The sequence below is a fragment of the Salvia miltiorrhiza genome, chromosome 5, assembly GCF_028751815.1.
Source record: "Salvia miltiorrhiza cultivar Shanhuang (shh) chromosome 5, IMPLAD_Smil_shh, whole genome shotgun sequence".
In the NCBI taxonomy this organism is placed as follows: domain Eukaryota; kingdom Viridiplantae; phylum Streptophyta; class Magnoliopsida; order Lamiales; family Lamiaceae; genus Salvia; species Salvia miltiorrhiza.
In genome coordinates, this window is record NC_080391.1 from 52,720,921 (window position 1) to 52,783,227 (window position 62,307).

At 34.5% G+C, this 62,307-nt stretch overlaps 6 protein-coding genes and 1 long non-coding RNA gene across 16 annotated transcripts; 3 read left to right on the plus strand and 4 right to left on the minus strand.

Annotated features, from left to right (window-relative positions):
• The first annotated feature begins 12,160 nt into the window (after window positions 1-12,160).
• On the plus strand, window positions 12,161-16,390 carry LOC131024936 (E3 ubiquitin-protein ligase At1g63170-like). 2 transcript variants are annotated; one of them, XM_057954499.1, is made up of 5 exons: window positions 12,161-12,312; window positions 13,125-13,934; window positions 14,807-14,932; window positions 15,123-15,399; window positions 15,870-16,390. In XM_057954499.1, the coding sequence occupies exons 2-5, from the start codon at window positions 13,282-13,284 to the stop codon at window positions 16,071-16,073; spliced, it is 1,260 nt and encodes a 419-aa protein (XP_057810482.1). In that variant the 5' UTR covers window positions 12,161-12,312; window positions 13,125-13,281; the 3' UTR covers window positions 16,074-16,390. The 2 variants fall into 2 exon arrangements, with proteins under 2 accessions (XP_057810482.1, XP_057810483.1); XM_057954500.1 differs by having other exon boundaries at window positions 12,264-12,391.
• A 4,884-nt stretch (window positions 16,391-21,274) lies between these two features.
• On the plus strand, window positions 21,275-27,020 carry LOC131024896 (uncharacterized). Of its 2 annotated transcripts, none has more exons than XM_057954444.1 (5): window positions 21,275-21,475; window positions 22,637-24,779; window positions 25,243-25,363; window positions 25,949-26,008; window positions 26,091-27,020. In XM_057954444.1, the coding sequence occupies exons 2-5, from the start codon at window positions 22,654-22,656 to the stop codon at window positions 26,922-26,924; spliced, it is 3,141 nt and encodes a 1,046-aa protein (XP_057810427.1). In that variant the 5' UTR covers window positions 21,275-21,475; window positions 22,637-22,653; the 3' UTR covers window positions 26,925-27,020. The 2 variants fall into 2 exon arrangements, with proteins under 2 accessions (XP_057810427.1, XP_057810426.1); XM_057954443.1 differs by having other exon boundaries at window positions 21,308-21,475; window positions 22,566-24,779.
• Window positions 27,021-27,147: 127 nt separating this feature from the next.
• Window positions 27,148-28,769, minus strand: LOC131024957 (uncharacterized). The gene is made up of 3 exons (XM_057954546.1): window positions 28,444-28,769; window positions 28,022-28,311; window positions 27,148-27,737 (listed from the first exon to the last, which is right to left on the minus strand). The coding sequence occupies exons 1-3, from the start codon at window positions 28,606-28,608 to the stop codon at window positions 27,299-27,301; spliced, it is 894 nt and encodes a 297-aa protein (XP_057810529.1). The 5' UTR covers window positions 28,609-28,769; the 3' UTR covers window positions 27,148-27,298.
• A 549-nt stretch (window positions 28,770-29,318) lies between these two features.
• Window positions 29,319-31,705, minus strand: LOC131024972 (polyadenylate-binding protein-interacting protein 6-like). Its single transcript, XM_057954564.1, has 3 exons — window positions 31,453-31,705; window positions 30,151-30,590; window positions 29,319-29,703 (listed from the first exon to the last, which is right to left on the minus strand). Exons 2-3 carry the CDS (start codon window positions 30,586-30,588, stop codon window positions 29,542-29,544), a joined length of 600 nt encoding a protein of 199 aa, XP_057810547.1. The 5' UTR covers window positions 30,589-30,590; window positions 31,453-31,705; the 3' UTR covers window positions 29,319-29,541.
• A 1,498-nt stretch (window positions 31,706-33,203) lies between these two features.
• On the minus strand, window positions 33,204-36,564 carry LOC131024942 (uncharacterized). Of its 7 annotated transcripts, none has more exons than XM_057954514.1 (4): window positions 36,470-36,564; window positions 35,640-36,005; window positions 34,047-34,302; window positions 33,204-33,848 (listed from the first exon to the last, which is right to left on the minus strand). In XM_057954514.1, exons 2-4 carry the CDS (start codon window positions 35,976-35,978, stop codon window positions 33,472-33,474), a joined length of 972 nt encoding a protein of 323 aa, XP_057810497.1. In that variant the 5' UTR covers window positions 35,979-36,005; window positions 36,470-36,564; the 3' UTR covers window positions 33,204-33,471. The 7 variants fall into 7 exon arrangements, with proteins under 7 accessions (XP_057810497.1, XP_057810494.1, XP_057810496.1 ...); XM_057954511.1 differs by having other exon boundaries at window positions 35,640-36,112; window positions 36,240-36,564; XM_057954513.1 differs by having other exon boundaries at window positions 36,240-36,549.
• A 6,358-nt stretch (window positions 36,565-42,922) lies between these two features.
• On the minus strand, window positions 42,923-48,053 carry LOC131024948 (syntaxin-32-like). Of its 2 annotated transcripts, XM_057954524.1 has the most exons (6): window positions 47,918-48,053; window positions 46,039-46,348; window positions 44,430-44,680; window positions 44,156-44,331; window positions 43,748-43,948; window positions 42,923-43,253 (listed from the first exon to the last, which is right to left on the minus strand). In XM_057954524.1, the coding sequence occupies exons 2-6, from the start codon at window positions 46,271-46,273 to the stop codon at window positions 43,094-43,096; spliced, it is 1,023 nt and encodes a 340-aa protein (XP_057810507.1). In that variant the 5' UTR covers window positions 46,274-46,348; window positions 47,918-48,053; the 3' UTR covers window positions 42,923-43,093. The 2 variants fall into 2 exon arrangements, with proteins under 2 accessions (XP_057810507.1, XP_057810508.1); XM_057954525.1 differs by lacking the exon at window positions 47,918-48,053 and having other exon boundaries at window positions 44,430-44,711; window positions 46,035-46,055.
• Window positions 48,054-57,061: 9,008 nt separating this feature from the next.
• Window positions 57,062-57,944, plus strand: LOC131025016 (uncharacterized). The gene is made up of 2 exons (XR_009102057.1): window positions 57,062-57,365; window positions 57,692-57,944. It is a non-coding gene; the product is annotated as an uncharacterized LOC131025016 (long non-coding RNA).
• Window positions 57,945-62,307: the final 4,363 nt, after the last annotated feature.

Genomic DNA, 62,307 nt, shown 5'->3' on the forward strand with positions numbered 1-62,307 from the left:
ACTTGTGGGCTTGCTAGTGGGCTTGATCTAAGTACTAGCCTCGCGCGCACACACACACGCGCGCCGCCGCCGACGATCGATCGGACAGACGGACGACGACGTCGCCGCCGCCGCCGCCGGACGGGCGGGTCGGGTACGGGCCGCGGCCAAGGACTTGGATCTTGGCAATTGCCACTGGGCTTTTTATTTATTGGCCCAACAGAATTTATTCTTGGCCCAATGATTGTTTTTTTATTCCCAAGCCCACAGCAACAGTTGACAGCAGCAGCAGCAGTAGCAGGACGCCAACTTCGACTTCTGCATGGCAGCTTCAATTTTTTGACTGCGACCACCGGCCATCTCTTCATCTTCAACCTTTACGGCTTCCAGCCGTCGGAGTAGAATTCAAGGTGTTGAATTCATACTTACTACATGCCTATAAATAGGCTTGTGGAGAGCATGCAGAAGTAACACACAAAAAACCAACATATATTCTGCATTCTGCCATATACACTCACACTCTCTGCATAACACTTGTGCTCAGTTCTTGATCCTATTCAGTTCGCCGGAGCTCGCCGGATTGTGGTGCTACATCCGACGAGACGAAGTCGTTTTACCTTTGGGGAAGATACGCCAAACCGAAGAGCACTACCGGGGCGATAATCTTCTTGCGGGAAGAGATTCATCTCGACTCGACTTAGTTTATACGTATAATTTATTTATACAGTGTATTTCAGTTGTATCAAATTATTTGAGTTGTAATTTCTCAAATTATTTACTTTGTAATTTTTTCAATTATTTTGAGTCGTAATTTCTCAAAATAAATATTTTGTAATATCTCGATCGTGTACCCGGTTCTAACAATCGCAAGAAGATTAATTCTCTGCCGTTGATACACGTTCGAGAAATGGCTCACACCGACGTCAATATGGATGGCTCCACCACCTCTGCAACCATCGGTTCAACCACGTCGTCAATATTTTCCTCGTTTGCATCAACGGGGGCTTCATCGTCAACATCTAGAACTATTGGTCTTGCCGAGAAACCATCAACGTTCTCAGGCAAGAACTTCAAATATTGGCAAGAGAAGATGCTATTCTACCTCACAACCGTGGGGTTTGCCGGATTCTTAATGGAGGATAAACCTCCAACCCCGAGTGAAGGGGAAGGGGAGACAAGCCAAGAAATTTGTGCCGGATATTTGAACTGGTGTCGCGGCGACTACTTGTGCCGTAACACCGTTCCCATGTCTCTGGACGAACGGCTATACCGTGTTTTCAAGGTTCATGAAACCGCGAAACAATTGTGGGAGGCCCTTGATCTAAAGTATCAAGTGGACAAGGCGAATACTACCAAGTATGTCGTTGCCAAATGGTTGGAATATAAAATGGTTGACTCCCGACCACCTACCCACCGTAGGCATGCATAACGTGCCCACCATGATGTGGCAATTGTAATTATAGTAAGATAATTTTAATTAGAGTAAGATTTATTAATTCTCTTTCCTAATTAAAATTGCCACGTCAGTGGTGGGCACGTTATGCTTGCCCACGGTGGGTAGGTGATCGGTTCAACTTAAGTGGGACTTGAACCCAATACCTCCTAGGGCTCGTTTGCTATGTGATACGAGATAATATGCGATATTTTTAATTGAAATGTCTATTAATTTATTACTATATTAATATAATGTGTGATAAGATATACTTCATCCATCTCATAAAAACATAAACTTTTTGTCATTTTAGACCGCCTCACAAAAACATGAATGTTTTTATTTTTGTACACCACCCCACTACAATCACTTTACTTTTTATAAAGTGGGAGTCATTTTCAATTTACAATACACTTTTATCTAATATTTCTTAAAATTCGTACTATTTACAAATATTTATGTTTCTGTGAGACGAAGGGAGTATAAAAAAGTATATGTTATCATACGTCTTAGATGTGATATAAATTAAAAAAAGCATTGAATAATAAATAACAAAAAATTAACTTATAAAACAAATAAATATATTACGATATTATATATATATCTATCTTACTCTTATCATGCATAATAATAAGTATATCGACTTTTGTCACATAGAAGCTAGACATCTTTGATGTCAAAGTTTATGATATTAAGTGCAACTCAAAACGATATTGTGTTAAGTGGACAAATGATTGATGCACATATACGTATACGACAACAGCCATATCAATTTTAATTCTGGTTAATTTAAATTTATCTTGTAATTGTAGAAGTTACTAAGATTATATTCTTTTTTTTTTGAAACTATTAAGATTATATTCTTGATCCAACAATTCAAAATGATTTTACAAACTAAAAGTTACTTTAAGCTGACGAGGCTTAGATAATATCCCGTCTGTAATTTTCTAATTTGATTATATATTAGATGTGGTTAAAAAAAAAAGTTAATTTAACATCACGCTAATCAATGTCAAACTACAGCTGAGTTCTCATTACAGAAAATAAAATAAGATATATATATTAGTGTATAATCCGTCGAAACTCGACGGGTCATTATTTTATAGTATAATTTATAATAAATTTTATTGTTAATTAGTTTCGACGGGTCATTATTTTATAGTATAATTTATAATAAATTTTATTGTTAATTATTATTTTAATTTGATATTATCTGTAGAAGTTTTAGTGTGACATATTTTTTTATATATGTATAGGGGCGCGCTCCAGTGAGACCCCCTAGGCCCTAGTTTTCGTGAGACACCGAGTACAATGGATAAGACGTATATATTGATGAACAAGGGCCACAAGGCAGTATATACTGATGAATAACTAAATTTAAAAAATTGGCAATGAATAAGACATATAAACTGATGAATAAGACATTATATACCGATGAACAATGCAGTATATACTGATGAATAAAGAAATTTAAAATATTTCGCTCCCTCCAGGATTCGAACTCTGAGAAAAAAATTCTCCCTCTAAATACAATATCAACCATAGGATTGATGAAATAAACGCACGAGATCGTGTCTCAGGTCTCACTAAAAATAGAGGATCTCATTGGAGCGCTCCCCTATATATATATAGGGGTGGGCTAGAATAAAAACACTCTTAAGTGTATAAAATATAAATGTTTCTTAATGTAGGAATTTTATGTAGAACACGTATGAATTTATCCAACAGAGTTACGAATTGCGAAAAATAAATTTTTGAAATATGAACAAAAATTCATCCGTCCATCTATCAAAAATCATGAAAACCTATATAGGGGTGGGCTACCATGAAAACACTCTTAAGTGTATAAAATATGAACAAAATTCATCCGTCCATCTATCAAAAATCAGCGCTCCGGATTTAAAATAAATCAAATTTACGGTTCGTAATATGTGCACTGATGATTCGTAACTAACATTTTCGAAAGGGTAGAAAGGTAATAGAGTGCAGTTGACTTTTCCACAAATTCTCTCTCTGTTCCGATTCTGATGCTATGAGATATGAAAAGATTTTTTATTCCATTTCAAAAATGTTTATTTGTTACGAATTATAACTTCTTACGAATTATGTGATTAATTATTGCAGCCACTGCTCGTAAAAGGAAATCCAAAGAACGTATTTGTAACATATTTGTTTTGTTACGAGTTCCATATTATTGTGTTACGAATTTTAAATTTCTATAGAACAAATGCGTAACATTATTTAAAAAAATCGTCTGGAATTTATCAAATCTTAATTCGTAACAAAACTTGTAGAATCACCAAACCAGAAAATTGGTCTGATAAATTTTAAGAATTGAAAATATAGTTGTTACGAATCTGAAATTTTATTAAATTTAAGAATTAATTTTTTTTTGTGGTTTACTACATAATAAAGTCATTGTTACGAATCTGAAATTTTATTAGTGAGATTTGGTATGATAAATTTTAAGAATTAAAATTATAGTTGTTAATTGTGAGAACTTATGGCAATTATTCATTCACCAAAAATACAATAAGTATATTATAAAGATTTGTATGGATTAGGCGTGAATATGTATTAAATTAAGGAATTACATGTTTATCCTTTTATGAATTAGGCGTAAATATGCTTGGATTAGATTAGGCAAATCTTAAGCCATTAGATCAAACAAGATTTAATGGACAAGATTTATTTATATTTTATACACTTAAAAGCGTTTTTATTATAGCCCTCCCATATATATATTGTATATTTAATTAGTCTTGAAAATGAAGTTAGAAATTAATCTATCTATTATTAAATAGAATACATATTGAAGACCTCTCCTTCATTTTCTATCCTATGTGGCACTCCCACAAGTGAATATTTTGATAATTCTTAATCTATATATAATATAACAGGACAGTTTAACGGTAAAATTTTACCGCCATATTTTCTCTCTCCCATAGAAAAACTATATTCTCTCTGCCACAATCTATCCCACAATTTACTCATTAGATATCTATTAATTAATCTATATATATATATATATATATATATATATATATATATATATATATATATAAATCATGCCTGACCTTTTTTCTACAAAAATTATCTCTTCACTTTTCATTTTCTGTTTTGATTCTATTTTAAAAATCATCAACTTTTTTTTATAAAAAAATATTCGATATGGATATTAAATTAAAGATGATGATAAGTAGGGGTGTGCAAACCCAACCCGGACCCGCCGAACCCGCCCGGACCGACGGGTTTGGTCCGGACCAGACCGGACCATTGTATGTGTTCGGGCCGGGTTGGGTCCATTTTCTAGGACCGAATATTTTCTGGGTCGGTCCGGGTCGAAACCCGGTCGAACCCGCCGAACCCGGTCTCTTATAAATTTTATATTTAATTTATATATTTAATATTTATAATAAATATTATTGGATTTGTGTTGTGGTTTATTGATTGAACTGCTGGCTTCAAGCTGTCCATTTACTTATACAAAGTTACAATTGCATGAATTTTAATGACTTCTAAATTCTGTAGATTGCAAAAGAAAGCATTGTTTTAGCTTAAGAAAAAACCATCTTGGATTTAGTTTGGAACATGAAAACTGTGAAAATTGTAAATCACATTTTTTCACGCAATTAAATCTATTAATGGACATTTTTTCTTGTTTTGAAGAGAATGGAAAAAAAATTAATGTCAAAGCTTTCAATATTTTTCACAGTTATGTTTTGATTTTCAAAGAATTATTACATGCTACTTCTTTTAAAAATTAAGCGAATTGAATTGATTGTGGGTAAATCTGGAATTTGTAGATGATAAATAGGTACAAAAATAGGGAAAAAAAAAAAAGGTTATCACCGGGTCTGACCCGGACCGAACCGGACCCGTTGCTCGGGTTCGGTCCGGTCCCGGGTCGGCCCGCACGAATGTTTCGGTCCGGGTCGGTCCATTTTTCTGAAATTTTCGGGTCTGCAAACCCGGCGGGTCGGTCCGGGTCCGACCCGCTGCACACCCCTAATGATAAGATCTTTAATTTGATATAAAAATTATAAAAATAATTTAAAATAAATAAGTTATTATCCTTTAAAGTCACAAAATTATTTTTTTTCTCTCTCATCTATACTCTCCTCTCTCCTACCTACCTCCTTTCTTTGAATATCACGTTCTTTTTTTATTTTATTTTTTTGGTTTTTTTTTTCTATTTCATTCCTTTTTTAATATTTATTTTATTTTGTTTTTTATATTTTTGTTAGACATCATTTTTTATATTCTATTTCTATTTTTTGTTATAACAATTTACTGTAACTAAAAAGATTAGACTTATATTTGTTCATTTTAGAACTCTTTAGCTTAAAAATAAATTTTAAAAGTTAAAATTTATATTAATATAAATTTGTAGATAATTAATTAATTAATTAATTAAATCTTAAAAAAAGAATTTCAAATATGATTTAGATTTATTAAATTTTTGTACGAATTTTTATATTTCTTTATGTTAGGTCCCGGGGGATCTCGAATAGGTGTATGGGGGGGGGAATACACCTACGGGCTATTTTTACAAAATCCTCAATCAGAGGGATCTCAAGATAGAGATCTAAACGAAACTTTACACGCAAACAAAGACACCTATTGACTGAAAACAATTTTGACCAAACAGGTTGACGACTGATATTGAACGCTCTTCAGTAAAGAGTTATCAGTTAAGTTACTGGAACTTAATTGATGCACTTATGGGCTTCAGTCGAGTTTGCTAAAACAGAGATGATAACACTCTTCCTGACTATCAAAAGATAGATCAGTCAAACTGATATCACACGCAGCGGAAATTAAACTTAGTTTCGCAATAGCCTCGGTTGAGCACATTGTTGGTCTTAGGTTTCTCTTTGCCGTTAATCAGTATTCAGTTTATTAATTGAAACAACACAAGTAGGAATGTAAAACTGAAAGCTGTAAACAACACAGAGACTTTTACGTGGTTCGGAAAAACCCTTTCCTACATCCACGGTCGGTTGATCAGACCAACAATCCACTCCGCAAGTGCTTAACAGGTGCACTGCAAACCAAATCGTGTGCTTGCCGGGTGCACACAACTGTACCACTGAAGAAAACCCTTCTTGAGTACCACGCTTCACTTGCTTAGCACAACCCGCGCTAAGACTCTCAGAGTCAGATAACCCTTCTGAACTCCGAATCACTCAAAACACTCAAATCTTTCTTTTGGAAATGAGGTTTGAACGAGTGCCAACTATACTGCAAAAAACAAGTTCTTTGTAGCAAGTTTGACCTTGGCTTCTGGGTAAACAAATGTTTGCCTAAGGTCTAAGAGAATGTATGTAATCAGCAGTGACTGATTTTGGCTTTGGAATTCTCTTCTTCGATTCAAGCTTTGGGGAGGTTAAGCTTTAGGCTGAGTAGCATTTTCGGCAGAGCTTCAGCTTATGTCGTTGAATTGGTGAAGGTTGAAGTGATCCTCGAGCGCTATTTGTAGGAGAACTCTTGAATAGATCCGTTGTCTTAGAACGTCCTCAAGATTTCTTCCGTTGGAGAGCAATTCGAATTTGGGCTTAGGCTTCAATCTTCGAGGTTCCTTGTCTGGTGGAAACGGCTCTCTTGAAGGACAAGAGATGTGGCGTCTCTGATAAAGTAACCACCAAATAGGAATGACCTCTGCAGAGATAAGATCCTGAGATCTCTGCATTTAATGCGGCTGTACTCTTGTGAGTACGTGGCTTCCTTTGAACGTTGGAAGATCAGTCTGAGGAAGAATGATCAACTAATACTTGACTTTAGTATCAGTCTGTGGCACGCATTAAGTAATCAGTTCCAAACTGATACTTCAATTGGTATCTTCAGTCTTCAGTCTTCAGTCCTTCGTCCTTCAGTCTTCAGTCTTCCGAACCGCATACTAAACTAGAAACGAACTCTAACACTTGAGTTCAAAACAGTTCTAGTCTATTACAATTAAGACCTATGAATTTTGGCATCATCAAAACAAGGATTAGGATATTCCACAAGGTTCCCAACACTTTATATTAACATATTTGTTATTATTATGTCTTAATTAAATTTAATATTAGATTGAGAATTGTCAATCTATATAGTATATAAAAGATGAGTTTTTCTCCTCCATGTTTTTCCTCTCTTCTTCCACCAATTTTTTCACTTTTTTTTTTTTCCTTTTTATGTTTTCCCTCTCTAAGGTTTTTCCCTTTGGATTTTTCTTAGAGAGGTTTTAATGAAGTTCGACCCTTAGTCTGCTTTCTTGTGCTTTTAAGGGTTCTTAGGTTTTTTCTCTTTTCTTTATTTAATAAAATCGCAATTTAATATTTATTTTCTAAAATTCGTCAAATTTGATTCCTGAAAAAATAATCATGTGTATCTTATATTTAATATAGTATAAAATTCATCAAAAACGAATTTAAAATGAATAAGTTATGAAAAGTATAAAATATTTTATTTTCTGTCTCTTCATTAAAAAATTACAACTTCTAATTGATTTTGTGAGTGAAAATATTTATTATGATGAATAATACTATATAATAATATACATAATGCAAATTTTCATTATCGAATAATTTTTTAATTTATTTAATAATTATAATTATCATTACACTTTGTATAAATTAAAAATTTATTTTTAAATTCAGGATTTTATTGAGTAATTGATCTGAATTATTATATTATATTTTTAAAATATATGTTGTATTTGTTTATATATATATATATATTATTTATATATTTTTTATTTTTTTATTTAAATTTATCATTTGATTTCGATGTCCGTGAATGGGCGTATGCTAGTTCTATATTATATGACAGTTTTACATCTTTTCTTCATCTATCCCACATTGAAATTATCCTAAACTTCATCAATTCATAATCTATATAAAAGGCTCAATCTTCATGTAGACATTAGGCCATCTATTTTTTCCACATTGATATTATATTTAATAATTGGAAAATACAGATAAAGAAATACTTATAATATGTATTTCAAATAAATAGTTTTCCACATATTTTTATAACTACAATAGATTTTCACATTAAATTTATAATAAACTTCATAATTCAAAATATAAAAAGTCAAAATTAAATTTCAATATTTGCAAACCTAAATAAAAGTATAGATGTTTCTGAAATAAATAGGTTCTTAAACTGAACTTGGTTAAAATAAATAAAATGATCGTTAGATATATTTTAAATAAAAAAGTAATTTAATTTAATTTGGTCATATAAAATAAAGAAAACGATAGTAAGATATATATTAAATAATTAAGTTCTTCAATTTAATTTGATCATGCACATAATTTGAAATAATCCTCATTTTCACATTAAACTCATAACCTAAATAAAAAGCTTAATTTTCATTCATATTTTAGCTTTTCATCATTCTCACATTAATATTCTATTGAACTTAATCACTGAAGATCTAGATAAAGAAATACTTAAATTATGTTATTTCAAGCACAGTTTTTCATATATATATATATATATATATATATATATTTATAATTGCAATAGTTTTCCACATTCAATTGAATTTGGATATATAAAATAAATAAAATGATACTTGAATATATTTTAAATAAATAGGTTATTCAATTTAATTTGGTCATATGAAATAAAGAAAATGATACTAAGATATATATTAAATAAATAAGTTCTTCAAATTAATTTGAAATAAATCCTCATTTCCAAATAATCTCATAATAACATGGGTATAACTATAAATTGGTCCTCAATCAAAATGTATAGTAAATAATTCTTTATTAATTTTCAAACGAATACAACTATACATGTGTGGATTTATAAATTCAAAATGAGTTTAATCAATTGTATAATATCCAAATATGTACCTTAAATTTGATTTTATATATTTTGTTATTTATTTATGTATTATATCAATTATCTACATACTGAGATGTCTCCACTATTCTTTATCCTATGTGGCACTCACACAATTTATATTTGTTTCACTCCCAATTCTACACCATATGACATTTATACATTTGTTTTCATCTATCCCACATTGAATTTATACTAAACTGCATCAATTCATAACCTAAATAAAAGGGTCAACCTCCATGAATATTTTCCCACATTGATATTCTATTAAATTTAATCATGAGAAAATCTTGATAAAGAAATACTTATAATATGTATTTCAGATAAAAAATAGTTTACCACATTTTTTTATAGTTGCAATAGTGTTTCACATTAAATTTATATTTAAATCCATGAAAATGGAATACTCCTATGTGGCATCACCATATTTTTGCATTTTTATTTATCCTAATTCTCTAAACATTTTCATATTTCTTGTCATATTTATCTAAATCTTCTCACCAAACATTGATTTTTTATGAGATTTCACCAAAATAAAATCTATATAAAAGGATGTTCTTACTCTCCAAACCAAAAATCCACATTTAATTGGTGAGTGATTGAGATTAATACAATTTAAATTGCAATAAAAGTTGATCAAATTTATTTAGTTGAATAAAAAATTATTTAATTTTTAAAAAAATAAATACTTGTGATTAAATAAATTATTTCTTTATTTTAATTTGGTCATGAAATAAGATATTTTGCATAAATTTTTTTAGGGTTAATAACCAGAAAATACATGAAGTTTGCCTGAAATTGCAAATTGCACATGAACTTAAAAATTAGCCCAAAAATACATGAACTTTTAATTTAAACGCAAATTGCACCCGCGTTGACCATCTGCGTGAGCGTAGTTGATGTGGCAGCCGGAAATTGCAGACGTGGACTTCCCGCCGGGCATTTAAAACGACGTCGTTTTTTTCAAACTTTTAAAAAAAAATTAAAAAAAAGAATGTGAACAGAAGAGATCGGCGCGGTGGTCGGCAACACCTGACGACCCCATTACCGCTGCACAAATCAGCACCAGCCGTCGACGACACCCGACCGCCAGCGCCCACCTCGCCATAATTTCAGACGCCTAACGGTGGCGCCGCCCGGCGCCTCCCCTCTCTTTTCCAGCCTATCTCTCTCTCCCAGACTCCCTCTCTCTGACCCTCGACCTCTTTCCCTCTCTCTGGCCCCTCTCACCCTCTCGGCCATCCGACGCCGCTCTCCATGCTCCGGCGAGCATCCAGCCATCGCCGCCGCTGCGCCCGATGTCGTCTCTTCCGCCCGGCGCGAAGTCCTTCTTCCTTCGATCTGGCGCACTCCTTCTTCCAACACAGCTGCTTCACTGCCTCCACCCATTTTTCAAATCTGGCGGACTCCAAATTTTCTCACAGAGGCGCACTTTTCAGATCTGCCTCCACCCATTTTTCAGATCTGGCGCACTTCAAATTAGCAGTGGTCCTCCAGCTCGGCGCGGTCGCTGCTCCAGCCATCGCCGCCGCAGCGCCCGACGTCGACGTCGTCTCCTCCAGCCCGGCGCGGTCTCCTTCTTCCTTCGACTGGCAGCAACGGGTGCCGCTGCTATCACCTTGGCGGACAACACAGCTGCTTCGCTACCTCCACCCATCTTCCAGATCTGGCGCCGCCGCCACCCCTGTTTCTCCGGCGAGGGCGTCGCCTGCCTTCTCTCCACACCGGCGCCGTTCAGACGCCCATTCCCTGTCTACCCCCAAATTTACTTCAACCTCTTCTATTTTTCATTTTCCAATTCTTCAATAAAAAAAAAAGACAATTAATTAATTTATGGGCAAAACGAGGTCGTTTTGCCCACGTGGCTTGCCAGCGTGTACAAAAAGCCACGCAATATGCTATGTAATGTACACGTAATCACCGGTCAAACTTATTCCTCGCCGGAAATTTCGTCGTGTGCAAATTACAACAAAATTAAAAGGTGGTGTATTCTGAGGCTAATTTTAAAGGTCATGTGCAATTTGCAAATTTGGTGATAGTTCATGTATTTTTTGGCTATTAACCCATTTTTTTATTACACATTAATTTTTTTTAATGAAAATTTACCAATTGAAATACTAAATACATTGATATGATATAATTTGAATATCACATCAATTTTCTCAAGCCTTAGACGAGATGATTATCAGAACTTAGTTATAGTCTTCTTTCAAACTTCAAACAAGATGATTCTCACGAATCGGTTTTATTCTTTCAAACTCCAAACGAAATGATGCTTGAAACTCAGTTATGATATTTTAAGCTCCAAATAAAATGATGCACAAATGGTGATTGTTTAAGCTCTATACAAGATGATGTTTAGAAGTTAGTTATAATCTCACAAGTCAGTCCTGGTCTTTCAAGCTCATAATGAAAATGATGTTTAGAAGTGAATTATGATATTTAAAGCATCAGATAGTGATTTTCAAACAATTGACGCATTAAGTCAATCATAGTATTTTAGGGTCTAGACGAGATAATGCTCAAAAGTCAGATATCGTCTTTTGAGTTCTTGATGATCATAAGATGAGATGATGCTTAGATGAAAAATGAGATTTTAAATTAATTCTTATTCATCAATATATTAAAAATGTACAAAATTTATATAAACAGATAATTTTACTGCTCTAACAAAAAATTAATATTTAATTGACAAATATAATTAAGATTAGTATAATATAAATTCTATTACATCAAACTAAATTAATTAAAAATTAATTATATTATATAAAAATAATATAAATAACTTAAATTATAATTTGAAATCCCGTCGAATTTCGACGGGTTATAAACTAGTGTTACGAAAAAGAGTTTCATAAATAGGAATATTCTGAGCTTAGGCGACAATTTTAACTCACGTTATTATTAAAAAAAAGAAAGTTATACATATTATATATATAAACAGGAAAAAAGCGATATATATTATATTTTGGAAAAAGTGAAAAAAAAAACCAAAGGATTCAAAGCTTTCATCCGCAGAAAACTTCATCTGATTACCCTTTCCGTCAGACATTCGTTATTCGGTCAGCAATTTTCCTTTCCCTTTTTTCTTCGTTCAGATAAATTGTCATTTTAGCGGCTGAAATACATGAATAATTTTAGGTAGTTGAATTAATTGCTACAAAATTGATGGGCATTTTTTCTTTTAATTTTTTAACCTTCCCTACCGTGTGTAATTTTGGTTTGATGGTTTAATGAGGATAAGTAGTAGATGATTTTGTTGATTTATTAAGTTTTTTTAGGGTGGGGAGGTGGGTGAAAATTGTGAAATTGTTTAGGAAATTGGTCAACGATCCAGAGCTGATGGAATTGTATTTCTGGGATGACAATTAATTGGGGTTTTGTTGATAGACTTTAATCAGTTTTCATTTGTCAATCATTCTGATAGTGTTTGTTTCTGCAGTGATTTATAAATAGAATCGATAATATGATTAACCTCTTTTAGTTGTTCTAGAAAAACTGTGTTATATGTGCTTGTTCTAATTGCAAGTGAAATCAAGTTTTGTTCAATTTTGTCGATGCACTGTTATTTGCTCAATGTGCTGTTTGGAGAGAGTTGTAGCGGTTGTCAGTGAGCTTTTTTTGGGTTGTGAAACAATGTGGGAGTATTGATGGCTGAGGACTCGAACTGAAGTTGGAGTTAGCACATTAGGGATTATTTATCGGCCTTTAATTGAATGAAGATGGAATGAAAATGCCGAGTTCTTAGTGAAAATGCTGAGTTCTTAGTGTTTTGGTTATCAATCTTGGGTTTGGTTAAACATGCACTATTTTTTAAAATGTGAGAAATCGAGCAAGCTGGTTATGACCTCCTTGCTTTATGTACATGGAACAGGATGCTGGGATTGTGTAATCTGGTTGAAGTTTCGAAAACTTGGGAGGATTAGGGTTTAACCGACTGCAATAACTTGTCTATTAAAGTTTGGGAAGAGTCTGAATACTAGTCTGTCGTCCCATGTTTTCTCTGTGTGGTGTCTGGTCAGTGGAATCGGATGGCTTTCCCCATTCTGGGACTTCATCGTAAGAGCCAAACAAGCAAAGTCCCTTTGTTGATGGAGCGTGCAGATACACGTATTGGTAGTGAACATGTTATTGACATTGCTAGTACCAGCGATGCTTCGTCCAGTTCATCACATGAAAGGCAGTCGAATGGCTTGGAGCGGCACCAAAGTGAAGATCAGCCATCTACTAGTTCAAGAGTTCCTGCATATCAACCTCAGCTCTTTTCTGGTGGACCAATTTCAAGAAACTCATCTCTCATCCGGAGAGGAAATAGTCGAGGCCGCCAAAGAAGTCCACTAAATTCTGGCTTGTGGATATCGGTGGAGCTAGTGTTGACACTCAGCCAAATTATTGCTGCTATTATTGTCTTATCTTTGTCAAAACACGAGAAGCCCCATGCTCCTTTGAGAGCATGGATTGTGGGTTATGCGTCTGGATGTTTTTCAATTCTTCCCCTTCTATATTGGCGATTTAGATATCGAAACCAGGTTTCTGATCTAGATGCATCTCAGAGTCGTGTGGATCCTTCTCAGGGGAACAATAATGCTGGTCCCTCGAGTAGGAGAGTCGTGGAAGGGGAAGACCGACGAACAACTAGTACAACAACCAGAGGCAATCAGAGTAACGGGATACCAAATGCAAGGTACTGACAGTGTCTACTTAACCTGAATCTTGCATGCATTCATTTTATAAGCTTGTGATTGATCTGTTTTTGAGAGACTAACTGATGCTATTGTGTTTTTCTAAATCTACTCACTGTTTGCCACTTGCTTTTGTGAGTTTCTTATGCCAGTAGCTGCTGAGGATTCTATAACATATTCTTTTACAGCTTCTTTCTTGTTTAACATTGCCAATAAAATGGATCATAGATTTATGGACTCTTTCCGGTTATGCATGACATGGTAAAGAAAGTACTTCTATGAATGTGGTTGAAAATTGCTTTATTTTCTTACTGGAGATGACTCTATGTGCACAGTGCACTGCTAAAATTGCACTTTGAACTGGAAAGATGGAATGAGAAAGTGATGCGTGATGATTCATCGGGGTTGCCTAGCTATCTCCCCGCAACATTTTTAGTTAATGCAAGGAGTCTCCTTTCCTGGATTTCTGCAGCTTTAAGTTAACCACTAGATATTATTGTAGCCTAAGAGTTGTTCACCAAGAATTACCAATAGTCTTGGATATTGTCAGTGAATGCTAGGTTGGTATGTAGGAGTCATGCATTGTATACATATATATTAATATGCCATAGTAAGGTTGATGAAGTAGATACTGTAGATATAGTTAATTATCATTCAAAAGGGCAAAGTATGACGGTTCAGTTTATTTCCAGTGAACTACCGAAACAAGTTCTTATTAATAACCAACCAATGTCACCTCCATCTGTTATTATTGATAGTATATACTGAGATTTGTGCGTCCTTCCTTTGTTTGTATTAGATTGTTCTGTCTGTGGCCTGGGGGCCATCAATATGATAGGTGCAATATATGAAGAGTATGGGATTTTTCTTGCAGGCTTAAGGTATTTGTCGAGTATTTCAAGATGACTTTGGATTGCTTTTTTGCTGTTTGGTTTGTGGTTGGAAATGTATGGATTTTTGGAGGGCACTCATCTTCTGCCGAAGCCACCAATTTGTACAGGTAATGCGTCTACCTGCCTAAAGCTTCCAATAATAATTTGCTCAATCTACTCATAATTTCTTGTGCATGAAGTCTGGTTGATCACTTTCCTGCACACACCCATCACCCATGCACAACAGTGTTAATTTAGTTAACTATAACATTTGCTCAATTTTTATATAATTATTCATTTTCCTATCTTTGTTTACAGGTTGTGTATAGTATTCCTAGCCTTTAGCTGTATCGGATATGCAATGCCTTTTATTTTGTGCACTACAATCTGCTGCTGCCTCCCTTGTATAATATCAGTCCTGGGCTTCAGAGAAGATTTTTCGCATAATAGAGGAGCTACTCAAGAGTCAATAAATTCTCTCCCGATCTATAAATTCAAAGTAAAAAAAGTTAAGAACAGCAATGACAAAGAGAGTGAAGGTGGGATAGTTGCTGCTGGAACAGAGAAAGAGCGTGCAATATCAGGAGAAGATGCAGTAAGCTTCACTTATCTCTTCTTAATTATCAAAGTTGATTGTTCATTACAACATTATTCCATATCAATTCTTGAGCCACTTCTTTTCTTTTCTGTTACCAAATTTGATTATCAATTGTCGTTTGAGAAAACATCTGAGGCCCAATTTATTTACCAAATACCAGAGCCAGAGGATTTTTGCTAGATGCCTGTCACCTTAATGTCTTCCATAATTGGTAAACTTGAATTGAGAATTTTGTTGATGAAGTACATTTTTGAAGGTGCATCTCTCTTACAATAGTGTACTTTACCATCAAGTTAAGACGTATCACTATACAACAATTCTTGCACTACTCACATTTGTGGCCCGTCTTCACAGATTCTTGCACACACAAAAAAAAGTTAGGTTTAAGTCGATGGATACATTGTTGCAGAATGACAAAAAGGCATAAATTTGTCGTTTAGAATCTAACATGTTTTTCTGTTGACCAGGCCTGCTGCATTTGCTTAGCAAAGTACGTAAACAATGATGAACTCCGCGAGTTGCCCTGTTCCCATCTGTTTCACAAAGACTGTGTGGATAAATGGCTCAAGATCAACGCGTCGTGCCCACTCTGTAAAGCTGACGTTGGTGAAACCGTTTTGACTTCCCTGACCGAAGCAACCGCCAACCTGCGAAACGGCAGCACTCTATAAATACTGCAGGTATGATATCCAGAATTAATTGCTCATGGTTGAGATTTAGTTTTGGACCCCTCATTTAAGTTTCAGATGCCACAGATGTTATTGTGTATTAGAGAAAAGATTCAAAGAAAATGATGGTTATGTAATAGAAAGACTAATATCAGATTAGAAGATATGCATCGAGCTTGTTGTATCGTTTAGAGAGCCTTAAAGATTATCGTTAAGGTTGTTAGAGTACCAATAGAATCGAGTTTGAACGAGCTTTGATCGAGCCGAACATGAGTTACAGTTACTGTTCTTTTTATATTTTGTTTAGTCCTTTTTGAGCTTGAGTTGTGTTCAAGATTTCATCTAACTTCGAAGATATAAATTTGCGGAAAATTCCGAGGTTCGTGCAAATATCGGTTTGTTTTTAAGCCAATGTAGAATGTTTTTAAGGCTAAGGTATGTTAGATATCTTCATACTATTTTGTTTTATATAAAAAAATTGATTGTTGTTTAAATGGTTAAAATATTGAAATGTGTTGTAGTTGCTACATTGTGAAAGTAATATCATCGTGATTGTAAAACCGACTAAAATTCGTGACTTAAATAAGTCCTAAATTGTGTGATGATATCTACACTAAGTTAGAATTAAATTGTGTTCTTAAAAAAATCGTACTACAGGTTTCAAAAAGGAAAAAAAAAACTTCTTACTTTTTCTTATTTTTTTCACTGGTCCTACTTTTTTTTAAACATCCACAAATTTTTTTTACCTAATTATAGACTATACCCCATTATTTATAATACTTCATTTAATTTACTTTTTATATTTTTTCATCACTCTCAATATTAATTACAACACATTTTCATCATTCTCAGTGCATTCAACAATTTTTTCTTCACTCTCAATACACTCATCAATCTTTTCTTAAAATTCGTGTCAGTACCTCTTAAAAAAAATCATGGACGGAGAAAATACTTTTTGTCCATTTAATTCCTGCTTCTTTTTTTTCGGCGGAGAAATAATAAATTAAAGAATTTTGAAAGAAAATGAAGGAGAGAATGCATAGGGGGCTGTGAGAATAGAATGATAAACTTTTATGGCTCGATTGGTACGGGTGATTAGGGTGTATAATATATTTATGACATCCTACTACCTCCGTCCACGAAAGAACTTCCTATCTTTCCTTTTTGGGACGTTCACAAAAAAACTTCCTACCTATTTTTGGACTATATCCCACCACTTATAATTATTTACTTTTCACTTTTTCACAACTCCAAATATTAAATATAACACCTTTTCACCACTTTCAATATACTCAACAACTTTTTCTCTACTCTCAATACACTTAACAACTTTTTTTTTTAAAATCCGTGTCACTCACTCTTAGGAAGTTCTTTCATGGACGGAGGGAGTATTTGGTAAGAAGTAATACAAAACACACGACTCTTTATAAAATAAAAGTCCAAAAATATTATACTAATTTGAAGGATTATGTATACCACCTATAAAGGCGGTATACGTAATACAAATCTTAATTATAATTATTATTAACTTTATATAATCTTAATACATCGTATCAAACGACACATTATATTTTACATATATTTTAATGCATTCTATCAAACATGATATTAATATGATAAATAGTAAAAGACATCACAGTCAAACATATCACATATTATTATGTATCGCGTATCAAACGAGTCTTATTATTTACTATAATTAGTAAAATGGGGCTATGAATATAATCACCCTCACTTTTTTTTTTTTTTTTCTGAAGCCAATAATCACCCTTATTCTAATAAATCTTTGTGCAATCGTGCCCGTCAAAAAATTGATCTTGAAAATGGGCTGGGTCGATCAACAAATCTTTCTACTTAGATGGCCACGGCCCAACCCAAAAATTCATCAAACTATCGGGAACAGTACACAATTTCGGGCCGTATATTCGGGCCTACCCCAGCCTTAAAAGTGTGGGCACTCATAAAATGTAATGTAATTAACCCATTATATAATCATTTACGGTAAATGCACACATACATTTCGTAAATATTAGTAGTAAAAGAAATTGGTTGGTGGTCCAAATTAGAAGTAAGAAATAAAGTTATGAAATCCATTAAAGTGCGACAATAAAAGATTCCATTGAAGGGAGATCTAGAGATTGAAGAAAAAGTTAAAGAGAGAAGATCCAAAAAGTACATTCATTCATTGCTTTTCCTTTTTAATATGCACACCCTACACAATTTAATTCTACCGAATTTTCTCTAGTTTCTCCTCTGCTGACTCGAACTCTCAATTTATTGATTGGAAGTGAAGCATCTTATTAATTCAGCTGCGCTTCTATCAAGTTTCAAGATTAGAAGATCAGTATAGGATTGCAAATCAAGTAGGTTACGTACATAAATTAAAATTAGAATAATCATTCGTGCAATGCATGGTAATAATTACACTTAAAATAGAAAAATAAAGATATGTATAACTAAATTTTTAAAAACATAAATACATTAAATGAGATTATATATTGATTTAGTATTTTTTTTTAATTATGTTGTATAATATAATACTCTCACCGTCCACGAGAGAACTTCTTAGGATGGAGTTACATGAGTTTTAAGAAGAAGAAAAAAAGTTGTTGAATGTATTAGAAATGTTGAAAAAATGTTTTAATTAGTATTAAGAGTGGTGAAAAAGTGAAAGAGTTAAGGTAAATGAGATATTTATAAGTAGTTGAGTATAGTCCATAAATAGGTGGTGAGTTCTTTAGTGAACGTCCCAAAAAGAAAAAATAAGAAGTTGTCCGGTGGACGGACCGACGGAGGGGGTATGTTATTATTGTATAATAATAATTATTATATAATTTTCTATTAATTATTTTTTATATAAAATAAATAGAAATACCTAATTTAAGAACTTAAAATATTAGAATAAAATAAAAAAAGAAAATTAAAATTAATGCGGATGGTATTACGATACTTTTTAAACCCTTTGCAAAGGAAAAGGCCCAAGATAAAAAATCGAAACCCATTAAGGGCCCAAAAGGATGTTATTTATTCTCTTTATATATTATTTTAAGGATGAATATTCATAGTCCTAAGTCCCCTATTTAAACAATAATAATAAATAATTATAAATTTATTATTTTATCCTCCAATTAATAACTTCCAAATTAAATACATGGGATCATTCTCTCTAGTTCATTTTTTTCTCTCACATAAGCTATTTATTTTTAAAATATTAAAAATACTAACACAAGTATCTTATCATCCCTGTAATTCCACTTTAAAAAGTATGGCAACCCCTTTCCTATGCACAGTTGCTTGAATGCATTAAAAAAATATCGCAACCCCTTTGTAACCGTGGCCAGTTCTTGAATGCATACATTTTTATTGCTACAAAGCAATATTACGTCATTTCGACATGAACTCGATTATATTGACATGCATTCAAATAAAATGGATTGTTTTAAATATTTTCAAAACAAATTATGGTGGATCTAATTTTTAGAATATGCTGATCTACATAAAATTAGTTATTTATATATTAATAATATTATCTAATTTATTTTGACACAACATAACACAAAATAAAATCCAACACCTATAAATTCAAGCTCAACATATACAAATTCAAGCCCAACATAATACAAAAGAAAAAGAACTTGAAGCATAATTCTGCTTGTGCTCGCGGACCTAAAAACAAAAACAAAAAAGGAACTATGTTGCCTACTCATCGATCCAAGGTGCTCGTCTTCCCTAATTCCTCTCCTATTTTACTATTTGGTTCTCTTTTATTAACTTAAGATATTCATCATTAAACCCTAAAATCCTAATTAATTTGATTCAATGAACAATAGTTAATTGGTGATTTGATTGGATGGGTGGATGCAAATGATTGATTTTCAATTTTATAATTATATATTTATAAATTGTGGATTCAAAAAAATTATATTTGATCTAATTATTAGAATTTTTCGAGTTAATATAAACCTAATTAGTATTTCAATCTTGATATATCAATGGAAGTAAGAAGAAAACAATGATTTATTTGGGTACCCCGTGTGCAATTTCAATGCTCAGCTTAGTTTTACACAAAAATGGTACAAATTTGTAAGGATAAATGATTATATTTTGGAACCTGATATTTTTTTTTTTACAAGGTATTTTAATTTAGGGTTATAAATTATAAGATAATATAGTAAATTTATTATTCACTTCGTCCTTTTTATAAGTAACATTTGTAAATATAGCACAAGTTTTAATAAAGTAGTTGAATGTGTTTTAATAAAAAAATATTATTAGTTATGAGGACGGACGAAAATGACAAATTTGATATATTTTATGAGGATGGATGAAGTATTATTATTTTAATTGAGAGTTACAATGAGTAAAATAAGGACTATGTCTATGAATATGATTATCCTTATCAAAGGCATATACGCGGCACAAAGCATACCTAAAGAAAGTCATCGAGACCTCGCCGCTTCCCCTCCTTCAAGGAAAAATAAAAAAGGAAAGTCATCGAGGCTTTATTCAAATCTAATCGAATTTGAACGAACAAATATGAAACAAATCGAAATACATAATTTAAAAAATTAAAATATTAAAATAAAATATTTAAAATAAGGTTTCTAGTTGCAAGAAAAATATAGTACTCCCTCCATCCATGAAAGAACTTCCTAGAAGGGAGTGACACAAGTTTTAAGAAAAATGATGTTGAGTGTATTGAGAGTGGAGAAAAAGTAGTTTAGTGTATTGAGAGTGGTGAAAATGTGTTGTAATTAATATTGAGAGTTGTGAAAAAGTGAAAAGTAAGTAATTGTAAGTGGTGGGGTATAGTTCAAAAATAGGTAGGAAGTTTTTTTATGGACGTCCCAAAAAGGAAAGTTAGGAAGTTCTTTCATGGACTGGGGAGTATTATTTAAAAATGTAATTATTTAATATGTTAAAAATTTAAACTATCGCAACATATTCTTTAAAGGTCATTTGATGATCTTTCATTCAAGACATATCTTACATATTTTATTCATAACAGATTTAAATGAAAATGTGTTCTATCTACAAAATGAGAAAAAATGAGGAAATTTAAAATTTAAAGATCAGTGGCGATTAAGGGACTAATGAACAATTAATTTGATTTTTATATATTCACATAAATTATGACATCAAATTATCATTAAATTTAATTTAAATTAATTTTAAATTAAAGACTCCCTTTTTGTGCTTTTTCTGAGACCAATTATAAAAATTCTGTCAAATAAACAGTGATACATATAGGATAGATTTAAAGATAAGCATTTCAAACGCACCAGATGCACGAATCGATTATTCTAGGTTCGTAATCGTAGATAAGAAAGGACCAATCTCTCTGCTCCCTCTCTCCACAAATCCACGCATATTCGCTCAATCGACTGCTCCTCACTCCTAATTAGGTAAATATGAATTATGGTATTACGATGATTGGTGTCGGATTGAAGTTTCATATATGTTGATCAGAAAATAAGAAGCTGTTTTTTGTGTTTATGAATTCTTCTAATTCTATGTTAGGTGTTTTTCAGAAAAAAAGTTTGATGCTTTTGCGGTAGTTTGACGAATCGAGTAGTCTGGATTGCCGGTAGACATTAGGCGATTGAGCGCGTTTTCTAGAGCAGGAATAGAAAATTGGGATATTGGGGCATCGATTTCTCTGTAGGTTGTTTGGGTGGGCGGTTTCAGGAAGGAAATATTGGCCTTATGGTGTCTGTTTTTCGATTAAAAGTAAATTAGACAAGCTTCTTGATATATAATTAAATGTCGATGAGCTATCAGTTTATTGTTTTTATTTTTATTTTTTGGGTTTCGACTCTGAGGAAGATTTTGCCCTGTGTTATTTCGTTTGGTTTGTTCATTTTGGTGGTGGTCTGGTTTTCCCTGTTTCCCCTGCATTTATGTTATGGCTATTGTGCTTTGTGGTCAAATAATAACTGAAGAGATATGGTTTTCCTTGTACTTTGTGGGTTGAGAAACCAAGTTCCCTGATAGATTTTCTCTTTCTTTATAAGAAGTGAAGCTGCTAGCTTTATTGTTTTTGATCTGCATGTTTGTTCCATTGTTAGTGTTGCTTTATTATGTATATGGAACTGGCTATGATTTTTTGGCTAGCATTTTTGGAATTTGAAGTTAGAAATTACATCCATCTATAAGTTTGGTCGTATTACTTTTGGTGTCGAACATGTCAATATAAATCGATCTCTTTTGAATATGTTCACTTGGAGCTGCATCCAGGTTGACTCTTTGGATGGTAGTTTCATTCATGCTATCTTCTGTGTATCAGTTTATGCAGTTGGATTAGACGTATTATCTTATTCATTTTCTGGAGACCCTTGACAGTGCTTGTTAGATATGTCTACTTTTTTATGGTCTTAGTGTATGAGCCCATTCAGCTTATCTTGGGTTTATACTGTGTGAGTCTTTAGAATTTCTACAGCCTAATAGGATTTTTTTTTACTTTTGCATTTTGTAACATGTGGGAATTGCTTGAAGCTGTTGCTGGAGGCTCTGCTTAATATATTTCTAAAGCTAGTTTCCTTTGCATGTATCTTTCCCTGTTTCAGAGAGGCTGTTAATTTAGATGGAGCATGTTTCCCGCTCTATGGACTTTCCAGTACGTGGGGTGCATATGGAAATAGTACCAAACATGTCAAACTATCACGAATCACAGCATTTTAATGTGTCAATGGATCAAATGAGTTTTCTGGAGCCAGTATCATATGATTCTGAGTTCAATACTGTTATGATGGCAAACAACAATGCCGGACATGGGCAATCTACAGATGGTAGTGTGGAGTCAAGCTCCATCTTTTTGTCAAATCAGCCCGGACTTGATGATGCAACTATGCTGGATAGTATCACAGGGCCAGTGGAAAGGAAGGCTGAGATGGAACACACATTAAACAGTTCTGTTTCTCTGCAGACGCAGTTGCCTAGTGAGCGCTCAGTAAATCTCGGAGCTGGTAATAGACCCCTTGGGTCTGTGCAACCATCGGAATCCCAAAGGCAACCTGGACCGGTGCAGCACAGTCTAGGTTCTCCTGGTTCACAGGCTCAATCTGCATCAAGTAAAAGAAAGGTACGTCCTGAGTCTATTGGTAAATCTGGCTTACAACGTGGACGGCCTCCGAAGAAGCAAACTGCTCAAATTGATTCAGCAACCAAGTCTCAGCCTGAGTCATCTGATGCATTAAGGTCCAAAATGAGGGAGTCTCTGGCTGCTGCACTGGCTTTGGCATCTCAAAAGCTAGGTAATGTCTCAACTGGCAAGAAAGTTAAAACAGAGCATACTGCTACACATCAGATGCTCGTGGGTGGCCAGTCTTTGGAGTCCAATTCAACGATGAGAGGTAATGTTCCTCATGCTGCTAATGAGGAAGTGGTTCCTTCCCAAGGATCAGCATTAGGTAGTACAACAAGCGATTTACAGGAGTTATCTTGTAATAATCTTTCAAAAACAAGCAACTTTAGTGGTGCACAGAACCTGCATGAATTCCAGTTTAATTCCATTTTGCCTGATGGCGACGTTCAATTCAGTGACAATATTTTTGTTAAAGATGATCTTTTGCAAGGGAATGGGCTGTCTTGGGAATTTCATGTTGATGCACAGATGGAGGAGGGGAAAGTGGATCAAAATGCTGATAAGCCCCCATCTACGGAAGTTGGAAACGAGGTAGCAATTTTGACACCAGAGAACTTGGCTTTCAAAATTGAAGCTCAACTGTTCAAGCTATTTGGTGGCATAAACAAAAAGTACAAAGAGAAGGGTAGATCTCTTCTTTTCAACCTCAAAGATCAGAAGAATCCGGAACTGAGAGAAAGAGTTATGTCTGGTGAAATATCGCCTGAAAGACTATGCTCAATGTCAGCTGAAGAGCTTGCTTCCAAGGAATTATCAGAGTGGCGAATAGCCAAAGCAGAAGAATTTGCTCAAATGGTAGTTTTGCCTGATACTGAAGTTAATATGAGGCGCTTGGTCAAGAAAACTCACAAGGGCGAGTATCAAGTGGAATTTGAGCATGATGATGGCATTGCTGATGAGGTTTCTAGTGGCAGTTCTGTGAATGTACAACGTTTACCAAAAAAGGAGAATGGAAATCACTCTGCCAGTCCAAGTCGTACAGATGAAGAGAATGTCTCTGGTCAAGGAAAAACATCAGAAAACCTGGAATTTTCAGGTAGCCTGGTTATTCCTACTGATGGAACTGATTTAATGCAAGGAATGATGGTGGATGAATTCAAGGATGCGCCATCTCTACCTCCTATTGTCTCGTTGGATGAGTTTATGGAATCCCTTAATTCCGAACCTCCTTTTGAAAATTTGTCAGAAGATGCAGCGCAGAAAATCTCACAAGCTCCTAAGGTGAGCCCGAAGGCGGTTAGAAACACCCAGGCTTCTGGTTCTCATACAGCTTTAATTTCTCCTGAAGATGCTCCCTTGAAAATCCCACGAGCTCCTAAGGTGAGCCCAAAAGTGGTTAGAAACACCCAGGCTTCTGGTTCTCGTGCAGCTTTGATTTCTCCTGGAGATGCTCCCTCGAGAAGGGCTGACGTTGGCAAGAAATATCAAGCTGATATGACTTTGAAATCAAGTGGTCCAGAGAAGAAAGTTCTTCCTAGTAGTGGATTGGAGGTTGAATCTATTTGGGAGGGTATTCTTCAGTTGAATATATCATCCTTCGTTGCTGTTCGTGGTCTATTTCAGAGGTTTGTTTCCTGCACCTACCACACATTTCTTATGTGTATTTCCAAATATGGTTCTGTGTCTCTTTTTTTTATTATTATTTCCTGCTTTAATCGTATGGAAAATATGTTGCTTACACCACAGTTCTGATGTCATTTTTTCTCCTCTCCCCCTCCCCCCCCCCCCCCAAAAAAAAAAAAGAAAAAGAAAAAAGGACTAAGCTAAGCTTCATTTTATATTAAATGCTGCTGTCGCTATTGCTCCCCTTTTTCAGTCGTTATCTTGTAAAACTGTTCATGTTTATAAAGTGCTCGGTCCCCAGTCCTCCATTTTGATATGTTTCTTTTATTTGAAACAATGCTATGTTTTTTCCATGTATATATGTCAGCTCTTCTGGTATTCATCGACACACCATACTACTGCTCTTTTAGCTCTGAAATGCATCACAATTATGAATGCTAAATAATATGTCGATTTTGTCAACAGTGGTGAAAAGACATCCGCAAAGGAGTGGTCCACCTCTCTCGAGATCAAGGGCAGAGTTCGACTCGATGCCTTTGAGAAATTCCTCCAGGAACTCCCAAAGTCTCGAACTCGCGCACTCATGGTACATCAAGGCTGCCTCCTTTTCTCTGCAACTAAATTCTGCAACCTCTACAGGCCATTAGCTTTTGGTTTTCTGCAACTAAGGCATAATAGCCTCCTATTTTCTGTGTTTGATACCATGAACCATAGCATAGTATTTGTTTCGATGTACAACTTTAGACGTATTTCTAGCAACGAGATTGTGTTTACAGCATATTTTCGCTTCAGCAGCTGCCTACATTTGTTAATCTACATAAACAAGAATAATACCTAAGTAGCCACAGACACTTGCCAGCAACAATCGACGAAGCCCGACGCCACTCTTGCTTGCATTTGTCTTTAAGTTCAACTATACCAATGCCTTGCTAGACAAAACGTCCTAGGTTAACTGAACTTCACATTTCTTGGTGTTCCTGGCGATTGAAAAATCTAGATTTTATTTTCTCTTGCTTTCATGAGCAAATTATACGACGGATTGTGGCTAGAGGATTTCTAACTAGACGTGGTTTGGAGCTATAATTGTTTTGTTACTTGTGTGCATATCAGAAAATTTTGTGGGATTTGATTTTGCTGCCTAATCGAATCACAAATCTTTCTCTATCTGCAGATAATCCAGTTTGTGTTGAAGGACAAATCATCTGAGAGTCAGCAGTCCACTATTTCTGAGGTAAACTCTTGATCTTTCCTCATACCAATGATTTGTTCCGATATGTCATTTTATACACGTGACATATTTTCGTCCCGTGCAGGCTGTCGATTCGTACACCTCAGACGAGAGGCTAGGATTCGCGGAGCCGGCGGCGGGAGTGGAGCTCTACATATGCCCTCCCACTCCAAGAATTGCAGAATTGCTAAAGAAGCACATGCCCAAGGAAGAAGGTCGTGAGAGTGACAATTCTATGGAAAATGGAATGTTGGGTGTTGTTGTATGGAGAAGAGCTCATATAAGTGTATCACCTAATGCATCATCGTATCACAAACACACCTCGAAAAAGCAACCATTTTTTCCTTCTAACAGGCTACAAGATTCCTCAAATCTTAATAATGTTAATATCCCCAAGCCAACTCGGGCCTCGGCTCCCATGTCCAAAAACGCCTCGCGTCCGAAGCCCGAGCCCGAACCGGAGGAGGAGGATGACGACATCCCACCCGGGTTCGGGCCTGTGGCCGCTGCACGAGCAGCGAGGGATGAGGATGATTTGCCGGAGTTCAATTTTTCCGGTGGTTTTAACTCATCTGCAACTAGGTTATTACCATCATCACAAGCTCTACGTAGTGATGTTAACTCGACTTCACCTACGGTAGACCACGTAAGAGAGCTTATTAAAAAATACGGCCAAAGTGGCGTCGCTACTCCGAGTAGAGTGGAGAGTCGAGGTCTTAGCGTCGAGCCGTGGGAGGACGATGACGATGATATTCCCGAGTGGCGGCCGGAGGCTCTGTCTCGTCTCCCCGCTCACCCGGTGGCTCGTGGTGGTAGTTCGTTGTTAGTGAACCGGCCGCCATCGGGGGGCCTTGGGCAGCCGGCTCGATGGCCGCGGCCTCATCAGAACATGAATGGTGCGAGGTGGAGGCAGCAATAGTTTGTAATTTTTAGAGAAAATAGTTTTTAGGCCTTTGCTACTTAAAATGATGAAATAAGTTATAATTTTGAATCTATTTTTGCTAGTTTCATTTCATGGATTTTGTAATCGATTCCTCCTTTTGTTTCTGCAAATCTTTTTCATTGTTGAATTAGATTTGTATTGTGCTCTTTTTGAAGTTTAAAACAATCACATGCTTCAAGATATCTCTCACCCCACATAGTTTAACCATCAATTCTCCGAATTCTAGCACATCAACATGAACATAAATCATCACACAGTCTTGTATGCTTAAGCTCAAACTCAACTGAAATCAAAGATGCAGAACACTAAATTGCAATACTACACGAATATACAAACTCATCGATCCACGATCATCCTCCAAGAACGCGCTTTAGGGCCTCTCGTTGCTCGGGCGATAGTTTTGCAGGAAACTTGACCTCAAACTGGATCTTGAGATCACCCTTGATGCTAGGATCCCTAGCAATGGGCATGCCCTCTCCCTCCACCACATGCTCGTACCCGGGGCTCACAATACAAGCCACCGGCACAGAGATACTCCGGCCATCTACTGTCGTGAACTCCACAGTCGTCCCTCCAATAGCCTCAGCCAGCGTAACACAATGGCTCATCATCAAGTCGTTGCCATCGCGTGTGAAGACGTCGTGAGGCTTCTCATCGATCACAAACACAAGATCTGCAGGGAGCTGGTTCATCTGCTGATTCCCTTTGTCTGGAAATGTGATCTTTGTTCCTTTCCTCCAACCTGGCTTCACCTCAATAGTCAATATCTCTGATTCAGTCCTCAAACGCCTATAAAAACCAAAAACGTTGAATGTAATCAAACACATTATTAGGCCAACAAATTATCCAAAACTGCTGCACGAAAATTGTTGCACTAGATCAAGAAAAGTTCAAAACTGCTTCATTAGGCCAAGAAATGATCATAAACTGTTGAACTGTGCTAAGAAATGATAAAACAATTGTTGCATTAGGCCAATAAGTGATCAAAACTGTTGCATTAGGCCAAGGAATGAAGCAGAAGTGTTGAAATGATCAAAAGTGGTGCATTAGGCCAAGAAATGAGCAATGTTTACCCGTTTGGATCGACAACTTGTCTGGAGATCTTCATCTTTCTAGTAGATCCAGTGTAGAGCTCATCAAGGTCACAAGGCAACATACTCTCCACAGGGGGTGGTTTCTTAAGCATACTTGTTCCATCACCATACCCAAAGGGGCTTGTACCGAAGAACTCTGCAAATATGTCCTCTGCATTTCGAGGATTGAACTTGTCCGGGCTTCCGGCTGAGCCGGGTGCAGGACCGTCTTTCAGGCCCTCTTCGCCGTACTGATCATACACTTGCCTCTTCTGAGGATCACTCAACACCTGAAACACCATCATCAAAACAGATTATCAAATAAACTTTTTTCCATTATATTAACATCTTTCTGAGGCATTATGGTATGCTATGAGCGAACATGCAACTTTCTTGCATTCAAACTCGAGAGAGAGAGAGACTTCGTAGGCTTCAGAGATTTGCTTGAACATGGCCTCGGCTTCGTCTTTGTCGTTGGGATTCTTGTCTGGATGCCATCTCATCGCCAGTTTTCTGTAGGCCTTCTTCAGATCTTCCTCTGTTGCGCCCCTCTCCACCGTCAGTATTTCATAATAATCCAACCCCATCTCTCCCTCTCTTCACGATATGGTGGATTCTCTTCTTAGATTGTTACATGAAAATCCCTTGAATCTTCAAGAATATGAGAAAAGAACTTCAAGAAATTCTCAAGGGTTCAATGCATTCCAGAGATAAGAAAGCTTGCAAATTCTGGATTTTTGAATACGAGAAATTTGGAATCCCCCTCTGTGTTTCTTTGGGGGGGGGGGGTGCTTTGTTAGTTATTATGGTTATATCACATAAGTCTAAATGGACAAAATGTGGGATGAAATTGAAAAAGAAAAAGAGAGAAAAATATTTTATTAGAGTACAGCCGCATTTATAGGGAGGTCCAATAGTTGCCATTAAGATCGCAAGATTCACCAATTTTACTTCACGAAAGCATTCCTTCACTTCAAAGACATATCGATAAAAATAAAAAATAAAAAAAATTATACATTGCTATCCAAATCTGTGTGACAAAACGATAATCAAATATAAGTGTTGGTGACTCTTTTCAATCAACCAATAGAGTGGCTATTGTTACTATCATTAATTTATTTTTTTATAACCAGAATATATATTTTAATAGCTTCACGACATATATTTTAATTGCTTCAAATATAAGTGTTGGTGACTCATTAATTAGTAGAGATCTGTCGTAAACTTCCTCTTATAAACACGACTTGAAGCTTTCGACCCATCAGACAGTCTGACATAAGTTTTCGACTAAAAAACATGGATTCAAGCCTTCATCATCATGCTGTGATTTAAAGAAACAAAATCTGTTTGAACAATCAATGCTATGATACAATTTGCGTTCCCAGATCAAAACAGAAACAACGCAATCAATTTGTACAACAGAAAGAAGAAAATGGATTTTCTCGATTCAGAAATTCATAGCCACATTCCAGAAAACAAAAATACCCATAAAACTGCTAAATTTCAAATTCGTATGCAGATTAGCTCTTAGCAGGCATGTCGTTGGACGAAGCAGATGTTGAAGCTCCACTGGTTGCATTCTTTGCTTCCTGTGGTGCTTTGACCAGCACAGGCACAGAATCGGGCACATCGCCAATGTCCAGTGTATCGGGAAGCTTATCTGATGAATCATCAGGCTGGATCTGTAAAACGTAAAACGAAATTATGATCAACTAGAACTTGTAAGATTTGCCAAAAAAAAAATCTTGCTATTCCAAATATTACTAAAGCCTACAAATTATCAAATCAGCACCCTTAACATCGATGGAGCTAAACATCATTGAACATACACCTTGTAAGAATTAAATAAAAATTAGACCAACCATACAGAAAAGGGTAAGCAATAGAAAAACTTGACATGAATATGGAGATTACTGATTGATATTGTTTCATCCGTACCAATCTTCACTAATTCTGAGCAAGACTAGACATAAGATTTCAGCCTAATTGCAACCACAAAATGACAAGAAAAGGGTATGCATGCTAGAAATCATTATGCATCAGATAAAAGCATGATCAACCGTTTTGAAGCATTATAATGAAGAATACAATTTAAAATGCCTGTAAACTGAAAATTTTGCAGGCAGTACCTCAAGTTGGTTTAGCATGTCGACTGCAGAATCCAAATCACATCTGTTGGCTTGATAGACATCAGAAAGAGACTCCTCTGATATTCCAGGAAAGATCATTTGCAGGTAAGCCAAGTCCATGTCAGAGTCTTCATCAAAGCTGCTTGGTTTTTCTGGGTATTGTGACGTTGAAGCAACAAATTCACTGCTGCGATGATCTTTCCATTTGGGATATTCAGCAGTTTGGGGAGCACCAGCATTTTGGGGATGACTTTGAGAAACATTTTGGTGCTGACCTTGTGGGAACGTACTTACAGGCCGATAGCCAAATTGACCAACCTCATTCCCACTGTTAAATTCTTGAGCTGAACCAAACTCTTTGTTTGCATCAACAACACCTCTTTTAAAGAGTGGCACATAGGATGCTGCATAAGGATTTAAAGAAGACCCTGTCTTCATTGCTGCAACATTGAGAATTGTGAGAACGATGAAACTATTCTAGCATTTGTCATAGAATAATTTTTTTTCATTAGAGAGATTCAGAACATAGTGGAATCTCTAAACAGAACAACCATTATGTAGCATCAATTGCATCTTAATATATTTGAGAAAAAGAGTTCAACAACGCCAAATCTAACCAAGTTCTGATCTACAACCAGCATGCATAAGATGTGATCTACAACGATTTTAGAGAAAATATACTTGAATGGTTGGTTTTACTTTCATTTTATTCCCACAAATCAAAACCAGAAATACATCTTAAATACTTGCTTGTTTTTATAATCACGAGTAGCTTTGTAACTTAAACAAAACACTTAGCCTCATAACAGTTCCATAAAATACAGTAATGAAACAACAAAAGATTATGGAAACATGATCGACTCTGACTTCTAAGCCTAGCTCTTACACTTTGTGCACAAAACCAAGACAAAAGAAGAGATTGGCTGCACAAATAGAAGTAAAAAGAAAATTGTATCTTATTTGATATCACCTTACGAACCACTCATCCAAAATACAAAACAAGAAAATTAATAAAAACGCGAGCACTTAACAACAACATCGCTTCTCAACAGACAACTCGCAAGAACAGGCAATCATACAGAAGCAGACTTTCAGAAAATCAACAAAAAATCATCCTATCCATTTACACATCATGTCGACGATGCGACATAGCAAGATTCAGGCAAGAAAGTGCATGATCATACGGTTACAAACAAATCGAGATGAATAAGAGAAGGAATCACGATTCGCAGCTTCAAACAATAAGTGCAGTATACAACCACGAGATCGCATGCGACGAATACAGATTGGAAGAATTCTCACCTTAGGTTGAGAGCGCTGGGAACGAACTGCGGCTGATTTCTGAAACCCTAGGATTCGTGATCACCTGAGGTCGAATCGGAAAATAGAAAATAATAGCAACAAATTGGGGAAGAATTAAAGTGAGAATTTTGGAATCATAGCGAAGGATCGGAAAAATGAAAAATGAAAATGAAACACCGGCCGGTTTTATTTTACTTTATAATAGTATATACTAGTACATATTAAATTCGAAAGTAGAATTTGTAGTTTTCTGTGCAAAAGGAAAATAGTATATATATATACATATTTTAAACCATTAATTACATTAATACATAGGCGAAGGGCTAAAATAAGAGCATTTTTTAAGATATAAAATAATAATTATTTTCAGCCCTTAGCCCTTAGATCATCAAGATCTACGGTTGATTCGTAATCCTGTTGGATGAATTTATGATCCTGAATTCGAATTTCAAAGGCAACAAAAATTTATTTTTCACAATTCATACCTTTATATAACGAATTCATACGTGTTCTACATAAAATTCATACATAAAAAATTACTCTTATTTCTTGCTTGAAGATGTGCTCTCACGGTAGCCCACCCCAATATATATATATATATATATATATATATATATATATAATTTGTTCAAAGAATATTCGTATTTGAGTTAACCTATCTAATTAATACTCCCTCGTCCTTCAAACATATTCTTCTTTTTTCATTTTGGTCTGTCCCCAAAACATCTTCCTAACCTATTTTTGGAAACAATTTCATTAACTTTTACCTTAGTAATCTTCATTTTTTGTGAGAACAATTCTTCACTTTTCAAATATACAATTAACTTTTATTAAAACCTATGCTCCTTAGAAAGTTATTTGATGGACGAAAATAGTATCAATTAATAGATTATTTTTTTAATATCTGATAGTTGAGGTAGACATCTGTATATTTCCTTTATTTAAAGATAATTAATTTAAAATAATAAGTAGAATTTTCAGTATTTAAAAAAAATAATAATAATCTATTTGTAACAAATACTATTATTTTAAAAAAAATGCTTCAAGTTGTGTATTAGTTAATTTTTTTTATATAAATTTTTGAGTCTAACTAGCTAGATGGGTTGGCTTAAAACTCAAAAGTTTACAATTATAATTGAAAATTTATAATCGGAGAAAATTTTAACCTGAATACCACACGATCGGATAGAACTAACCCGAAACTCGAAACTAGTGAATGAATTAGTCCAATCGACATATGTAATTATGAATATCATTATAGGCATCGTTATTGATTTATACTCTCAAACATATAGTAACAGAGAAACAACATGCCATCAACATTCAACACCGCTCATTATTACAGAGAAACAATATGCCATCAACTCCGCTTATTAACATGATGCACTAACTATTGTCAAAATTTTAATTGCGAAATCATCAATGCACATCACGATAGATCAGAATGTTACCAAAACGCCACGCTTCTTGAGAAAACAACAATATGCCAAATTCGATTTCAGAATTTGGCAGGTTTTGCTCATAGCTAAAGGAATTTCAGAGTCATCAAGAACACAAATCAATTCTGTAAACCCTAGAAAAACCAACCTTTTTTCATACCCAACTCTGCCTACACTCCCATGTAAAAACCATCCAAATCATAATTACGTGCTAGGCTTAGGCTTTCTTAGAACCTTTCTGAAACAACGAGAAGAACCCGACGTAGCATGAGAAATAGAGATGCAGTAAGCTACGCTGGACCAAAAAAACGATTGAAACGCAAGAACATCCATCAGATTTCCAAAAGAAATAGATACATGACAAGTACTAATATGATACAAACTGATCTAGGAAGAGGAAACAGTGCCAAATAGAAACAAGTTCAATAACCAAAATCATCATCTGGGGTCATGTAAACGTCACATCAAAGTTCATCGATCGTGAAACGAGAGGACTCGGGGGAAGGAGCTCCAAGTTTATTCGTGAGCAATAAAATCACATCTCCATCTCTATGTAGATTCAATGATCTATATATCTCTCTTACCGAATTGGCTGCTGGTTGTAATGGTTCTTCTCTTTCTTCTTGGCAGCAGCGAGTCTTTTACTCCTAGCAGCAGCTTCCACAGCAGCAGCTTTTGCAGCAGCGTCCATCTCTTTATTTGATTTCTTTTTCTTAGAAGATGCGACCCTCTTAAGCCTCTCTTTCACATCAACAGCAGAAGTGTCTTCATCCGCCTGTTCGGTTCCAGCAGTCTCCTCTTGTCCGTTAGGAACATCCGAGTCCTGAGACTCCTTCACCTCTTTGGCAGCCTTCTCCTTCTTTTTCTTCTTCTTTGCACTTTTAGACTCAGCAGGGGGGTTATCCTTCTTATCAGCATTCCCATTAGATTGTCCTTCTTTCTGCTCTTTCGCAACATCTGCACAATAAAAGCCCCGATTTTTTCTCCATGCCCAAAAAAAGAATAACAAATACAACAATAGCACAAGATCCAACTGAAAGAAAAGGGAACAGCAAAGAGCATAACGAGAAAATATCTCTGCAATCATACTATAAATCAAACGGCTTTTTCTAGGACTCTCTCCAAATTTATAATTGAACAAAGGGAGAATGTTACCAGATGATGCCTCATCTTCAGCTTTCTCTTTGGGGTTCACTCCAAAATCAGCTAAAATTGCCTCTAGCTCAGCGAGCTCCTTTTTCCTTCTCTCCTTCTTAGAAAGCTGTCTTTCTGTCTCTTTAGGTGCTGATGTAGCTTCTGCAGGCTTTGTAACCAGTGGTTCAGGCTGTTCTTCAACCTCTGGTTCCTGGTCATGCCCATCTTCCACATCATCGTCGCCTTCATCAAGAAGTTCATCCTCACTTTCACTTTCCTGCAATTCGGATGAATTAGCTATTATGTGTGAAACGTGCAAATTCACGCATTTCAATGCACCGGATTTATGATTGTGTTAATTCAGTAATAATAACAAGGAACCTTATTATCCCTTCTCAGTTGTATAATTTAAACATGTACTATTTACCATCAGGTCAGAGGCAGAAAAATATAATTTGTAAGAAGAGCTGGCCTATCAATCATGGGGAGGAGGGAGAGAGAGATTGAATCAAATACTTGGCAGAGCGGCTATATGTCTATCAATGATCAAAACAACAATCTCAAATGTATGTCTAGTGGCAAGCAATAATAAATTAATAACCTCTTAAGCAACTTGGCAACAACTGGAAATTGCACATTCAATAAGAAAAACCAAGAATTTCAGACCAGAACTCAAATGGTCAACAGATATAAAGCATGCCATGGTAAACATAAGTACATTGAAGATCAGATATATGACACATTTGAAATAATCCATTTGATTAGAAAAACACCAATTTCAGAAGTTCAAAGGACCAGCAAACTCATACAACAAGAAATTAACAATTAACTGAAAGTCAATCTTTTAATCAAACATTGGCAAACTTTTTTTTAAGAATGAAAGCACAATTGGAGAATACAGATTATTGATTCTGCATTTCGGCCAGCATACTTCAGATCAGTCATGACAAAAATCAAATTTCCAGCTGTATTGATGTTAGAAACTTTGTACGAGCTAAATGAATGTTTGCAAAAAATGGCAACAGCGTGGAGGCTCTTTTAATGTCAATCACACAAACAAATAACAGTGTGGAACAGTGCCACCCAAATTACGGTTACTCAAGCTATATTTCAAAATTTTTTAACATCCAGTTCAAGCAAAACCTAATCTGACAAAAGGATTTCATCAAATTATCGTGCGCACAGTGCTGTTTCACATAAATTACTGGGAAAAATGGAAAAACTCAGCTAAGCTACACTTTTAGCAAGACATATACAAAGTCAAGTCAACTAAAGAACTTACATTTACGAAACTATTGTATAACAAAGCAAGTCGTGACTTAAAAGTTATGTGTTACAACTTCATTACAAACGGCTAGTATAACAAAGCACACCTCCATCTCAAAGGCATCTCCGAAAGCAAGATATAGAAAATGATGAATCATTTCATCATTCATGCTCAAAATTAGTCAGAAACATGTCCAAATAGGAAAAAACACTAAAGAACTAGGGACCATCTAGCAACTAATGCTTGAGACTAGAAAAGCTCATAAAGTTCAATCACGGAAGTCCACCACCAAGAAAAGAAAAATAACACATGTATACATGATATATCATAATCTTCATTCGTTATACCTCCACAACATCAGGTTTATGAGTCTCTTCGGGTGCATTCAGACCTGAACCACCCCATATCGCCTGGGGAGGAGCAGTGGTGGCATAGTAATCATCATCATCCTCATCATCAACATCCGCCCACGACTTCACCGTCAAAGGTGCCGGAGCCCAGAACACCTGCTTCTCTGCTTCGGCATTCTGTCTCCCAGCAGCTTTCGAGGTGCCCTTGCCCCCCTTGGAGGACCCCTTCTCTTTGTCAGACTTCTTCTTCTTCCTCAAACTCTCCAAAGCCGCAAAAACATTGGTGTTGCTCACAGTAAACGACGCCTCATCCCTTCTATTCCCGCCTCCGACCATTTCCAATCACACGAATTATCAAAAGCCCTGGCGAAACACAGAATTTTATTCGAATTTGATCCAAATCCGGAGCTCGGATACAGCAATTGCCGATGATTCCAAGAACTCCTAGAGTTTCAGAAGCTACAAAAATACTGCTCCAAAAAGAAAAACACAATCGCAAGAGAGTAGATTCAAACACCAAAAATAAATAAATTAGACGAACTCCAAATTAATCGAAACTTTAGAAAACAAATAATTAGATTTCAGATTTCCAAAAACCTTCTATCGATTTTCAACTTCCTTTATTCACAACTTCCAACAGATTTGCAAATGCGATTCCAAAAAGCTAAGGCTAACAGAGAATTAGGGTTCCAAATTGACAACAACAAAAAAAAAATCGAAATGAGAGAGGTGTGTTAGGGTTACGATTTGTGAAAGAAAGATGTCCGTATCTATATCCTTTCGCTGTGTGTGTGTTTAATGTGCGTATAGGTGTTGCATATACATACAGTGATGTTTATCTATAGAGACAGAAATGTAGAGAGAGAGAGGGTTTCAGAAATGGAGACGGAGGTGTGGTGCAGATAACGTGAGAGAGGAAGCCACGCACTCTTATATACTTGTGCTTTGTATAGGAACTTGGTCCTTGTACTTTCTATTATTTTCATTTTGACCCACTGAATTTATGTTCTTCTATATACGTCAAATACTCAAATGTTTCATAAATCCAATTTAATCATATTAACTATACCATTTACTTAGAAATATCTTACAAAATCAAATCACGATTTGGTTTCTACTTTATCAAAATAAGTTTTTTCGCCAAAGTATATTTAGTTTTTTATTTTAAATTATATGCTTAGTTTGTTAGGATGGCTTGTAAGTTATGATAGATAAAGTAAAAAAAAAAGACAACAATACTAAAGAATAGATAAGTGAAAAGATATATATTTTTGTACTAGTGTATAACCCGTCGAAATTCGACGGGATTTTAATTTATAATTTAAATTATTTATATTAATTTTGCATAATATAATTAATTTTTAATTAATTTAGTTTGATGTAATAGAATTTACATTGTACTAATCTTAATTATATTAGTCAATTAAATGTTAACTTGTTGTTAGAATAGTAAAAATACTCGTTTATATAATTTTTGTACATTTTTAATATATTGATGGATAAGAATTAATTTAAGATCTAATTTTTCATATAAGCATCATCTCATCTCATGATCATCAAGAACTCGAAAGACGATATCTGACTTTTGAGCATTATCTCGTCTAGACCTTAAAATACTATGTTTTATTTCCACTGGTTTGTGTGGGCTGGTCTTCCTAGGGGCAATGGCTCGGCCGGAGCTTTTGAGGAGGCCCTCTCCGCTCACCGCCAGTTTTTATTTCTTCTTAGACTGGCACTTTTTCCCCTTTAAGGTTTCCTCTCTGTGGTTTTCCTTAAAGAGGTTTTAATTAGGCTCGGCCCTCAGTTGCGTCTGTGCTCTCTTGGGTGTAGGTTATTTTTTACTTCGTTTTAATAAAACTTCTATTTCGGCGTCAATCATTTGAACATCACTATCTGATGCTTTAAATATCATAATTCACTTCTAAACATCATTTTCATTATGAGTTTGAAAAACTAGGGCTGACATATGAGATTATATAATCTGAAGCTTGTGAGATTAATATATTATAATTAACTTCTAAACATCATTTTGTATAGAGCTTAAAAAATCATCATTTGTGCATTATCTTATTTAGAGCTTAAAATATCATAACTGAGTTTGAAAGACCATAACTAAGTTTTGAGAATCATCTCGTCTAAGGCTTGAGAAAATTGATGTGATATTCAAATTATATCATATCAATTTATTTAGTATTTCAATTGGTAAATTTTCATAAAAAATCAATGTGTAATAAAAAAAAAAATATGCAAAATATCTTATTTCATGACCAAATTAAAATGAAGAAATAATTTATTTAATCACGAGTATTTATTTTTTTAAAAAATTAAATAATTTTTTATTCAACTAAATAAATTTGATCAACTTTATTGCAATTTAAATTGTATTAATCTCAATCACTTCACCAATTAAATGTGGGTTTTTGGTTTGGAGAGTAAGAACATCCTTTTATATAGATTTTATTTTGGTGAAATCTCATAAAAAATCAATGTTCGAAGAGAATATTTAGATAAATAAGAATGAATAAATATGAAAATGTTTAGAGAATTAGGATAAATAAAAATGCAAAAATATGGTGATGCCACATAGGAGTATTCCATTTTCCTATTAGATATGTGCTGATTTTAATACTTATTCTTGTCCTAAACCCATATAATAATATCAACTAATTTCTCGAATTTGTTTAAATTTATAAAATATGTATATAAACAAATAAAATATCAAACAATAATTAGTTAATAATCTCGATAAAATTTCAAACAATAAGAATCTATTTATTTCAAATATATTTAAATATATTTTTATTATTTTTTCAAAGTTAAGTATTTTTTTTATTTAGATTTTTAAATAGTAAAGTTTAATAATCATTTTATTTAAATTGTGAATTGTGAGATTTAATATAGATTCAATATATATGAGCATGTGTTAGATCAATTCGAGAATGATAGTTTATTTGAAATTATTTTTCATGACCAAATTTAATTGAAGAATCTATTTATTTTAAATGCATCTGAAAAGTATCATTTTATTTATATTTTTTTCATGGTGAAGTTCAATAAAGATCAATGCGCAATAATAAAATATCAATGTGGGAACGATGATAATTGATAAGCCAATATATGAATGAAGATTAAGCCTTTTATTTAGATATATCATTATGAGATTAATGTGGAAATGCATATTTATTTCAAATTATTTTACATGAAAAATTAAATTGAAAATTTTATTTATTACACATATATCTTAGTATAAATTCAATATATATGAGAATGTGTAAGATCAATTCAGGAAGGATAATTTATGTGAAATTATTTTTCTTAGGTAAATTAAATAGAAGAATCTATTTGTTTTAAATGCATCTCAAAAGTATCCTTTTATTTATATTTTTTTTCATGTCGAAGTTCAATAAAGATCAATGTGAGAATGATAAAATATCAATGTGGGAACGATGATAAGCTAATACATGAATGAAGATTAAACATTTTATTTAGATATATCATTATGAGATTAATGTGGAAATGGAGATTTATTTCAAATTATTTTATACGACCTAATTAAATTGAAGAATTTATTTATTTTATATATATCTTGGTATCATTTTCTTTATTTTATATAATCAAATTAAATTGAATAACTTATTTATTTAAAATACATGTAAGTATTATTTTATTTATTTTATATGATCAAATTCAATTGAATAACATACTTATTTCAAAAACATCTATACTTTTATTTAGGTTTGCAAATATCGAAATCTAATTACAATTTTTTAGACCTTGAAAATTATGAAGTTTAACATAAATATAAATTTAATATGAAATACTATTGCAACTATTAAAAAATTGTGGTAAACTATTTTTTATCTGAAATACATATTATAAGTATTTCTTTATCAAGATTTTCTCAAGATTAAATTTAATAGAATATCAATGTGAGAAAGATAGATGATCTAATGTATTAATGAAGATTGAACCTTTTATTTGGGTTGTGAATTGATTAAGTTTAGTATGAAAACAAATGAAAAAATATCATAAAGTGTAGAATTGAGAGTGAAACAATACTAAATTGTGAAAGTGCCCCTTATGATAGAGAATAGTGAAGAGCTCTTCAATATGTAGCTCTTTATATAATCAATAGATTATTTATTTAAAATACATCTAAGCATCATTTTATTTATTTTATATGTTCAAATTCGGCAATGGTAATTTATTTAAATTTATTTTTATTTAAATTTTGAATTGTGAGATTTAATATAGATTCAATATATGTGAGAATGTTTTAGATCAATTCGGGAATGATAATGTATTTGAAGTAATTTTTCATGAGAAAACTAAATAGAAGAATCTATTTATTTTAAATGCATCTCAAAATAATCCTTTTATTTATATTTTTTAATGGTGAAATTCAAATGCAGTAGTAATAGTTGCCTATCTTTTGTTAGAAATAACAATCGAATTTCATAATTTTTGCTCGGAATAAATAAGAAACGCAAAAACAATAATTGGATCTTTTAATGCAATTTGCAAATTCCAAATATCTTAAGTGATAAACATAGCATGTTGACTTGTAGTATATTTTTACTTGTACGTCATTCAAGAATATTTAACCTTTTTTTCTGAGTTGACTTAAAATATTTAACCTTGATTCTAATTAAAACATGTACTTGACCATTTTTTTTGCTATTATATGCCAAAAGAATATATCTATATATATAAGAAAAGGAAGCAGCAGAAAAATTGAATGACAAATCAAACTTGTGCTTGAACTTTGATGACGTACCTAACTTGCACAGTTCGGAGCTTGGTCAATTATTTCGTAAAATGAACATTTTGACAAGAAAAAAATAGGGTATATTAGGTTTACATTTTCGGTATTTTAATTTTAAGGATAAAGGTTGAAATATTTTAAAATATGTGTGGTGCCATCGTCAACAAAATATTTTAAAAGACCAACAATCTTAGATTTCGAAATATTTTACGCGCAACAAAATTTTTTCTTCAATTTTATTTTGTAAAATATTAAACCCTGTTATTTTAAAGAAAAATACTTATACTAATTTAACATGATAATATAAAACAATTGTAGCCTAAAAAATCGAATTTATGTCAATTTTAACGCGTAAAGGTACGTTCTCTTTGGTTGTAAATTCATGATAAAATGAGGGATAAACAAAATTTCACCCTTTAAATTCTTCATTTTTTTTTTCACATTTCCTATTTGACCCTTACTCATTCCTCATTTACACTACAAATTATCCCTCCAAAAATGGTGTGATAATATTATCCCTTATTTGTAGTGTAAATAAGGGATGAGTAACAGAGTAAGGGTCAAGTAGGAAATGTGGGAAAAGAAATGAAGAATTTAAAGGGTTAAATTTTGTTGGGTTAATTGCCCATAAAATACTGAACTTTCTTCCAATTCTGATTTTGCACACAAACTTTGAAAGAAATAATGGTGTCAAATTGCCACATTGAACATGCAAACACAATATTTGGCCACTAATTGAAAAAACACAAATTATGGCCATTAATTAGGCAATATGCCTAATATACCCCTAATTGGGCGGACTGGGTAGGGTCAGGAGCGCGGGTCGCGTGCCGGGTAGGATCAGGCACGCGGGTCGGGTTAGGCACTTATGGCACTATTAGTGCCATAAGTGCCAACGAAATTTTTTTTTTACTCCCCCTGCCCTGTCTACCCCCCAGACCCCTGACCCCACCCACCCCCAAGCCAAAAGGAACTTTTTAAACACTTCCCCTAGGGTTTAGATATTCTATTTAGGGTTTAGATTATCCATTTAGGGTTTAAATGTTCCATCTAGGGTTTAGATGATGCTGTTGTTTCTATATTTGTTCTGCATGTTTGGCACTTATGGCACTAATAGTGCCATAAGTGCTAAAAAGACCATTTTACTTTATTTTATTTTGGATTTTCGTTGGCACTTATGGCACTATTAGTGCCATAAAATAAAATAACAAAAGTAAAATTTGATTTATTTTTATCTAGGGGGAGTAAATTTTTTTTTTTGATTTTGGCTTGGGGGTGGGTGGGGTCGGGGGTCTGGGGGGTAGACAGAGCAGGGGGAGTAAAAAAAAAATTCGTTGGCACTTATGGCACTAATAGTGCCATAAGTGCCTAACCCGACCCGCGTGTCTGATCCTACCCGGCACGCGACCCGCGCTCCTGACCCTACCCAGTCCGCCCAATTAAGGGCAAAAACGTCCCTAAGCTAAAAAAATGGCCAAAATTTATGTTTTTTCAATGAGTAGCCATAATTTGTGTTTTATGATCCATTTTGGCTATTCCAAAATTTTACTCAACTTTGAAATGTAACATGAAAATTACTAAACTTTAGATTTTATCTGATTTTGCTATAAATCCAAATTCCGGCCAAATACCATGCTAATATGATGTGCAAATATTTGACGTGACGTATCTATTGTTAATTTCTTATTAATAATAATAAAAAAAGAACACAAAGCAAATAACCCAAATTGTCAATAACTTAATATATCAAATCAATTAATACTAGTATTTTTTTTAATTCTCAAGTTTAAATCAATTTTTTCTAGTTCACTATTACACAACTGATTACTCCAATATATAAAATAGAAGTCATTCAAATAGTATAAATATATATAGTTTATAAAAAAATTAATATTTAGATAATGAAAATTTAATAAACTTTATTACTTAGCTAAATAAATTTTTTATATATTAAGTGATTGATAATTAAAATGTTCTTTGGTTGACGCACCTAAATTCGAAGAATCCCTTACTATTATCGAATTTATTCAATTAATTAATTCAACTAAAAAAATACTATTATTTGATTTGATATATTAAATTATTGACAATTTGAGTTATTTGCTTTGTGTTCTTTTTTAATTGATAAGAAATTAAATAACAAATATTATTTTGTCAACTAATTGTCACGCAATAATAAATACGTCACGTCAAAATTGGCACACTATATTATATATTAGCTTGCTATTTGGCCGGAATTTGAATTAGTAGCAAAATCAGATAAAATCAAAAGTTTAGTAATTATCACACCACAATTCAAAGTTTGTGTGCAAAACCAGAATTGGATAAAAGTTCAGTATTTTATGGGCAATTAACCCAATTTTGTTTATCCTTCATTTTCTATGATAAATTTACAACCAAAGAGAACGCACCTATGTGATTTTCGACAAGGAAAGAAAAGTAAAAATAAGATCACTGAAACAAGAAATTACCATACTTTTGTAATATCACACCCTCTCATTATGAATGTTACATCTTCAAATCAACCCTTTGATATTTCATAGCAACAAAACACACAGATTCCATAACAATTGCACTTGCACAAAAGAGCCAAAATCTACCGAAAAAGATTAAGAAAATATTATAACTGATAGCAATGATCAATTCTTTATATCCCTGCAGAAAGGAAATGCCGGATCTCAACTCATTAGGCCACAAAGAATAGGAATATCATGAGAAAGAAAATCAATACAAAGAAGATCTTCATCATCAGCCACCGATTCGAGGAGATGCTGTTGAGATACTTGAGAAGAGCTCCCTGAGCCCCTTCCACATTCGACAGTGTGTCATCCATGTTCTCGTCAATCCTGTTGCAAACAAATTATAAATAACGAGAGTCGATGCAAGAAGACCTAAAAATTCAAGAAATCAGGATCAGGAAGTGCAAACCATTTAGAATTTCGACTCTATCACCATATGCCTATATCATAACAAATTCTAAGCCAAATGAACATCAAGCTATGCATAGTAATTGACAGTGAGTTTGGTCAGGACAAAAATGATACTGGAGAGTTTACTCTGCTTCTCCCCACTACTATTTTTCAATTCTTTCTTCCAAAACATAACCAGACACGTTGACGCTTGCCAATGCATTTTTCTTACTAGTATATCAAACTTCCCAATACATCATATTTTAACTTTTCTTCCAACTCTCTCCACAAAAGCTCAAAACAATTGCATTGCCACCAGTTTGTTAGAGTAAACATGGTAATAGCGTGATAGAAGTACTTATAGTTACGCTACATATCATTTAGCATATACAGAGTGCTACATGTATTTGTAATTAAATTATCTAGGTGACCTGATAGCAATCTCTCCCTGCTGAGAAACTAAGGTCGCTAGCTGATTGAAGATACTGCTCAGCTCATGAATTGTTGATTCCACGTTCTGAAGAGCCTCGGCTCTGCTCTGCATGTAGCTGTCTTGTAGTGGAGCCAGTTGCTGTTGCTGTTGATTTTGTTGCTGCTGTAGTAAGGGCTGAGATTCCCCGTCCACCTGACTCCTGTGAAAGGAGTTCATGAGAATAAGTTTTTCCAGCAAATGAATCTCCTTATATCTTGGCAAATTCACATGAAACTGATCTGCTCAGCATGTATCATCAAAACACTACGCCGAGCACTACAGTAAATGGTTTTTGTGAAAGGGAGAATCAAAACATTCTTGTGGAGATGAAGTTGGGGAGAAAAATCAACTTTATTACTGGTCTTACTTGGGAAACATCTGTGATGAAGATTCTCCCCCACTACCCCATGGAAGAGGAGGGGCGGCTGAGGTAGTGGCAGCAGATTTTGCAGCCAAAGGACGCTGGCGAATAAAAGGGTTTGTAGCATTCTTGGACGCAGAAGAAGAAAATAACTGCCTCCTGTTCTCGTGAACCTTCAAGTTCTGTTAAAATACATGTCCAGTGTGATTGAAAATTTACAGAAATATAAAAGTTACTGCAGTTTCTAACAAAATGAAAATGGAGATATTTCCAGGTTCACCTCTGTTCGCATGGTCAAAACATCCTTGAACTCCTGTGTTGTGCTCATCAAACGATTCTTCAAATCATCAACAACTGTAGTTGAATGAGTTGTGTTGTCGGTGGATGTCTGCGCACTTTCATTACGTGAATTGCTGAGTAACTGTAGATCAACTACTGCAGAATTAAGAGCCGTTATATCTTGCTTAATAAGTGCAGTTAGCTCCTGGATTTCCATGGTAGGGTCATCAAATACTGAACTCCTCTTTGCCACTACAGTAGAAGTCGTCATGTTAACTTTGACCTTAACATTATAAAATTCAAAAAGTACAATCACAAAGACAGAATTAAATATTAACCTTAAGAATAGGCTTAGACATTTTGGTGCTGAAAATAATTAACTGATAGAGTAAAAACTCCTAAAATTTATTCTGCCCCTGTACACAGCAATCAAAACATTCCCATAGGGCAGACAAAAAAATTATTAAAAATGTAGTACTCACGGATCGGCGAAACAGGACAGGATTCAGCCATCGGTCGCAATTTTTACAGTGTAAATATAAATTAATATTCTGGATAAATCAAAATTCTCTTCAATTCAGCCTATATAACACTTTATAGATCATACAATTCAATCCCCACTCCCTCTCCCCCTGAAACAAACTAAATTAAAAGAAAAAAAGTTGGAACAAATGATCGTTCAACCAGGACCCATTAAGTCCATGGAAATCATAATCTTCTAAGTCATTTTAAAGATACCTTAAAAATATATTCGTACATATATTGACTCAACCTTAACTAATGGTCGCTCTTAAAAAATACTACAAGAATAGAGGAAGGAACGGCAATCTCCAATACTGCCTGCAGATCACAAGTCAACATGAAATTTGGCAGCATGGCTTAGATTTCATATTCCCATACCAACCTAGGACAACCAATCATACATAAGGATGCATATTCATTCATTTCATTTTGTCACCAAAACAAGTATAAGAGGTTGGTTGCAGGGTTCTAAGATCATCAAAGAATCTTCCGTTCTCTAAAGTCTCGAATCCTTGAAGCACAAACTGACTTGAGAGCAACCCATAACTGAAAGTACACTTATAACACAGAAAACCTATCAACTATAGCCAAATATGGTTACAGACATAGCTCAAGCAATACATGTCTGCACAAACAAAATCGTAAAAAGTACATTAAGTCGAAAGTCCACCTACATACAAATCTCACAGTTCCTCAAGCAGCACATAGACCAATAGAAAGCATATCACTAAAAAGCACAGCTAAAATCACTACATAGCCAACTTCTAAATTGTCTGGTGAAACCTAAAATCTTGCATCCAATGCTTTGTGATCGAATTCAACAGAAATTCTACCGCATAAACAATAAACTATAATCAGAGGCATGGCGCAATTCATTCAATCCTCAGACTTATACTCACAATGGAAGATACACTGAATTGACTAAATTATCGAAATTCGCTATAATAAAACCCCAAAACCACATTGATAGTATTACCTTAGCCAATATATAGAAACCAAACAACACTACTCAAAACCACAGCCGAAAAAACCTTTTAAAAGTTAATACTAATACTCAAAACGTACAAAAAATAAGAATAATTACCCACATTTTGCCAGCTTAGCTAGCTTCTGAGAAGTCTGGTGAATCCCGAACCCAATTTTCGACGCCCTCCGATTGAACTCGGATTGCATAGCCATAGCCGACCGCGGCGGCTCCGACGGCTTCGACCCACTGCTGCTCGGCCCATTCTGTGACGACAGTGGCTTCTTCACCCTCTCCGCTATCCCTAAGAACTCCTGTGTCCGATCCCTAATCGATGCATTCCCGCTCTTCACCAGCATCTTTCGCAGCTCGGATTTTCAACGCCGCGGTTACATAAATGCCAGCGGCGATTTATTGCCCCTGAATTCTTGAGACTACCCCCAACGGTGACCCCGAGGAGGGGGTCACCAGAAACGACAAAAAGATGGGGTAATTAAATTAAATCAAAAGTCATCCAAAATGGGTGACCTGGGGGATCTGCCGCCCCAGTGTCACGCCTCCCACTTTTCTCCTTTTTATGCCACTTGTCAATTTTTAAGTGGTTGATTAAATATTTGAATAAATAAAATTTTATAATGTTTTTTTTATAAAAAATATATTAAAATTATATTAAAATTTTTCTTATTTTTTGCTCTATAAATAGAGCCTAACTTCACTATATTTTTACACCTAAACAAAAACTCTCTCTTTCTTCATTTCACTATATTTTCATTATGGATCCAAATTATCCCAATTATTATTATCCAAATTCTCAAAATCATCAAAACTCCCAAGATTATCCTAATCCTCAAGATTCTGCAAATTTTTCATCTTATCCGACTCCTCCTTTTTTTCCAAATTTCGAAAATCAACCAAATTCTCAATTTTATGAATCTCAATTTTCTCCAAATCTAAGTCAGATCCCTACATCTCAAAGAATTTCCACACCAGAAAATGTCTCTCGTAATTTGTTTATGGGTGTTCAACAACGCCCGAACAAAAATCATAAAGGGGCAAAAAATGTAGCTTGGTGTGTGAAGGAAGATGTTGCCCTTATGTCATCTTGGATCTATGCTAGCGAAGATAACATTCGAGGAAAAAATCAAAGAGGGGAATCGCTTTGGGCACGTGTTCATAAATTGTATCACAACACCCAAGCAGAAAATCCAAATGAGCTCAACGAACGAAACATTGAATCGATGAAAGGTCGCTGGAAACGTCTTAACGAAAATGGAAACAAATGGGTCGCTGGAAATGTCTTGTTTGGGATAAAGTTTTGATGGGAAAAATTATGATGGCTTGTATCATCATGCATAATATGATAGTCGAGGATGAACGAGATACCTACCAAAATTATTATGATCCAACAGAATTTTTTATGGATACACCTACAAGAGTACAAACAGAAGATGGCGAACATTTTCGCTATTCTACTGAACGTATTGCGAGCTTGTCTACTTATATGACTAATAGAGATCAACTTCGCAATAGAGAAGCTCATAGGACTCTTCAATGTGATTTGATTGAGCATGTATGGGAAAAATTTGGCACTGGCAATTAAATATGTAATTTGCATTTTCTAATTGTATTTTTAAATTTCACGTATTGTACTTTGCTATATTTAATTTCAGTTGTATGTTTAATTCTTGTAATCTTCCTTTGTGATTGAGTTAAATATCAATTATAATATATGACAATGTTTAATTATAATATAATTACAATTTTGTTTAAAAAATATTTATTTTATTTATTAAATATAATAAATAAATATTTAATTTATATTTATATTTTATTTTAGATATTAAGATAATTTAAAAATAAAGTGAAAAGAAAAAATATGTAGGTTGGGTTGGTGTCACCATTGGGAGTAAAAATTGTGTTAGGTTGTGGGTTGTGTAGGTGGATGAGAGAGAAATGAATATTTTATTAAAAAGTGGAGTAAGGTTGGGTTGGGTGAGTGTCACGACTGTGGGCACGAATTGGGGGAATTTTGGCTGATCTTAAACCCTGAATTTTGTTAAATTACTATAAGTCTGAATTATATATTTTTTTTTCGAAAATTATGTCTGAATTATACTCCATTACAACTCGACTTAAAATAATTTTCATATATTTAAACTTACTTTTATATTGATGTTATACATTATTATATTTTGTGCCGGTAATACCCACGGAATTTATAACCAACACGTCAATGATTTTACATTATAAGCCACGAATACACCCTCAATCCACGTTTGATTGAGTGTTTTCAGAGGTTCGAAAAATTTTCAATTAATTGAATTCATTATACTTAGTTGTTTGATTTGGGTGATGAGTTAACCATTACCCTTCATCCAATTTGTTATCCCTAAAAGTCGAGGGGAAACAAAAGAAAGAGAATCAATTTTCATTATTTAACCAAATACTCAATAAAAGTAATTATTATTGTTATCATTTCACTCTTTTATTTGATTAAATTCTCTTTCTATTCCTTTACTTGAAACAAACGAGCACTCAATATCGAACCTTACACATATCTTTTTTTCTTTTCTTTTGAGCATGAATAATATCGTAATTGTATTAGATACCTTTAAGATTCAATATTGTTTTAAAAAAAATCAACATAAAAGTATTAATATTACAAATATACAGGTTGCGGTATACTTTAAAATGTTCATAATTAGAAATGATACACTAGGAGTACTAATTATCAAAATAAGGTCATGTTTGATAAGCTTGATAAGGCTCACATAACAAAATTATCAGTTGTTTGATATCCAATATTATTAAACTAGAAGACTCGTGCTTATTAAAAGCCTAGACAAAAATTATTGTTCTTTTTTTAGTAAAGAAATCTTGAGCGAGACCTACAATATGTTTTCTTGCCTCAGTAATAACATCTTATTAGAATATGGGTAGACAAAATTACCTTATTGTCTACCTCAATAGTATCCTCATCTATATGATTGAGCATGAGTAGGTGAAGGCGGCGGCGTCGAGGGCTATGTCGCCGAGTAGGCGGTGCAATTAAAATATCGACGCCGGCTGAGAGAATAGGTGGAGTAGAAAGTTTTTGTTTGGACTTTGATTTTATTCAGACGAATTTACAGCGTTCAACGTTAAATTCATTGTCAGAAATTCATCGTCCAATGCACAAGCGATTGCCAGGAATTCACATCCTTCGTCGTCGTTGAGTGGTATGAGTTGGATAAATCAAATCTCCAATTTCATCTTTGCTTTCAATTATTTTCCACAGATCCAAAATAAATGAGTTTGGTTGCTTAGCGTCTCCAATTTCTTTATGCAAAGGTTTGATGAAGGCTGTGTATTAGTTTTGGTGAATTTAATGTTACTCAAATAATTATAATTGCTTCGCTGTTCGATTTTGGTGACGGCAATGCATTGATTAGTGGGGCAAAATGATACTATAACCCATTTTGAAAAATAAAATATAAAAAATATTCATCTTTTATAAAATATATAAATCTACCTATTTATGATATTTTTGCTCTTATGTCGAGCATTAGTGTATTTTACACTGATGCTCGACTTGTAAACGATAAATGTCGAGCATTAATTTATTTTCTAAGAGTGCTCGACTACAAATGTTTGATTACTCGACTAGTAATGGTTGAGCATGTCGAGAATTGCAGTATTTATCATTATTATTCGACTCGCAAAAGTCAAGCATGTCGAGCATTATATACTTATCACACATACGCAATGCTCGACTAATGCATGTCGAGCATTAGTGTATTTACCACTGATGTTCGACGTGTATTAGTCGAGCATGTCGAGCAAAGTTCGCGATTTCAACATTTTTTATGAATTATGTAAGGGTACCTTTGTCCTTTCAAACTCAAAATTGGCAGTTTTTATAGAAAAAAATTATAGTGGGTATTTTTTATTTTTTGTGTTTGAGAATAGGTAAAAAGAACCATTAACCCTTGATTAATATTGGTGAATTTGATGTTACTCAAATAATTATAATTGCTTCGCTGTTCGATTTTGGTGAAGGCAATGCATTGATTAATTTTATTTCGTTTCAATACAATGGGTAGACGGTGATTGTTACTTATTTTTTATTTTTTAATTCCTAGGGCGTATTCGTCTTTTCTAAAATTTTATAAAGTTAAAATTATAAATTTCAGATGTAATACATATTTTAAGGGGGGTGTATTAGTTCAAGATTTCTGTAGATTTTAAAAGTCCGTGGATTTTAAAAGTCTATAGAATTCTCACGGATTTTTCATGATTTTGAATGAATTCTTGGTCAGATTTTTAATGAATTAACAAGAATTTGGCGTGATATTTTTGGACTTGAAATCCACAAATCCAGCGAGCGCGGGAATCGAACGAGCGCTAGACTAGGGATGGCAATCTACCCGCGGGTAGTGGATATCCGCGAAAACCCGAACCCATTAGGGTGGGTTTGGATACCATTTGATATCCACGGATAGTTTCGTGGGTACAATTCACTATCCATTTAGTTCGTGGGTATGGGTTTGGATACTTACTATCCATACCCGCGAAACCCGTTTACCCGCGAAAAATACCCGCCAATTATCTGTCAATTACCCGTCAAATATCCACAAAAAATTCTATAAAATATGGGCTTTAAATACATATTTTGAGATTATGGGCTAGTATTTTATATTTTAAAATAGGCCCAAACAATAAGGCCCAAAGTCTAATACTGAGCTAAATGAAAGAATGGAAGCTTTTGGACTTGTCTTGAAGATGAAGAAGAAGAGTTCAATGAAGAGGGTTCTATTTCTACTGTCGAGCAATTATATACATTGTTCTTTGTTGGATTTTATATTTTAGTTGATGAATTTGAACATTGTTCTTTGTAAATTTGAATTAAAATATTGTTCTTTGTGGATTTGAACTATGCTATTTGTGTTGATTTTTTTTTCTATTAAATTTGTTGTAAATTTATATTTAAATTCTATTTCGTGGGTATCCGGCGGATAGCGGGTATCCGTCGGATAGTGGGTGACGGATACCCGTCGGATAGCGAGTTTCGCGGATACCCGATGGGTAGCGGGTATCCGCGGGTAGCGGGTTTGGATACCATTTGATATCCATGGGTAGTTTCGTGGGTAGCAACCACTATCCATTTAGTTCGTGGGTATGGGTATGGATAGTCACTATCCGTACCCATCGTACCCGATTGCCATCCCTACGCTAGACCCACTTCCAGCGGCCGCTGGGGGCCCATGAGCGCTGGATACCCAGCGACCGCTGGGTTCCAGCGACCGCTGCCAGTTCTGACCCCAGTTCCTTCCCATGGGAATCCATCCAGTCCTCGATTCCTTCACTTTTACTGCAACAACTTCTCCATCCAACCCGACGTTGCTGACCAACACTTGCATGAAAGAAGCACTGCCCTTGACAGTGAAGCGAATTCCGCCTTGTCTTTGGCATGCGGCCCTGCTCAGGTTTGATCAATTACTTAATGTTGAGAGTCACATAAAACTGAGCAAGACTTATACATGTATGTATACCTTCTGTATAGTGGATTGGAAGTATTTGGGGTTTGAGGTGGGCAATGGTGAATCATGTAATGGGAGTATGTATACGTGTAAGCATGGAGTGTATAATGGATTGGAAGTATTTGGGGGTTTGAGGTTGGTAATGATGAAGCATTTAATGGGAGTATGTATACGTGTAAGCATGGAGTCATTGGAGTATGTGGAGTAGGTTGCAGTAGCAGATTTCCATTCGGCAACTTGGGCATGCGTCAAGTTTGATAGTGAGCGCCCGCGGTTTCCCAGCAATCGCTGGAATCATTGGCAATGGGCGCTAGGGTCCAGCGGCCGCTGGCTTCTTGGCCGCAGCCGCTGGCACCCAGCGAGCGCGGGGATTTTGCAGGATTTGTGAATTCTCGTGGTCTGTGTTCGGATTTGTTTATGCCTATTTTTTGAACGAAATCAATGAAAGTCATTCCAACTTTGAAGTCCATAGATTAACGAATACATCCAGATTTTCATAGACTTTTAAAAGTCTTGAACGAATACACCCAGATTTTCATAGACTTTTAAAAGTCTTGAACTAATACACACAGACTTTAAAAGTCTGCAGAAATCTATTAAAGTCTTGAACTAATACACCCCCTAAGATATCAAACATGAATTCGATGTTATCTAAAGTTTCATATCTAGGATATCAAACACATGGAAATGATAAGAATCACCCCTTATTAATATTTATTTTAACTTATGTTATCATATCCTAACATGCCTATCAAACGAGCTTCATTGAATTGATTTAGTCTCTAAAGATTGGTGTCATTTTTAGCTTAACTGCGGATCGCGAAAGTAGGTAAAACTCTTGCTCAAAATTGGACATATACTAAATCAAATGAACGGTGGAGATGGAATGATATTGTTTTGATTGGAGCTGTACGCCCATGTCTCTGTTTCAGAAGAAAAATAACGAAATTATGTTTTTTGAGCAAAAAAGAAGAAGACAACTCACAGGCTGAATTGAAAAAGAAAAATAGAAAAAAATGGGCCATAAGCCCAAGAATTAGCTTTGCAAAAGTCACATGAAATTTGGGCCGTTTCAAAATATAGGCTGTCCAAATCGAATTTGGGTATTTCTATTCATAGCCTTCTTTTTACTCTTCATAGCCCCTTTCTAAAAATTATAATTAAAAAAATAATAAATATATTATTTCACCCCTAATTTCTGCATTAAATTTATGATACATCATTATGATCTCATAGCCACCATATTCTCAAAACTATGAACGAAAAAAATTCAAACTCGTAGCCATCAAATATAAAAACTACGAACTTTAAAATCTGAAAGAAGAAAAATGCAGAATTCATTGAACAATGTTCCTATTGCCTTATTATATTATTCCTCACAAAAGAAAAATTCTAAGAAGCAAAAAAAAAAAAAGAATCACCGAAGCAGTAGAGATAAAGAGAGACGATGTTCATATTTTTACAATTTCTTGATTTGTTCAGGTGGCCGCCATCTTTTGCTTTGCTTCCTTGTGAAACCAATGGGGGGGGAGGGTTTCACTTTCTAGAATTTTTTATTTTGTGAGGAAGATCTAATCGAAGGCCATTGGAACATATTTCAACGAATTTTATGTTTTTTTTCTTCTTTCAAATTTTAGGGCTCATACATTTGGGAATACGATGGCTATAGGATTTTGAGGATTTATTGAAAATGTAATTTGAATGTTAGAATAAAATGATGTGTTTATTATTTTTTTAATTTTAATTATTAAAATGGGGCTATGAGGAGTAAAAAGGAAGCTATGAATAGAATCACTCATCGAATTTTATTGCTACCAAGTGGGCCGCCCAAATTCAATAAATAGGTCAAAGTTTTGTCTACTAATTCACTGGGACCAAATGTTTTGCACTCAATTTATTTTTGTTGTAATGATTACTTCAAAAATAGTTGATTAAAAGAAAATAGACATTTCTTTACTGATTGGCAAAATTCGATCAATGGAATGGAATGCCTAAGTTAAAATGATAAAGGTACATTATCGAATCAAATTTTTAATTCATCAAAAAGGGGTGAAACCAATAACTTCTAAAGATGAGGGTAAACTATTTATAAATTTTAAAAAATTTGAGAACTCCTAAATACGAGTATAAACTATTTAAAATTTCAAATTCAAATTGAAGAACTCTTAAATAAGAGTATAAACTATTTAAATTTCAAAGTTCAAATCAATAACTCCTTAACAAGAGTCTAAACTATCCAAATGAATTTTTGAGACTCGTCCATTTTCAAAGACATTTCGTCCATGAACAAGTCTCGATGGGGCAATTTGTAGACAACTAAATTTATCGTTGAATTACGTCATGCCACGTGTAAATTCATGAATTAAATATTCAGTTATATTTTATATTTTATTAAAAGGAATTATATTCCAAAATTAAATGGCTATATAATTAATATTTAATATAAATAATTTAATGGGCCCATTGACACCTAAACCCTAAAACCCATGTATGGAGGCCCAAAGTCCATTAGCCCACCTCCCTACATCTATAAATAGGGGTGTGAGGGCAAGCATAATCACAAGTGAAGTGGTGCAAGAAGAGCTCAAAAATTCTGTCTAGTATTCAAAGTATTCTTCAAGTATCCAAAGCTATCTTCAAGTATTCAAAGTATTCTTCGAATCTTCAAGGCGATCTTCAAGCATTCGAGGCGATCTTCAAGTATCCAAAGCTATCTTCAAGTATTCAAAGTATTCTTCGAATCTTCAAGGCGAACTTATAGTATTCGAGGTGATCTTCGAGTATTTGAGGTGTTCTTCGTGCAAATCATCACGAACCAAATCAAATCAAATCAAATCAACTTTGACGTTCAAATCAAAAATCATTACTTGAGTTCTTTGGATTGACGTTATCAAATCAAGTATTTCATAAATCTTTGAGATTGCTCGCGAATCAAATGAAAAAGATGAATCAGAGGATCAACTAAAGAATCGCAACCCACATAAATCTATGTTCAAGTTTATCAATTTATCTTTGTAGCACATTATTTTATTTTATTAAATTGAAATACAAAAATATATGTTTACAATTGCATAAGTCATAACCACACACTTGTACGAATTCGTTCATCACAAGTCCTTTTAATTAATGATGAATGTTGACCACCAATGTTAAAGTTGGAGGCTACCAATTAAAAAGACGTGATAAAGAATGAAATCCATTTGATTTGGTCTTATTTATATAACACAATCACATAAAAAATAGGTAATTAGCTAACACATTGTTAACTATCCTGTTTTTAATTACTTACTGCTCTAAACCCATGAATGGGGAAATTCTAATTTGTCGTATGAACTTTAAAATTTGAATGATAATATTTGAAGTTTCATTTTTTTTCTCCATTTAATTTTTGAAGCTGATTTGGCGAAATAAAAATAATATGGATATCAAAACAATCAAAACAATGTCGTTTTAATTGCCACATTATTTAAAAAATTACTAGTTTTTCTTTTCAAATTAATAAACATCTTCTCTCCCCATTAGTTACCTATTTGTTAATTAAATGAGAGTTTTGGAGAACTGATAATTCTATCACATGCTAATTATAAAAGGTCTATAAATTAATTATTCATATATTCTCGAGACTTAAAAGTTTAATGCAACGATACTCATAGTGATCGATACTAGGTTAGCGTTCATCACTAACTCAATCATTTCATGCTATTTTTTAATTAATTAAATACAACCATATAGTTGAGAGCTTCACGACTAATGTTAACATAATCAGATAATTATATATTTTCTTTGTCCCACCTTCATATTCCACTTTACTATTTTACACATATTCGTTCTTGATGGATTGAAATTTTAGGATATCCCAAAATTCTTGATTATTTTTATCATTCGAGCTAGTTTTATTTGTTTTTTTTTATCCCTATTCACGACGCCTATAGTATAAGAAATGTATGTGAATTTTTACAAATTGATGATGATATATAATTTTTTTTTTTTTTTTTTTTTTTGTAGAATGGATGAGTTTTTTTCGAAATGTTTTAATGGTGGCGGCGATAATAAGTTGTGTCTCCCAAAGACATGTCTCCCATGAAAGTCCTCGAAAATACCAATATTTTCTTTTATGATGAAGAAAAACGTATTAAGGGTAACACAAAAGCTATCCAGCCATAATATAGCCAACCATAGAAGAGTATTTTAGTAGTGTTTGAGAAATATAGTGAATAAAATAATTCAGTTACTTTAATACGCTAATCTTAAATTACATATATAACTTTTCTGTTTTTCATCCGAAATTAAAGAGAGAAACCTATAAAATTGATATATGTACTGAATTCTTAATTTAATATATATTTATTAAGTACCAAAATGCATATGAACTATTCGACTACTTTAGTGGCTATAGTCTCAAATATCATTTATATTGTTGGCCACTTTTGTAGTCGGCCACTTTTGTATTATAAGCTATCCGACCATTTTAGTGAACAATAAGAAAAAAGACATACAAACGCAAATGTAATACAAATACAAACATTTAACTTTTTATTTGAAATTTTAAATTATTATGAATTTGTCATATGATGTATGTCGTCAAAAGACATCTGATGTATGTCGTCCTAAAATGTCATTCATATTGCTGGCCACTTTTGCAGTGGTCACTTCTTGTCCATTTAAACACAATACGAGTTGCATATTAAATCGCAAAATTAAAGCCATATTGAATCGCAAATTTAATGAACATTAAATTTGAAACAGATGCAAAGCTATTTACTGGTACTAACTAAATCGATTTTAGGCCTAATAAACTCTAATCAAGAGAAAACGTAGCATATTTGTATCAGGCAAATACTAACTAAATCGGTTTTAGGGCATAATAAAATCTAATCAAGAGAAAAATTAATTCGGCAAATAAGATTAGGCCTAATAAACTCTAATCAATTCGGCAAATTCGATTTGCTACTGTGTATTCTTCATCTTTTATCTAACTAATTTAAAAAAAAACACTTAGCAGTATCCTGTACTTAATTTTTAAAACTATTTGATATTTTCTATGAGAACTTGCACAAACTCAAATTAGAGAAAATATAGGATATCTAAGTGGCAAATATTAACTAAATCAGGTTTTAGGCCTAATAAACCTTAATCAGTTCGATAAATTATTTCAGCAAATTCAGTCATGCTAATAACAATTTTTGAAAGAAGAAAAAATACATATATGTTGCATTGTATCCAAACTCGAACAAATGAGTAAAAACTACAAGCCGTAATTTACAGAAAATCGGCAAAAAAAAAAAACTAAGAAATGAGCAAAATAAAAAAGAAAAATAGAGAAATGCGTGCACTCACCTTCTACTGTCAAATACAGAGAGATGTGTGGATGAGGCTGTCACATCAGAACACCATTGAGGAACCACCTACAACAACTTTCAATTGAGTGCTCGTGTGCAAAAGAAGGAATGAGGAGAGCTTGAAGCTAAGGAAAAGAAAATATTACTCACCAAAACAGAATGAAACAAAATATCTAGATGCTTACAGCTCTGCTATTTATAACAAACTTTTGCTATATTAGTTATAGGCTATGAAGCATGGGTACGTGTAAATCTCAGCCGTATGCGTCCCAGGGACGTCCCGGGGACGATACGCGGAAAATACGTTTTCTGGGCCCTTTTTTAAATTAATTTTTTTAATAAAAAATACGTGAAAAATACGTTGATGATACGGTCAAATACGTATTTGACAAGTAAAAATACGTTTCAAAAGAATTTGAACATGAACCCTAATCGCGCCTCCACAATTTCGCCCCTCTTCTCCTCTGACCCACCCCGCTCACTGTCGCCCCTGCGCAACCCCACTCGCCGATCGCCGTCGCGCTGCCCTGCACCACGCCGCCGTCGCGCCGCCTTGCACGCTTGGAGTCGCCGCGCCACCCCAATAAGTGAAGGTATTGCTCTAATTTGGCTTGGGTAGTTGTTTATTTGGCTTGGGCAGTGGGTATGTATGAAGATTGGGTGAATTTGGCTTTGGGTGATGTTTAAATTTACTTAGGATTTTCGATTTGTGTAATTGGGCAGTGGGTATGAATGAGGATTAGGTGAATTTGGTTTTGGGTGTTTAAATTAAGTTAGGATTTTCGAATTGGGCAGTGGGTATGAAATGAATTAACTTTAGGCATATGAAATGAATTAACTTTCGAATTGGGCAGTGGGTATAAGTTTGAATTAACTTAGATTGAAGTTTGATTTATGTTTTTGATTTGTATATTGGCAGCCATGAATATTACAAATTCTAGTTCTACATCTTCTTCTACAACATCCCCTGCCATTGGTGATTCACGAAAATCATTGTGGAGATATGTTAAACGATGAAGATATGAGGGAAGAGGAAGAGGAGGAGGAGAATAAGGATGATGAGTGAAGATGTCTAACATTTTAGTGTGTTTTATTAAGTATTATTAACTATTAAGACTATGTTTTATTTGCTATTTGGTTAACTTTATTATGAATTAGTAGTGTTTTGCTTATATTATTGGTGAATTATGCATTTATAATATATATAAAATATATTTTAAATAAAAAAACTAAAACGTATTTTTGACGTATCGTATCTTGTTTTTTGGGAAAATGACGTATTTACGTCCCCGTACCGTATCGTATCCGTATTACGTATCTGTCCCCATGCTTCTTAGGTTATAGGGACTGTCGGGCTTTCGGGCCAAATTGGCCCGTTAGTATAGGAGCTGAAAATCGACTATTACTACCAACTTGGCAACTCGATAGCTAAACTATAAAAATAACCAAATAGCAATTAATCAGTAGCTAAACTATAATAAAATAATATCAATTTGATATAACCAAAATGATCAGTAGCTAAATTGATATTACCAAAATCAGAAGCAATGAATCAACAAGGAATTAACCACTTCAAAGTAGTTTAACATTAATGATAATGTAAGTCATTCTCAATCATAGTATCCATCATCTTAGCATACGAGTAAATTAATCTTCAAACTACCAACTACAAAAGATGACAACAATACCTATAAAAAACTACTCAAACTTCTCCATTTAATATAACTCTAACCAACTCCTCTTTATTTTCTTCTTCCATGCTGAAAATTATATCAATCAACTCAGGATGACCTGAAATATGACATACCGCTTTGATAGATTCCCCAACAGTGGGATTTGGGATCTTTTTTATCTCAGAATTTATCATCTTTCTTTTTTTTTTCAGAAATTTTAGCATCAACACCAATAGCTTTACTAAAAAATTGACTAGCTTTGACAATTTCACTTGCAAAAACTGAAGCCGCTTCTTTTATATTTGTTGTCATCGGCTCACCAACTTTTCTCTTCTTCTTTTGGTGGCTAGTTCCTTCATTTCTTGTAGAGTACATAGAAGAAAATGAAAATGAAGTATATGAATCTTCACCTATATCAATATTATCCTCTTCATTAGTGTTGAACTTCTCTCTTTGTATCTCTTCCATCAGTTGGATTTTCTGCATTACTCCCTGTTGCACGATCTTTTCCAATAATAATAACCAAATCATCGTAAAAAGGGAATATCTTATCTCTCCAAGCTGAATGAGAAGGGCGACTCTATAAAATAAGGATAAAAAATCAATACATATACGCAAGCGTGAAAACTCTTGTAATGTCCATGTTTCAGTTTCTCCATAATGAATAAGTAAGCATGAAAACTCCTGTAATGTCCATGTTTCAACTTCTCCATTATGTTGGGCTCTGAGGGAGTTAACTGCATGTATCGTGCTGGTGGTGGGCTCAATATGACTTGTAAAATTGATATCTAAAAAGCTTTTGACACGATTAGTGCTCACTGAGAATTTTAATAGATATTTATTTGATTGTCTGTTGTAGGAGGGAGTACATTGCCACCCATCTGGGGAAATCATCGAATGCATTCTTTCAATTATCCTTGTCACATCACTCTTGCGATTCCGGTGCTGCTTGCGAGCCTGGCGATCTATGATCGCCAGCAAATTCTTTATCAAGACACACCGCGAGAAGGCGACAGCAAAGGTATGCATCTCTCCATGGTGGGCAGGTTATGTCTCGTGAAATCAGTGATTCAGAGTTCCCTTACTTATTCTATGATGGCTTATCATTGGTCCCGGTCTCTGCTTAAGGAGTTAGATTTGAAATGTATGAACTTTATTTGGTCTGGTGACATCAACAAGAAGCCCTCATGCCCAGTTGGTTGGTCGCGAGTTTGTGCTATCAAAGAGGAAGGTGGGCTGGGCGTTCGTTCCTTTTCGCTCATGAACAAGTCTTTTTTGATGAAGATGACGTGGAAAATTATTAAGGGCTCTGATTTTGGCTATGATCTGTTGCATGGTCGTTATCTCACTCAGTTTGCTAGGCCTAAGACTTTAGCTGCTCCCTCCACTGCTTGGCTGAGCATGCGAGATGAAGTTGGAGGTTTAGCTGATGACTCCTATAGTCATATTGGAGATGGACGGTCTACGAATTTTTATACGGATGATTGGCTGGGCTACCGCCTAGTTGACAAGTGTCATGTTCCAAATTTCATGTGGGATTATTTGCATCAATCGGTTGTGGACTACTATTTTGATGGGTTATGGCATTTTACTCAGGACGTTATCAACTCTTTCTGGCATGTTGTCTGTGATACTATTCTGCTGCCTATTGGCAGTGAGACTGAGGTTAACACGCGATATTGAAAAAGTCTCTTCATGGCAATGTTTCTTCGGCTTTGGCTTTCTTTGCGGAGTGCCATCGATTTCCTCGGGTTAGTTGGGGAACTTGGCTTTGGGCGCCATACATCCCTGTTCGACGATCACTTATTTTCTGGCGGCTGATCCATAATCGTTTACCTACGTTTGATCGTCTGATTCGCTACGGTCTACATATGCCTAATTATTGCTCGATTTGCTTCGGAGTGGCTGAGAGTGTATCGCATATTTTTTGGACGTGCTCCATGGTTCGGCTGAGTTGGATCGAGTTGATTGGATGGTTTGGGCTCTCCCAAACTCTGGATGCTCTTGATATTCATAGTTTTCTGGCGATGGCTTCGAACTGCGATCTTAGTTCTCAATTGCGTTGTTTCTGCAAGGCGGGAATCATTAACATGATTTTTGCTATTTGGATGCAACGTAATGACTGTATTTTCAATGGCAAATGTTTCAACTTTAAGCGTGTTCTTCACATTGTGAAAGTTGCTTTCTTGGAAATTGATGTTATTTTCGCAAGATTGGTCACATGAATAATATTTGGTTGGATTATGTTTCTCTGAGAGCCATTGGCGTCTCGCCTCGCATTGCTCCACCTTCTGATCTTATTTCAGTGCTCTGGTGGCCTCCTGCTACTCCGTGGATTAAAGTTAACACTAATGGCTCCGCTATGGGTGCTCCGGGCCTCATTGCCGCGGGTGGCATGTTTAGAGATAATTGGAGTTGGGTCCCTGGTTGTTTTCATGTGAAAGGCGATATTGGTTTTGCTTTTGATGCTGAGCTTTTAGCGGTGATCACGGCTATTCATATTGCGGATTCTTGGGGTTGGCATAGTCGCGTGGCTTGTCGGCTGGTGGTGTCTTTTTGTCGAACACCTGGCACGTATTTTCGTCGTTGCTCAGGTTTTATTGATTATTTGGAGATGATCTCTCTCAATCGGACCAGCTGTCTCAGCAGATATTCTAGCTGCATTCGTTTTTAGCGATTGAGGCATCATTACGCGAGACTTGTGAGGGAGGCTCTATTTCTCTTCGGGCCTTGCATTCTCAATTTTTGGCGAGGTGCTTCTCTGAGCATTCGGACGCACTTCTGGAGGTTTCGGGTCTGCTAGCAATTGAGGAGTGTTGTTGTTGCGACCTCCTTGGTCTTCATTGATGTCGGTCTTCTGGTGTGCAGGTGAGAGGTTTGGTTGTTGTTGGAGTGTTCCATGGAGTTTTCCTTCGTCTTCCAAACTTTTTTTTTTTCAATCTTTGGGTGTGCTCAAGATTGGAGTTTGGGAGGTTGGGCTTTATTGGTTGCTCCGCGATTAGGGACGCGCTATGGTCGCCCTCGATTGGCGTCGAGTCTGGATCTTTTTTGTTTCCATGGCTAACTTTTTTTCGTGTTGTTCTTTTGATTTTTTAACTGATTTTGTTGGTTATTTTTTGTTTCTTGCTTTTCGGAGTGAGAAAATCGGGACTGTCTCGGGGCGATGGTTAGGCCGGAGCTTCAGAAAGAGTCTCACTTCCGCTTTTTCCTCCTTCTGGGCTGTTTCAGACTCTTTTAGACGAATACTCTTTTTCATCTTTAAGGCTTTTCCCTTCTAGGGTTTTTCTTAAAGAGGTTTTAATGAGGCTTGACCCATAGTCAGACTTTTCTGTGCTTTCAAGGGTTTCTAGGTTTTTTCTTTTCTTTTTCTATGTAATCGCATTTTAATAATAAATGATATTATATTTATATTTATATTGCATTTTTAATATATCTAAATGTCATTATTGTTTTTTAAGTAAATGACATTATTTTTCTTAGTAAAAAAAAAAGAACTGCAAAAACAAAAAAAGAAAAAATAAAAGAAAAGAAAAAAAATGGCTGGAAATCGCTAAAAAATAAACAAATATTGCATTGTTCCATGTGGGTATCGATCCCACAACCTTCTATTTAAATATGATGGTCTAACCACTCAGTTGGTATTTTGCTCACTCTTTGGGTTTTGAATCCACGACCTCCGTCTCTTTTTTCCGCCCCCAACCAACTGCGCTAGGTAGCTTAGTTGTTACATGACATATTCATTTTCTATCTAAGTAATGTGTATATTTTTAATATATGTTGGACTCGGATTTGGGTCGGACCCAAGACGGGTGATGCCCAAGATCTGCGCTCACAGTGAGCGCTGAGCTCACGAGAGTGTGTC

Bases quoted from the DNA above. Each gene is read 5' to 3' on its own strand.
- LOC131024972 (XM_057954564.1), bottom strand. From the start codon at position 30,588: ATGAAGACAGGGTCTTCTTTAAATCCTTATGCAGCATCCTATGTGCCA. The intron at 29,704-30,150 runs GTACTGCCTGCA...TACGTTTTACAG, and splicing joins ACATGCTAAACCAACTTGAG to ATCCAGCCTGATGATTCATC.
- LOC131024957 (XM_057954546.1), bottom strand. From the start codon at position 28,608: ATGGGGTTGGATTATTATGAAATACTGACGGTGGAGAGGGGCGCAACA. The intron at 28,312-28,443 runs GTCTCTCTCTCT...ATGGTGTTTCAG, and splicing joins AAATCTCTGAAGCCTACGAA to GTGTTGAGTGATCCTCAGAA. The intron at 27,738-28,021 runs GTAAACATTGCT...TGGTTTTTATAG, and splicing joins CAAGTTGTCGATCCAAACGG to GCGTTTGAGGACTGAATCAG.
- LOC131024896 (XM_057954444.1), top strand. From the start codon at position 22,654: ATGGAGCATGTTTCCCGCTCTATGGACTTTCCAGTACGTGGGGTGCAT. The intron at 24,780-25,242 runs GTTTGTTTCCTG...TTTTGTCAACAG, and splicing joins GTTCGTGGTCTATTTCAGAG to TGGTGAAAAGACATCCGCAA. The intron at 26,009-26,090 runs GTAAACTCTTGA...CGTCCCGTGCAG, and splicing joins AGCAGTCCACTATTTCTGAG to GCTGTCGATTCGTACACCTC.
- LOC131024936 (XM_057954499.1), top strand. From the start codon at position 13,282: ATGGCTTTCCCCATTCTGGGACTTCATCGTAAGAGCCAAACAAGCAAA. The intron at 13,935-14,806 runs GTACTGACAGTG...TTTTTCTTGCAG, and splicing joins AACGGGATACCAAATGCAAG to GCTTAAGGTATTTGTCGAGT. The intron at 15,400-15,869 runs GTAAGCTTCACT...TCTGTTGACCAG, and splicing joins CAATATCAGGAGAAGATGCA to GCCTGCTGCATTTGCTTAGC.
- LOC131024948 (XM_057954524.1), bottom strand. From the start codon at position 46,273: ATGCTGGTGAAGAGCGGGAATGCATCGATTAGGGATCGGACACAGGAG. The intron at 44,332-44,429 runs GTGAACCTGGAA...GTATTTTAACAG, and splicing joins TTTTGACCATGCGAACAGAG to AACTTGAAGGTTCACGAGAA. The intron at 43,254-43,747 runs GTCACCTAGATA...TGTTTGCAACAG, and splicing joins CAGGGAGAGATTGCTATCAG to GATTGACGAGAACATGGATG.
- LOC131024942 (XM_057954507.1), bottom strand. From the start codon at position 35,978: ATGGTCGGAGGCGGGAATAGAAGGGATGAGGCGTCGTTTACTGTGAGC. The intron at 34,303-35,639 runs GTATAACGAATG...TCCGAATTGCAG, and splicing joins ATAAACCTGATGTTGTGGAG to GAAAGTGAAAGTGAGGATGA.